General features: G+C 44.5%; 1 protein-coding gene across 1 annotated transcript; it reads right to left on the bottom strand.

Moving 5' to 3' along the window:
- Nucleotides 1–18,810: 18,810 nt before the first annotated feature.
- On the bottom strand, nucleotides 18,811–52,360 carry MRPS30 (mitochondrial ribosomal protein S30). Its single transcript, XM_069221573.1, has 5 exons — nucleotides 51,762–52,360; nucleotides 45,449–45,594; nucleotides 37,273–37,378; nucleotides 23,738–23,914; nucleotides 18,811–19,247 (listed from the first exon to the last, which is right to left on the bottom strand). The coding sequence occupies exons 1-5, from the start codon at nucleotides 52,333–52,335 to the stop codon at nucleotides 18,964–18,966; spliced, it is 1,287 nt and encodes a 428-aa protein (XP_069077674.1). The 5' UTR covers nucleotides 52,336–52,360; the 3' UTR covers nucleotides 18,811–18,963.
- Between the last annotated feature and the right edge of the window lie 19,729 nt (nucleotides 52,361–72,089).

Raw genomic sequence — 72,089 nt, 5'->3', positions numbered from 1 at the left:
CAGGATCATCCCTAATCTTTTTGCCTCCTGCCTCCTATATTTTCTGACCTGTTTCTGTTGGCTTTTGAACTCTTAGCACTTTACCACTGCTAACCAGAGCTAAAGTGCATATGCACACTGTGTAAGTATCTAGTACAGTGCACTGCAGGTGCCCAGGGCCTGTAAATCAAATGCTACTAGTGGGCCTGCAGCACTGGTTGTGCCACCCACATTAGTAGCCCTGTAATCATGTCTCAGACCTGCCACTGCAGTGTCTGTGTGTGCAGAATTAAACTGCCAATTTGACCTGGCAAGTGTACCCAATTGCCAGGCCTAAACCTTCCCTTTTCTTACATGTAAGACACCCCTAAGGTAGGCCCTAGGTAGCCCCATGGGTAGGGTGCAGGGTATGTTTAAGGTAGGACATATACTAATGTGTTCTATATGTCCTGACAGTGAAATACTGCCAAATTCGGTGTTCACTGTTGAAAAGCCTATCTCTCTCATAGGTTAACATAGGGGGGTACCTTTGAAAATGATTAAAGCGTAGATTTCCTTTGGGAGCAGATGGACATGTGGAGTTTAGGGTCTCTGAGCTCACAATTTATAAAAACATCTTTAAGTAAAGTTGGTTTTAAGACTGTGTATTTGAAAATGCCACTTTTAGAAAGTGGACATTTTCTTGCTTAAACCAGTGTGTGACTCTGCCTGTTTGTGGACTCCCTGTCTGGGTTACTTTGACAGTTGGGTTGTTTGCACCTCTGTTTAGACAGTAACACAAAGGGAGCTGGGGTGTAGCCTGCATACCCTGATGAGCCCTCTGTGGTAGGAGGGAGGGGAGGAGTGGTCACTCACACCTGAAAAGGCTGTGCCTGTCCTTACACACTGCAGTCTTCAACACCCTAGTGTGTGTCTGGGGCCTGGCCTGGGCAAGGCAGGATTTCACAAACGGGAGAGACTTTCCTTTGAAGTAAGCCTACTTCAAAGGCCAAAATGGGTATAAGGGCAACCAAAACCACAGACGTTAGGTACTTCGGGAAACCAAGAGGAACCTCTCCCTGGAGAAGAGCTGAGGAGAAGTGCTGCCCTGCTGTGACTGTGCTTTGTGGAGCTATCCTGCAGTTGCTGCTTCTGCCTGGTGAAAGGGGACAGAGACTGGACTTTGTTGTGCATTCCTGCTTGTGAACAAATCTCCAAGGGCTTGTCCTGAGCTTGTCTCCTGTTGTTGAAGTCTCAGGGCCATCAAAGATTTCCCCTGCCAGCACCTGGACTTTCTGCTGAGGCTCCTGCCCTACCAAGTGGTGCCCTATCCAGTTCCGGGGGCCTTGACAGGTGAAGCTGGCAGACCAAGCCTGAAAATCCACGCACAGACCGCTGTGCGGGGAAATTTCAGACACAAACTCCGAGAGTGGCTGAAGAAACGGCACGCCGCCGGCTTCGCAGCTGAAATCGACGCAGCGCGGCTGGGAGATCAAAGTACACAGCTGGAGAAGCAATGCGCCGCATCGCTGACGGAGGCTGGTGTCATCGCAACCCACACAGCGTGGTTTTGCTATCCCCGTGTGGCAGGATTTTCAACGCAAACCTTGCTGGCCGTGGAAAAACGATGCAACAACTGCTCAGACCAGAGTGCTGCCTGGATCGACGCATCGCTCCCCTGCATGGAGGAAAAACTACACACACCGGTCCGACCGGAGAAGGAGAAACGACACAAGAGCTCGCTTGTGGGTGAGAAATCAACGCACCGCTTACCTTTTTTGACGCACACTCTCCCATGCGTGTTATTTTAACGCGACCCAGGTACTTTTCAACAGTGTTTTATCTGTTTACCAATGGATTTAAGACTCTTTGCTTTTTAATTAATAACTTGACTGGTGTATGTTTGATTTTTGTCGTTTTGGTCTTGCTTTGTTTAGATAAATATTTCCTATTTGTCTAAACCTGTGTTGTGTTATTTTGTAGTGCTTTCATTAAGTTACTGTGTGTGTTGGTACAAATACTTTACACCTAGCACTCTGAAGTAAAGACTGCCAGTTCATGCCAAGCTACCAAGGAGATAAGCGGGGGTCAGCTGAGGGCGATTTTTTTTTACCCTGCCTAGAGTGAGGGTTCTTGCTTGGACAGGGGTAACTTGCCAACCAAAGACCCTATTTCTAACAACTTTTGTTTACCAAACAAAAATACAAATTAATATACTTCGCATGTTACACATTTTTCAGTTTATCACTACAGGTTTCAAGGCATACTTTACTGCAGGATTAGGCTGAATGAACGCTAGATGGTGTACCTGTGGCTTGGAATGCATGCAGCTTGGCTTTCAGAGGTACAGTGGAAAACAGTTGCTGTTCAGCCATGTGTAAGGCTACACTGAGTCCCACATGATACATTTGCCTTTTATGTCACTTGTGTACTTTTACACATCTTTAATGTCAAATATTCTAACTAACCTCTGCCAATTAGTTGCTTGTTTAGAGGTATAACCCAGTGTTTTATAGCCTTTTACTGTCCAGTGCTCTAAATATGCCAGCAAATAAGGCAAATATTAAAAAAACAGAGGACCTCTCAAGAAGAACCTCCTATATGTTATGATCAAAGCTATGAGATTTTCTTCCTATTGAAATCCTTTTGACCTGCCCGAAGGTAAGCAACTTTTTCTTCTGAGGAATACCTCTAAACACATATTGAAAGCAGTACCTCTCCAAGGTGTAGAGTCTGTGGATTGGACTCAGACCAAAACGCCCTGCAGAATCGAGCTGGCAAAGTGTCCTTCTCATCAGACCTGGCTGTCAAGGCAGCAGTGCTTCGTAGCCGTATGTACCAACAGCCATGTTGCAACATGACGGATGTCAAGATAGACACTCCTTGCACAAGTACAGTGGGCTCTTGCAACCAGGGGCTGCTTCTTGGCCAGTGCACCGCAGGGCATAAAGCAGAGGAAAATCCACCTAAACAAGGTCTTCTTCTACATAGCCTTTCCTTTCTTTACAATGGAGAACTCCTTAGAAAGCTCATCATTCATTCAATGATCTTTGGTACAATTTATGTAAAAATGTAAAGTTCTTTTGCAGATATTCATACTCAGGAGTTCCAGGAACTACACTGTCCTGGTTGAGTCCAGGACCACCAGGACGACACCTCAGTTTCTCTTGATCCCCTTTTGAAATTGAGGCAGGTGTGTAAGTGGAAGGAAGGCACACAGCAGTCCCTTGTTCCATTACAGCTTTAATGTGCATACTAAACTGCAAAAAATCCAGCATGCAAAATTGTTGAAACTGTGCATTCTAACTGGTTGCAAAAAGATCTAACCAGGCTTTCCCTCACTTGAGGAAGTCACCAGTACCACCCCAGGATGTAAACACCATTTGTAATCCATAGGGTCACATCTGCTGAATTCATCCTCTCTGGAATTCAGTGACCTGTTCAGGTGGTTGGTGACCAGAAAGATGCTCTAGAACTCCACCCACATATAGAAGTGCAAAGCCTCCTGGAACTGGATCCAAGGCCCCGTTCAGAGCTCCTTGTGGCAGTACAACATGGCAGTTGTATCGTTTATAGAAAGTGCACTGGCCTCCCATTCAGGAATGGCAGGAAGGAGACCAGAGTCGTTTGATTATTTGATCTCCACTAATTCCAGGTGACCCACTCCCCAACACAGCAGTGATGCATCTGCCATGACTGTTAGCTCAGAGTGAAGAAGGCACAGTGGCCTGCCACAGGGCAAACTGCAGTTGGTCAGCCACCACTGGAGATCTTCATCCGCTTCCCCCGAGATCTGAATGGTGTTTGAAAAGGTGGCCTTTATGCTGAGCCCACTGGAACTTCAGATTCCACTGTAGTGCTTGCCTGAGGATATGAGGCCAAGAGCAAGTCTGAAACATCTGGATCATGGCCTGAATGTCCTACGCAAAGTGCTGCAGAGGAAAAAACCCTGAACTACACCACATCTATGATTGCCCCAATGAATAGAAGCCTCAAAGAGGGCATCAGGTGGGACTTCGGCTCATTTATGGGGAAACCCAGTGATGTTAAATAGTCCGCTCTCATCAAGAGGTGGGCCACTATTCACTACAGTAAGCCCGCTTTCACAAGCCAGTCCTTAAGGTACATGAAAACAGCAACTCCTGGCTTCCAAAGAGAGACCGCAACCAGGGCCATCACTTTTGTGAACACCAAAGAGGCGCTGTTGGGGCCAAAGTGGAGTACAGCAAACTGAAAATGCTCCTGGCCTACCTGGAAGCGCAGGGAACACCTGGGGGACTGTAGGATAGGTATATGAATTTACACACCTGCTAGTCTAATGACACCATCCTGTATCCCTGGTCCATAGAAGATAGGATCTGAGCCAATGTGAGTATTTTAAATCTGTTCTTCTGTAGGAAGGTGTTGAGCAGGATGGAGGTCCAAGATAGATTTGAGGCCCATTTTCTTTTTCAAGATGAGGAACTAGCAAGAGTCTTTCTCAAATCTAGTACCCTATCCATGGCACCTTTGGAGAGCAAAGAGGTGTCTCACCTATAGCAGGATTGACGGATGCTGTTCTAAAATCTGTTGTGCTGGAGAGGTGTTGGATGGGGTGGAAAGAAAAGGTAGGCCATAACCGTTTTGAATAATTTGCAAGACCCATCTGTCAGATGTGATGGCTTGACAACCCAGAGGGAAGTGCCTCCTACTGGGTGGGCAAGCACATCAGAGGGCAAACTAAAGTGGTTTGTTGGCCACTGTGCCAGTGTAGCAGGGGAGGAGATGTTGGAAGACCGATGCCCCAGCTGGCCCATATGTTGCCTGCTGGAACCTCATCCTAGTAAGAATGGGCTGTCTGTTACATCACTGGATGTCAAGGCCGTCTCTGTCACCAAGGTTGTCTGACAAAATAACACTGACAAAAATAGCAAGAACACAAATATCAACTTTATATACTTTGCATGTAAAGTCAAAATATCTACAACAAAAATATATAAGACCGCAATATCATCAAACAATGAATATGTATATTGAATTTTAACTTTTGTACATCATAATGACACTGAAACTTATTAACCTTAAAAATATTACATTTAAAAGAAATATACTCATAATATAAAAAATTTCACAGAATTATAATTTACAAACAAAATAAAATACATACTTTAAAATTGCAAAAAATGATAAATACAATATTTTTAAAAACATTACTTAAACACAAATAAAAAAGAAAAACAATAATTATAAAATCTGACACTACATCTTAAAAAATAAATAAATATATTGGACTTACTTTAAATATTAAAACAAAAAGAATACCATAACAACTTTCAAAAAAATCAAATAAAACAATATGTAAAATTCACTACTCCGACTCCAACCTTAACAACAGTAGTGATGCTGGACATTGGCGGCGTCAGATTTACTATTTTCACTGCACCATAAGCAATGGTAAGGAAAGTGTTGAACTTTTCAGTCAAATGTACTATTCCTAAACAAATGCAATCAAAAGTAGGGAACGTTTTAGAGTATGAAGAGATCAAAGTTAGTATTCCTACTCCAGTTTAAGCAATAATAGTCAAGATGTTGGGCTTTTGAGGGGTCCTATTTTTGTTTCTCACTCTTAATTTTTTTAAACATTTAAATGCACCAAAATTGAAAGTATACTTAAAATAAAGAATGTATTCATTATCTATTAAACACATTAAAATAAAATTTAAAAATACACATTTTATATTACAAAGAACAAAGTGAAATGATAAAACACATATTAAACATATTTTAAATGAAACCTTCCCCTCTCTAACTCAAAAACAAACACTGACAATTAAACTTACTAAAAAATTAAATGTCATAAAAATATCCAATTATTAATATGCAATTATTAAATAGAATACAAATTAAAACCATCAATTTAAATTAACACAATTTTATAACTAAACTGGTCAAGCAATTAAAATGAATAATTAAAAGAACAATAATCAATACATTCATTAAAATAATCAATTAAAAACAATACTTTACAATTAAAAAAATGTTCCACTTTAATCCCCTCCAAACCCAAAAACCTGCTACTTAACAATTTCTGATTCAATGAAAAAAAGTGAAATTTCATACAAACACTCAAATCTATATCAAATAAAAAATAAAACCAAGCATTATAATACAAATAATGTACAATATTAAAAAATTATATTTATCAAACTAAAAAACAATGTTTTATACAAATATATTAAATAAAATGATAACGTACAACTATATTGAAAAAGAAATAAATACTAAGAATGTTTTACCTTCTATATTCTGTCCCATAACATTTTTGACACAATATTTGTGACCCATAATATTTTTCATAGGATATTTTGTCACAATATCGTCTATAGGCCTGCCCTGTGCAGTAGCCCCTAAATTTACAAACATAGTGCAGGAATTGGTTGGTAGGGGCCAACAGTGGAAAGTAATGCACTGTAGTTATTCTGTCTTTAAAGGGTTTCAAAGCAGAGTCCTCCTTCTCACCAAAGAGGTAGGACTGGTCAAAGGGCATGTCTATCAGCAATGTATGTACAGAATGTAGTGGGCCTCATCTGGGCATGTCAAAAAGGACCACACTAATACCCTCACCTCCTTGCCAAGGTAACCCACAGTATATAGACTTGGGCAAATGACATATTTGGCTCTATTTTGCCCATGATGCATCATCTGGGCCAAAGAGTCCCGAAAATCTCTAAGACTGCCTGCAGGATCTGCTGCTCCAGTCAGTGTCTATTCCCTTTCAACCAGCTAATGGACCCTTATGAGCTCCTGTACAGGCTTCTAATCTGATCCTATGTTTCCAGCCTTTAAACTAGCCCTGTTAAACTATTCTCTTTCTAGTGTGCCTTCCCGCCCTTTGAAAATGCAGATGCCTTACCCAAATGGAGGGCCCTGCTGTTTTGTTTCATTCTGCTGCAGGGTCAGGGAACTCTGTGCACATTAGGACCACTTGACAACTTACATCTTGGTGCCCTTGCTCCTTCTCCCTGGAGTCCGAGTGGAGGGACTGGGTTGAGATCTGGTTTACCTTACTATGCTTGTGTTTGGAATTACTAGAAGATTCAAGTCTGAGCCTGGGATCTTGAGTGGGAGCGGATCTGCACGAAGGCCGCAATTTCTTGCGCTCAGGGATACACAGCTTAGCCTCCTGGTCTTAAACTGCTTTCGGGAGCACGAGTGTGAGCTTATCACACAACTTAAATGAGTTGAGCCCATGCACCAAGGAAACTCCTTGTGTGGATGTGTGGCCGATATCTTCTGTCTGAAGTCATGGCACTGCTTGCATCCTGTTGTTTTTAGTTTTTGGCCCGCCAGGGTGCAGCTTGTATGCTGCTCCACTCTGTCACTTCCAGGGCTCCACCTAGCAGCATGCTGAAGCACTGCTACGAGAAATCTCCTGACCCAGTCTGGCACATGGAGATATTTTAACGTGAGGAATAAATATGTGGTTAGAAATATCCATCGAAACCAGTAATAAAACCATCTCTTTTCATGTAACCATTGACACCAGAGTCCTTTTCCTGAACAGTGTTTTTTTTTTTTTTTTTTTTAAATGCACGTTAGATTGCTGATCATTTGAGCGTCTATTGATTCTTCTATCAAAACGCAGATTGCATAAACTGCACAAAATAAGAAAACTTTGCTGCAGGTTAAAGTCTTGATAGTAAAGTGCCATTCTCATGTTAGACATAATTTCATCTCATCACTATCGGGCTCACAAATGGAGGGTTTAACAAAGCTTTTTCCTTTTCTCGTTTTGTAAATTTTACTTAAAAAGGTCAAAACCTGGTAGGCATCTGAATAAACTGTTTGATGTACTTTTTATTTTATAAATAGTAACCTAATTTATATTCTTAAGAACATGAATGTCATGGGCGGTAGCGAATAGCTACCTTTCTTTGTACTTTATGTCGAGACAATTTGGGAAGTAAAATAGGGGAGCCAAACACCAAGACGTTGCTAAGGGTATTTGGGATCTACTGAATATAAGGAATGGGCTTTGTAATTGCTTAAAGTCCATCATAACTTCAGTACGAGTTGACACCAAAACAACTTTTTTTCTACAGACATCCAGTGTAGGAATAGGTTGAGTAGCCAAGGGTAGAGGATACCAAGAATGATAAATGGACTATGTGGAAGAATGCTGCGCAGCAAGGTGAACATCCAAAACCTTGTGATTTCGGTCAAAATCAGTTAGCTGCTCCCCCCCTCAAACTCCATGCATGGAGACGTAGGTCTTGCTGGCCTGAGGGCAGAACTCTGGCCTCCTGCTATGACAGAAGATCCTCCAGAAGCAGATGCCTGGTCGGATGACAGATGCTCATACCCAGCAATTCCAGATACCACACTCTCCTGGCTTAATCCAGAGCCACCAAGATGACTTGGGCCTTCTCTTTCCTAATCTTCAGAACTTGGGACAGGAGAGGCAGAAAGGCATTGTGTGCTTCACTCTAGTCAGCATGAGTGTCCCAGAGAAAGCCTTTTCGGGAACTCCGGTTGACATTGAGAGGGTTCTCAACTACAGTGAATAGTATTAGCCAGGGCTATTCCTTTGTTGGAAGATGCCCTGAGCTATTCTGGGTAATCACCATTTGTGATCTGCCAGGCACTGCCAGCTGAGCTTATCTGACCTGGTGTTTAAATATCCTACCAAGAGGTTCAACACCACTGAAGTGCCCTGACATTCCAGAAACCTCCAGAGGCATAGAGCTTCTTGGCACAGGAGCCAGAACCCCACTTTGCCCTTCTTGTGGCAGTACCATATGGCAGTGGCGATGTCCATGAGAACCTGTACCAGCCTCCCCTTGATGGACAGTAGGAAGGCCCTTGAACAGCACATGAATGGCATGCAACGAGTCCTCTGACTCTCCCAGATGAGCTCCCCAACCCAGCAATGTTGCAACTGTCTCTACGTCAGCTCTGGCTGGAGCAGGAAGAGGGGTTTGGCGCTGGTCCAATTGCGGTTAAGCAGCCACTACTGCAGACCTATTATAGTCTCCTCCAAAACCAGGATGGAATCAGGGATGTTTTCCTGGTGCTGTGCAAACAGACTTCAGATTCTACTAGAGAGCACCCAGATGTCTCCAGGCATAGTTGGCAGGCAGAATGTAGGAGACCAAAAGGCCAGGAAGACTCAGAACCACTCTCAGCGAAACCCAGGACAGAGACTGAAACGTTGGGAACATAGTCTGAATGTCCTGGACTAGTCATGGAGGGAAGAGCCTAAATTGCACCATATCCAAGACTGCTCCAATAAAAGGAAGCCTCTGCAAAGGAGTCACATGTGACTTTGGCATGTTGATTTTGAAGTCCAGCGATGTTGAGCTTCCCGGTCATCTAGAGGTGGTCTACAACAGACTTCAAGTAGTCATCGAAGGGGCTTGCACAGATTGTGGCATTAGAGGGTCAATCAGCAGTGAAGTTGGCCATAACCTGAGGTGGGTTTGAGAGCTACCGATTGCACAGAGGACGGATCTGTCAGCAGTAACCCAAATTGAGGCCCTTGCATATCAAAGTGAACCAAAAGAGTTTCCGAGATGTGCAACACTGTTGCCCTAAGGCCTCAAATTGTTACAAAGTCACAGATGACCAGGGTAACTCTTGAGGCATCAGGACCAATTGTGTAATCGGCTTCTCGGTGGACTGGGTGCAAGGCAGAGTGGCATGTAGACTCCCTTCTGACTTCTCTGGAGATAGAAAATGATATAATAGGGACGACTACTTCTTAGTTTTCTTGTATTTTCTCTTTCACCTCAATTTGGACATACCCAAAGACTTCAACAGCCATGAAACGCTGTCGAAGGAACAACCATGAGAGAGTCTGCGCTTAACTTTAAACAGGAGTGGGACCTGTGCAATTTCTTCTAGTGCTCCGCAAAGTACAGATTTGCTTTACATTCCTGGATCACCTTCAGATTTGTGAATGTGCATACCGTACATGACTTGGAGTGTTGAACGGAGTCCAAACACCAAAGGTATGCCTCATGCAAGTCTGTCACAGACATTTGTTTGCAATAGTCCAACAAGGTTTCAAACCTGTAGTTTTAGGAAGGAATTTTGGGTATTTTACTGCAGCTTTTACACAGCACTTACTACTCCTATGTGGGGTGCTGCAGTGCTTACCCACATAAATAGCAAATGTTTTAGGTTTGAGCCTATAGGGATGTGTTTTCATTTTGTGCATGAAGACCACAGAGATGTGATTATTGTGTTATGGGATGCAGTGCCTGGTAGTGTGATGGTTGAGGGTAGGTCAGAAATAGACATACAAATTATAACTGTAAATAGGCAGTTACGCAGCAAAATCCTGCACATAAAGGCAGTGGGATGTTCAGCGTGTACACCCCCCCAAAAAAACATGCACCAGGCAGATATGGTGTGGAAACCTAGCCAGACTATGACCTTGGACATGGAAAAATGTACCCACTTGGAGGCCCAAACCTTCCCTTTCACTACATGTAAGTCACCCCTAAGGTAGGCACTAGATAGCCCCATGGGCAGGGTGCAGTGTAAATAAGAGGTGGGACATGTGCTGGTGTGTTTCACATGTCCAGATGGTGAAATACTGCCAAATTCGTTTTTCCCTATTGTAAGGCTCATCTCTCCCATAGATTAACATGGGGACTGCCTTTAAATATCTTTTAAGTGCAGTTTCCCATTGGGAGCAGATAGAGAGGAGGAGTTTGGAGTCTCAAGTCTCTGAACTCACAATTTAAAAATACCTCTTTTGGTAGAGTTAGTTTTTAGATTGTCTGTTTGAAAATGCCACTTTTAGAAAGTGGTTATTTTCTTGCTTAACAATTCTGTGCCTCTGCCTGCCTATGGAATCCGTATGTGTCAGACTGACAGTTGAGCTGTTTGTGACATCCCTCTAGACAGTGACGCAAAGGGAGCAGAGGTGTGCCCTGCATATTCTGATGAGTCTCCCTGGGCTAAGAGTGTGGGAGGAGAGGACACCTGCACCTGAAAGCGCTGTACTTGTCCTCACACAATGCAGTCTCTGGTCCTCTGGAGTGCGCTTGGAGTCTGACCCGGCCACAGCAGGATCTTGTGAACAACAGAGACTTTCCTTTGAAGTTTGCCTATTTCAAAGGCAGACACGAGTATAAGTGGTGGACCCAAAACCCCCATTAGAACACTGGATCATGAGGAACCTCTGCCAAGGAGAAGAGCTGAAGAACTGCCCCTTTGCTGTGTGTGCTTTGCTGCTTTGGCCTGCAGTTGCTGATTCTGCCTTAAAGAGGACAAAGACTGGACTTTGCTGTGCATCCTGCTAGTAAAGTTCCTCCAAGTGTTTGAAATACAGCTTGCCTCCTGTTGGAAGTCTCAGGGATAAAGACTTCAGGTTCATCTGCCTACAGCACTGGGAACTGTCTCTTTTGTGCTGCAAAAGAAGAAAAGCCACCACAATGCCGTCAACAATGCCCCTGCCTGCACCGTGACCTGACGCGGTGGCACAGAGCTGTGCCCTGCTGTCAAAATCAGGACAGTGCGCGCTCTACGGGCGACGTAAATGCAAAAACCCAGTCCTTATGCAACAGCATATTTCATGCATTGTGTTTCTATGCAGTATGTTAACCTTTTGCATTGCAGAGCTTTTACCTTGAAAAGTCAATAATGCTGTTTGTAATACATTGTTCATTTGCAAGGCTTGTTTGCAGGATTACAGGGTGTGGTCCTCATTCTAAGACATTCTAGAAGCCTTTCCTGCAGCATGGTTGGGTGTGGCTCGTGGGCGGGGCTTGGCTCCATATAAGGGAGCCAGCCCAGATCCACGTGCTCACGATTCAGAGGTCCCGGTGCAGAGCAGCAGCATTTTCCTGAGTTCCTGTCCAAGAGGCATATCAAGTCATTTCTAGGCCTGCCCTCATTTATTTGGTGATCCTCTAGCAGGGCGGTAAGGCGGAGGTCGGGTTAGGACCCCCGACTCCGTTTCCAGTGACATTCGAGTTTTGGGCCTAAACATAAAATCATGTGCGCGATTGTTTTCCTGGCATTTGGCTCTTGGCATTCATGTCGGTAGTGTGCGCACGATCATTTCATGGCAATTGCATTGTGATGTTCGAATCGGCAACAGTGTGCGCGATTCATTCCTGGCAGTTCATTCTTGGCATTGAGATCGGCAGTGTGCGCGATCATTTCATGGCATTTGCATTGTGATGTTCGAATCGGCAACAGTGCGCAATTCATTCCAGGCATTTAACTTTTGAATTACAGATCGGCAGTGCGCGTGATCGTTTTCGCTGCATTTGAATCTAGATGTGCGAATCAGCAACAGTGTGCACGATTCATTCCTGGTGCTTTAACTTTTGAAATATAGATCGTCAGAGTGCTCGATCATTTATAGACATTGAAATCTTGATGTGCATTATGATTAAGGTGAATAATAATTCCTGAACATTTGAGTCTTGGAACTCTTAATCAGAGTGTGACGTAGCAGTGCTATTCCTGATTCTAGTAGTTCATTCATGCAGAGAAAATCCAGGTGCTCTTTGATTTTGTTGTAATGCAGTAATTATTCCAAGAACAATTTGGAGAGCGTTCATTATTCAAAATATGATATGTTAATTCTGGAATGTTCATATGAAACCTTGCATAACCTTTCTTGATTTCTGAGGCCTAGTTATAGTGAAGCCTTAGGCCATTCGTGTTTTCAGTATAAGGGTTATTTGAAACAAAGCTTATTGAAAGTAATTGTGATTAATCTTGCAATTGTGTTGTTTAACTCTTGCTTTCACAGGTCTCCTTCCCCACTGTTCCCAACCCAAAACCCATTACCCCACTTGGCCATTCTTTAACTCTGGGTTATAATAACTAGTGGAGTTTGGAGCTGCCAAGAGGCGGACATGTTGAGAACATGCGCAAGCCCAGAGGATCTGGTCTCCTTGACACCTGCTTCGCATCGCAACCCTGGTCTCACCTATGCAGCAGGACACCGTCATGGAGGCGGTGCCTGCACTGTGACCTATGGGCACCATCCATTGCATCATCCCGCTTCGCACCACAGCCCCAACACCAGCACTCCTCACTTCATCATCAGCCCGAGTTCAATCTGCAACACTTGCGACTTCAAGGGCCCAACAACTCCTGCACCGACTTCTGGAACTAACGCCGCACTCCAGATCTCATCATGAGGATGGCAAAGCCCTACATTTCCAAGGTATTGTTTGCGGGTCTTCCCAACACCGTGGGGAAATTGAATGGTAAGTGAACCAGGGAAAATGGAATAATAAAAAAAAAAAAATAGGAAATAGAATGAGGCTGATGTGTCTGCAGTACACCTACTCTATGGGAGGCAGGGTGTCCAGGAGGAAATGGAATTATACCTTTTAAAAAAAAAAAGTACGCTGTTGCGCAGCAGTGTGCCTGTGGTGGATGGATGAAGGCAAAATGCAAAAAAGTAGAAAAAATAGAAGAAAAAAAAACAAGTACATTTAAATAAGATAAATAAAATTACAATAATTAAAAATTAAAAACAATTGTGAACTGCTGATGCTTATATGGGTTTATGAGAAATCCATTGTGAGGAAAGGAGGTGCAGGCGAAAAATTAATGTAATAAATTATTTTTCATCCGAATAATATTCATAACATACATATACTGCAATGATCCTTAAGTATATTATTAAACTGGTATCGCATCAATGCAAGCCTATGGCAAAAACACACTGGATGGCTGCACAAAATGTCCATCAGCCACATGGACAAACAGTAGCAGCAAACAATGGAGGCATGGAAAACAAAACAGATAATACACAAAAAGGCCCTATGGCCACACGGCCAGGAGAACAAAGGCAAATGGTGGACAATGGCAAACACAGACTAATTTTACGTATCGGAGGGGCAAAAGGTTGAAGAGCATGTTATGCCCCAGTTACCCCACTGATAAACCCAATGAGAATTGGTTAACAGCACTCACTAAAGGTTTCTATAAATGTGGCCATTGTGCTGACGGGCACATGATGGTAGACGTACATTTGAAAACAGTGCCAAAAAACGATTTCAAATTCTGTCCAATATTATTTGCAACACCGACTATGTAGTATATGTTACTGAGTGCAAATGTGGTCATATGTATGTAGGAAGCACAATCCGGGCTCTAAGACAGAGAATTAGTGAGCACTATATGGCTCTGAGACAGGAAGATTTAAAATATCCAATTGCAGTACATATGAAACAACGTGCAGCACAAGGACCGATCGGAAACTTTAAATTTTTCGGTATAGAACAAGTGAAAAAAAAAAAGACCCCCATAGGGCAACAGAGAATTGTTTTTGAGGAAGAGAGAATGCGTTTGGATCCTGAGGTGAAAAGCAGTGGAAGATGACTTGAACACCATCAACTTGAATTTTTCTGGGAGAATGAGACTTCATATGGGGTGATTACGACATGACCAAACAATGTGTACTTGGCTTAGACTCTAGATTGATAGGAAGCATAAATACATAACTTTGGATAAATGTATGGCATTATTCTATATGTGAAGTTTGCTAATAGTAATTTTCTGGCCAATCATTGCAAATATTTTCTAAGAATAGTAGTAGTATTACTCCTTATGTGATGAGCGCACTCCCATATGTGCTGGCCTGATATTAAGATAGTGGTCCTACATACAGGGTGACGACTTTTGAGAAAGGAATATATGAGACTCTAGTTTTATTCACAACTATGGTGATACTTTGCTCATTGACTGCCTTCCAGAAAATTTAGCTAATTTGGAATAAAACATTTCAATGTGGCAGGCATTATTCTGATAGACACAGTCCCTCTTATGTGTTGCTATTAGTGAAAGTAAGCCAATGTTGGCGCATGGCTAGCTACGCAGTCCCTTTTCCATGTTGATAACTAGCAAAGAGAGCCAAAAATGGCTTTCTAAGAATAGTAATGGTATTACTTCTCATGTGAAGAGTGTGCTCCCATATGTGCTGGCCTGATATTAAGATAGAGGTACCACGTACAGGGTGACGAATATTAAAAAAGATATTAATGAGACTCTAGTTCTATTAACGACTATGGCAATACTTTTTTCTCGAAGACAGTCAAAGAGCTATATAGTGAGCTTCTAATAAAACATTTCAATATGGCAGACATTATTTTGATACACTTAGTCCCTCTTCTGTGTTGTTGCTTGTGAAAATAAGCCAATGTTGGTGCATGGATAGCTATGCTGTAGCGTTTCCATGTTGCTAACTATGAAAGCGAGCCAAAGATAGCATTTACATATATGACTGATGAACATACACACTCAAGGAGATTGCGGTAAAATAAACTTGCTATGGAGATATTGTTGTCCTCCTTATTTAGGCGAGTCAAAGATGGCCTATGGATAGATGACAGATGAGGTACATGCACAAATGGAGACCGCAGGAGAACATACACGGCAATAAATTGTTTGGGTAAGTGAAGAACGTGTGGGAATTGTAGATTCTTGACGAAATGGTAAAGTGTACAATGTATGTCAGACAGGATATTTGTAGAGACGTTTACTAGTGTACACTTACTTTTTGAGTAAGAGTTTACAAGTCATACTGGCAATGACGTACTACGTTTGTTGCCAGCAAAGTTATGGATTGAGACATTTGGCGAACAAGCTCGATAGTCTGCATGGTATTCAAGTGTATATATAGAGAGATTCCATGGCTTATATAATAGTTTTCTTTCCTTCATGAGTGATTTGATATTAAGCTTATTTTTTTAACTTTTGTATTTGTTTGGTTCCAAAGTAGGAAATCCGAAATAACACATTTGGTCTTCTACAAATTTTGATTGGTGATTTCGAGGATATATATTATAGGCAGGTAACAGTTCACAAGACTCACTTTTTGGATATCTGTAAGCACTGGGGGAGGATTCTTTGCTTGTCACTCATTTTGGATGGGGGCAGCACATTAGGGCATTCACTTTTTCTTTTCTTTTTTTTTTTTTTTTTAAGAATAAATGCGCACTTATACAGGTCTTTCCTCTCTTTGGAGTAACTAATGCATCTTGGCATGATGTTGATGACTTTTCATGATATGATTCATACATGTTTTATGGGTCCTCCAGGGTTTCCACGTGTATTGACATTTTTATTTACCGAAATGTTTTTAACACAAATTTGGTGAAGGTATTGTCTGTAAAATCGAGAAATCATACGGAGGTTAAAGTGGCAGTCTATATTACTTTTTAGCCCTGATGAAGTCTTAGCGACTATTTTCATGTGATGAAACACATGTTGGCTGAAACTGTGAGGAACCTTATTGATGAGAGGAGAATTTGACATGAACTAAAGCAACATGAAACAAAGCCAGATGAAATTGGAGAACACAAAGATTGACAGACTTTTTTTGAATTTTTAATATGTGCCTTGGACTAATATAAAATGGCAAACACATTTACACACACACACACACACACACACACACACACACACACACACACACACACACCCACCCAGGTCAGACAAAAGAGGCACAGTAACACTGAATATAAAATGGCAAACATTTACACACACACACACACACACGTCAGACAAAAGAGGCACAGTAACACTGAAGAAAACACTACCATGAATTCAGCAGAGCTAAGCACGAAAATTAACTGAGCTATAAAAATTGTACATAAACGAGCACCCTCCTATGGCATCAAATAATACTCCGCATATACACTTTTTGCAGAAAAGGACACATAAAATACACACAATAACCATAACTTTTAATTTAATCCAATGCTATCCCTGCCCTAATTTAAGTTTTAATTAAAACATATACCACAGAAACAGTTCTTTCATGCACGGATGACTAGTACTGGGCCTACTGGCTGGATGGCCACTTGGCAGACTAGGCCACATAGTAGAATAAAATATTACAAATGTAACAAAAATGAAGACAATGTACTGAACTATGCAACATTTTTCCATTACAAAAGGTGAAAAATGAAATGCAAAAACTTAACTAGGCCCCTAATGAAGCTCCAGGCTACCCGTCACAATGAAATGTAAAAATCAAATAAAAAGTACAAATACTGGTGCATGCCCTACCAAACAACACCCTTATTCAATAGTTTTTAAACTTGTGTGATATCACGAAAACAAACTCCTTAAATCCAAAGATATATCGCCAGTAGACAAAGAGAGCGTCCCTTCCACCTCGATAACCAAGTCATAAGAAACCAGGACATGAACGAAGTCTCTGAGTCACTTCCTTCATGTTGGGGAAAAAAACGTCTTCTCACACTTAAAAAAAAAAAAAAAGAAAGAAAGAAAAAAAAGAAGAAAAAAAAAGAACCCACTCAAAAACATCAGAGTAGATCTAGCTAGTTCTTGAGTAGAAGAGAACCTGCTCAAGGTGCCCCCATGGTCGCTTGTGAGGGGTACTATAAAGATGACGTTGAAGCAACAAGCTACACATGAGGGCGTGAAATCACACACACTCGCAGCCTGAAACTATCATGGCACAAGCGCCAAAAACAATTCTTGCGTGCGCCAATGCAAAAAATTCCAAGCACCAGATGGTGGACTTTTGGGAACTTCGCTTACCGCGGAGTACCCAAATTCTGCAAAACCCACAAGCAGTGCAGATATTACCAACCAGGCCTAGTTCCCGGATAAAGCAACATTTGGGGAAATCAGTAGCATGGATAGATTTAGTGGTCATCTACAGTCACCGAGGCATATTAATTCCTGGAAAGAGTGTATCTGGAGCACAGTGATCTAAGATGACAGCTCAGGCTTATTTTAAGACACTTTGGAAAAGAGGCATCATAGCACTAAAAGTATAAATACGCCATAACATGAACCCAATACGGCTGAACAAAACGGTCTACTTAAACCATAGGTACCCTAATTCACACAACATGAATTTACTTCTGCTAAGATCCTTTTGGAACTATAAGTTTCAGAAAATAGTAAAATAGGCAATTTGTTAACATAACACATTTTTCTTGTCAAATGCATACTGATATATAAAACTTTTAAAAACAAGCAGCAACTTTTTCAGAATTTACAGTCTTGTCTCCTGCTCTTTCAAAATCTAGCTAAGCAGAAATGGCTTTACGTGCCCAGAATGATAACATACATCCTAAGTTGACAATACGTAAAATGTTAAACCTAAATTACTCCTTAGTTGTATTAGGTTCTCTACCCACTATTTATTGGTTATGTACATTCCAGATTTCAAGATTAAGTACCTATCAGGGAGAAGATGTGTCCTCACAGTACAACATGTGTCCTAATCATGGCTCATACTTGACTTAAAATTGAGCTATTAAAGGGTTGGAAAGGGTGGGGGGAGGTGTTTGGAATCACTTAACACCTCCCCTCCTCTGTTGCTAAAATGGTACATATTTGTGAAATTAATCTTACTATAAATTAGGTCTGGCAAAATTGTCCTTAAATCAGTGTATTCTCACATACTTACGTGTTACGTTCATTACCTGAAATTCAAGTAATGACATGCTGTTTGAAGCCAATGTTTAGCCTGTCTGTATGGAAATAACATGAACATTTAGAACACGTGTGGCTGTTTGTGGTGCAGGTGTTTTCCTGTGCTTTTTTTCCCTTATGTGCGAAAGGAGCCCTAGCATCTAAAATAGATGCAAGATACATCTTGCGCTTCACATACATTTTCTGAATTTCGTGTAGTTACACAATGGCAAATTACACAAATGTCACACACCCCTACTACAAATATGTTAAATACTTTGTCACTGTGCAATTGAAATTTGTTAAACTCTAACTGACGTACATGATCGTGTAAACTGTCTCCCAACACCACCCAAAAATGCACAGCTCTCTGCCACTAGCCAGTAAGGTCTGTGCTACATTTCTTCCCATAAATACATATCAAAGAAACAAGAGACCTTAGTGCATACTGGATTTATTCGATATTCATTTTGGATATCTCTTGCATGTTTTTTCACAGCGAATAAAAATACACTGTATTCTTTATACAACAATTTATTTACATATTCTATATTAATATATTACAGTTTTCAAGAGGTCGATAAGCAACATTCAACTGTGTGCACTTGAGTAGGCGGAGGGTCGGTTCAGTAAAAAGCGAACAAGCATCATCAGAACTTCATCATTAAATCCTTTGACATCACCATCTTCCACTGCTTCATAGAGAGGGGCACTTTCAGTTCCCCAGCAAATGTTCTTTCGTGGATTATTTTTGTCAGTCTCAATGTCAAGTGCTAAGGTATTCAGCTGGTAACAAAAGAAAGAAAAATATTTTCCATCCGAGATCACACCCTGTGAGGCAAATGGACGGGTAACATCTGAATGGCTCCAGAAGCCTGCAAAGTGAACAGCAGAGAATAAGTCTTCTCTTCGGGTTAGAGAAATCTCACACAGTAGAACAGGGCAAGAAACTGTGACCCGCTTAGAAAACAGATTGAGGGCGTCCGACTTTAACAGCACTGGGTGCCTTCAGTTCACAGTTTACTATACCTGCTCTTAAAAAGGGACGCACTGTAACACTGGCCAGATAGCCAAGACAGACAACTGCAGTGTATCCACAGACTGGGAAAAGGCTAATCCTTCACCCGGCAAGCATCCAGAAACTGTCAGTGTCTTCAGGTGAAAGAGTCGCCTTAAAAAAATTACATTACATTCAAATGCTTACTGGTCAGCACACCCAAATATGACACCAAAAAAGAAAATTCAGGCATCTGTGCTCTAATGACTTGAAGTGCCCCTGGCCCATAAAACAAAAACACCGACCCTTAAAATAAAGTGCACGACCAAGGTGCCAGGAGTTTTCCAAGCATCAGAACCTCCCCAAGCATGTTCAACTATAACAACCGCTTGACAGCCTGAAGACAATTACTGCCCCACCCCCACCCCACATATTGTAAATATCAGTGCTCCTGGTTTCTATCCAATATCTCTTTTCAAGCATATAAAACAGTTCAGTTGTGCAGTGCAAACTACAAAAAGAGAGAATAAATAAAAAAAAGTTAAAATACTGGTGATGGATTTCTGGAGTTTTTAGCACTAAAAACATTTAGAAAAATGTATTCAGCTAATCACTGAAGACTTAAGATCACATTATCTTTGTTGTTTTAAAGAATTGCATTTAACCCTAACAAAAGAAAATTGATCCAAAGAAAAAAAAACAGCTCTCATTAGCTCTTTTCTGTGGTTTGGAATGGAAGTAAAGTCCATGCAGGACGGAGAGGAGGTCATTAAATCAAATTCTCCTTCACAAATTTTATCAAAATGATAAGGACAAACATTTTCCTTTCTGGAATGTATGGCAGGTAAAATCCATATAGGGCACCTGGGGCCATTTGTACAAAGACATTGTACAGTTCTTAACAATGCAAATTGCTATTTGAGGCATCAGGACATGCAAATTGCCATTTTGGTATGTACGAAAGGCATTTTCAGTGCTGCCAAATGCGATTTCTAGCAGGCAGAAATCGCATTTTGTAAATCACGAAATAGGAAATCCTGAACAGGGATTTGCAAAAAGGGAATCACTAACACTATGTACAAAGGATTTCTTATTTGCGAACAGTTACAAACCGGCCATTTAGGAAAAGCTATGACCATCAATGTGGATCTGGTGGTAACTGGGTGCAAACTAAAACTAATCACCCAAAATGCATCTGGCTCATTCAGAATGGCAGCTCTCTATGTCGTGGTGAGGAAGATGAGGATTTTGGCTGGTAGGCAGAGAAAGAGGCGGAGACAGGAGAAGATATTTAGGGGAAGGGTCCCCCTTTTTTAACAGACTGAGGTGGCGATATATGATAAGTACAGACTCAGCAGTGAGGTAATTTTGGACTGAATTGCTGAGTCACACCTCAGCTACAGACCCAACCAGTCAGAAGTAATGCAATCCCAACAAATATGCAGGTATAGTGTTGTCCACGCTTTTTGGCTTCAGGTAGTCACCAGAGAATCCTACAGTGGTAGGAGTGTCACAAAGTGCATTTCCTAGGTTTTGTCACGGGATTCTGGACATCATGGTTAGCAAAGTAAACAAATACATATGTTTACAAAATATGCCCCTCTAATTGTAACAAACCAAAGTAATGTTTTACAGGGTAGCACAGTTTTTACAATGTAATTGGCTGTGTTGATAGCACACATATTGCCATATGCCCCCCTCTGCAAATGAATTCATATACAGATATCATAACTGACCTTGTAAGCAGATTCCCAGGCAGCACACAAGCCACAGTGGAATACATAACCAACTGTCTCAGGGTGAATTAGGAAATGGCTTTTTACTTGGTAAGAGAATTGCTTCCTCAATCCATACCATGGCCAGCACTGTGTAATGTAACCTGATGGTTTATCCTGTTCATACTCTTTAAGGAAACAGTGCATATGCCGTACGCCCTTGGATACTGACACTATACTTGACTCCAAGAACCAGAAGTCAAAGGCAGTAAAACAGGGCACATAAGACAACATGGTCCATCATCGCACGGACCTTAGGCATACTGAAGTGCTGGTTATGTTGCCTCCACAAACTACCACAGAACTACTTTTCAGACCTAATTTGAATGGGTAGCATTAGAGATCTGCTTTATCTGCCCCTCACCACCTGTGAAACCCTGGCAGTTTGGGGCCGTTAAAACTGCCTAATTTTTCCCTTGCTGTGGAACAGAGCTCCCATGGTGATGAGAGCATTTTATTTCTTATTTTCAAACAGAAAATCATGATTCTGGAATTTTCTGTTTAAAGATTAAGAAAACAGTCTGGTACAGGGCTCTGTCATGTTGATGGAGCCATGCACCAAACTGTAAACAGTACTGACAGGAACTGCTGTGAAAGTGGTTCATGACAATGCTTTAGAATTACAGTCCTCTCCTCCGTGGTTAATCAAAATACTACCAATGGGCTTGGTGCCTGCCAGGCTGGGGGAAGCAACTGGTTGCCTTCTCCAGCACTCTTATATAGGTTAATGAAGTTCCTCAGCCTGCCCTAATTGGTCTACATGTAAAGGGGGGAAAAAAACATCAACCCACGTGCAGGCCTTGCTTCTGCTCTGGGAGTAGTTTTCATGCCTCAATGAGGTCTAGCACTAGCTGAGCAACTGCTGAAGAGCTAATGCAAATTAGCCTGCAGGAGTTACAGGCAGGGAAAAGGTAAACTGTGATACTCTGGTTTTCCTTAAAGAACAGCCAGTGTCTTCAATAGTGAAAATAGCTTTCGGAGCCTTGTCACTGAAGGGATATTAACATTAAATGTCTTCATGTCTCACTTTTTTTAATACCATGCACCCTACCTTGAGGGCTATAAAGACTACATAGGAGCGATCAGAGTACGTATCTGTATAGACCTGAAACAACAGTTAGTGGAACAATATAAAATATCTCTAGGAAATAGAAGGCTCTTATAAAACGTAAGTAAAGACTTACCCACCCAGAGCATGCACACTTATGGTATGTGCAATAAACAAAGGTAAATATTTAGAGTTTTGGGCACTTGTTGCCTTAGGAACTGACAGTCTCAAGGATGGCTCAGATTGATTCACTGATTCATGAATCTTGGCACAATCATCTAATTAAGATTTACCATGCCTCAGACTAATTACAGTATAGAAATATTTTATGATACAATAATTTCCTTAGGAAAATAAAGGTGCCTCACTTACTTAGAATAAGTAATTCGCTTAAAAGCTGCATAGCTCCAGGAAAAGAAACATTTAATTAAATTGCTTAAAAGCTGCACAGCTGCAGGACAAGAAGCAATCTTAAATGCAAAGATTTAAAAAAAAAAAATCTCCAATATTGAGAATCAACATAGTTATCTCTCTGATTCTTTTGTCTTTATAAAACCAACCTATGGCGATAGACTGCCCTGAATCTTATCCCCTCACATCTTTATGAAACTCTGCATCAAAAGTAGTCACAACAATAACAGAAATGTCTGGAGGAAACTGTAGAAGAGCTAAAATAGACATGTAGCTAGGGTGACTTTCACCAGATATTCAAATACTGTTGACCAGTGCCGCTTGAAAGGTAACCTGAGGACTATAAGCATTTCTCACATACTGCTCTGCCTGGCCGTATATTTATTTTTGCATTCATGGGCAAAGGACAATTAAGCAGGAGGCATAGCTACTAACAAAATACACCTCATAAACTGACCAAATCAGTACATTATAACGTTTGTGAGTGATTAAAAAAAACAAAAAAACAAAAAAAACTACATGGTATACACTTCAAACGTGTGAATGTAGCTAGGAAGTTCACTCTGTAGCAAAAGTCATCAGGTCAAATGGTGGGTACTGGTGATACGCATGAGCAAGTAACATTCCAAGATGATATGTATCATCAGACGGTCAAATGTTGTGGAACCGTAGGGCAGAAATAAAACTGAGTGGTATTTAGGTCGGGGGGACGGGACAAGAAGTCCAGTCCATTGAATTTAGAGTGGTTAAAAGAGATGTGCAGTCATCTTATTGGATTTCAACACAAGGGAAAATGGCACCGAATCACGAGAAGGCCATTGTGGCAAAATATTTCTGCGAAATCCGTTACTTCTGGCAAAAAAAAGAAAAAAGAAATCTGAGCATCTGTATTATGTATGCATAATCTACTTTATCACTATTAGCTGAAGAAACTCCTACAGCCTTGAAACATGTAATGTTTAATTTCTGTTCATTACTTAGGTTGCCCCTTTTTTTCTGATATTGCCGATGTTTTGACTGTGCACTGGGACTATGCAAGAGGAAATGAAAAATCATGGTTTTTCACCATGTAATATGTACAAGGTGTTTATATCAATTCACAGAAATAAAAACCAAAAGTAAACAGAAACCAACCTTGATACATAGCTTGTGACCCTGTCCATGCAAAGAGGCTTGCAACAGCATTAGCTCTTAAACGAACTTCAATCTGGTCAGCAAGGTTTGCCTTTAGCAGTCGATCTCGTTTTATTTTGTCAGACTGCAAATGAAACTGGGTATGCCCATAGCAGCAAGGATCATCTATCTTTGAGCCTGTAACAAGATAGGAAGTATTTTTTTCAAGAGTACATATTGTTCTTTTACATTTATAATTAAATGAGAGGTACATCATAACATTACCTTTCCTAAGACTTTCATCGTTACAATAATCCCTCCTAGGATAGTCTTTGACAGAATGTGTGAACGACATGGCAACACCTTAATTTCAAAACAGTCACAAGTCACTGTGAAAGAGCCCATGAAATATGAAATGCACAAGATATAACAAATTATGACACTTTGTACCAAAGCTTGGCACTCATCCACCCTACCCAACTCTAAGAGTCACTGCATTCAGCTGGGCCCCTCAGAGTTGGAGATGCAATTAGAAGTGGAAGTGGTACTCAATGGGGTCTAGACGTTTCTCCCATTTAGTGTTTTCTCAACTTCTTGGGCTATAGTGGGTCTGGGATGGCAGTGCTGCCTGAACATGGTGTCCCAGACAGTTAAGGGAAAGGGGGAACTGTAGTGCAACATGGCTGACTCCTGTGACATAATGCATAATTAGGATTCCGCCCCCACCGTCTGCCTCCCAACAGGTAGCACAAGATGCAGGCCAAACCATGAAAGTGGGTGCAGTAACAATACACCTTGGGCTCAAATCATCTCCACTGATGTCATGGGAGGGGCAACATAAAATATATCACATTATACACAAGAGTAGGAGAGCAACATAGTTGGTGGGTGTTGGAGTAGTGCGTGTCTGATAACCATTTAAAAACTACTTGTCTTCCTGTTACCTTCTGCTCCCCTCCATTTGATTCCTTGTATACCCCTTGCTCTTTCTGAGAGAAGGGATACTGCCTTGGCTACCCCTGCTGATTCTTACTGTGCAACAGTTCCTGGGCAGCAGTGCTTTGAATACACTGCGTGCTCTATGCAAAATTAACTTGATGCACATATGAGCATCCCACTCCCTTTCTTATATGTGCACGTAGTCATAGACCCACCCATTCAATAACCTGCCAGCTCGTAACTCACTTACCTGTCCACTAAGTGATCCACACAACACAGCAATCCACCACCTACCCACTGATTAAATCACTCAATAACCCACGAATCATCCATCCGTACTCTTGTTACCCTCTCACTTTTCCATACCAAACAGTTTACCTATACAACCACTTACCTACCTATATTCACACCCCTTTGCTAATGTATTCAGCCACATCAGTAGGTGGAAGAGTGACTTAGTCATCCATATTACCATCAACCAACCAAACTATTCAGACATCAATCCACTTCCTCATTTACACGAACACACACAGTCACACCCACCAAAGGGAATACAAGGCAAGGCAAGAAAATGTGGACTAAGATGGAACAAAAGGCAAGACCCTCTGGCATCACTACCATCAAAAAAAGATACAGGTCAGACACTCCTACTAAAGTGAGTGTGAAACAATGGTCACACTCCTCACAGAACATAGATTCCACTCTACAGAAACTGGAGATTTTTGATGTAATAGGCTCTGTACCTCTCCAAATATAACCTGCAATGATACATGTCAAACATTCCCTTGTTCCAATGAGCAAACCCCTTCATCTATACTGCCCTCCTACTTGTCTCAGTTGCCACCCCTTGAGACCGGCATCTGGAGTCAGGAGATCCCATTTCCAAATGATCTCAATTACCCTGTGTTGCATATGTGCTCTTTAAAAGCAACTAACTATTCTGAATGACAGTGCTCTTGATCCTGGAACAGTCATGACTGGCTGAGGCAAGGTAAGTGGAAAGGATTCATAAGATGAAGGTGGACTAGCATCTTGATCTTTTTTCATGAGGTCATTAGACACCATCGGCCTAATCAATGACAAAGTCACACTGGGAGGTTGCCGTTAGAGGACATCAAATGCTGCGAGGAGGACTGGAGCTAGGGTCCAGAGATGACCTATACATAGACAACCAGTTCACTTCAAGACCAGCAGTGCATTGAGTGATACAAACCACTGTGTAGTCAAGATTTCTCTCACTCTAAAGAGATGTACATCAGACTAGATTAAACTAGAATTTGAAAATGCAATTAGCAAGAGCTATGTTAGGGGTAGATGAACCCAAGTATAAAAATACTTGCCCCGATCAAGTATTTTTGCAGTGGAAGTTTTTTTCCATAATTCTAAAATGTGTCAACATGTGCATGACAAAATAAAAATTAAATTGTCCAAATAACAAGCATTAAGTATACCAAACAACTACAGACTCCAGAAGGCTGCAACATTGTCACTATTCAATACTTTCACTCTTCCACCCAGTCCTTACATGGGCACCAGAACCTGACCCACTTCCCCCATGATAACATTCCAAATTTGATTTGAATGCACCTATGTAAGGGGGTGAATGGCAGCCATATTCGCTGTTGTGACGCAAATAATCCCTGGGGACAGTGGGATCCATTTAGGATAACCTTTTATTTGACATGGCACAAGATGTAGGATGGTGTAAGGAAATGCCTCCTTGGCATGGTTACCCCCTGACTTTTTGCCTTTGCTGATGACAAATTATGATTTGAAAGTGTGCTGAGGCCTGCTAACCAGGCCCCAGCACCAGTGTTCTTTCCCTAAAACTGTACCTTTGTTTCCACAATTGGCACACCCTGGCATCCAGGTAAGTCCCTTGTAACTGGTACCCCTGGTACCAAGGGCCCTGATGCCAGGAAAGGTTTCTAAGGGCTGCAGCATGTCTTATGCCACCCTGGGGACCCCTCACTCAGCACAGACACTGCTTGCCAGCTTGTGTGTGCTGGTGGGGAGAAAATGACTAAGTCGACATGGCACTCCCCTCAGGGTGCCATGCCAACCTCACACTGCCTATGGCATAGATAAGTCACCCCTCTAGCAGGCCTTACAGCCCTAAGGCAGGGTGCACTATACCATAGGTGAGGGCATAAGTGCATGAGCACTATGCCCCTACAGTGTCTAAAGCAAAACCTTAGACATTGTAAGTGCAGGGTAGCCATAAGAGTATATGGTCTCGGAGTCTGTCATACACGAACTCCACAGCACCATAATGGCTACACTGAAAACTGGGAAGTTTGGTATCAAACTTCTCAGCACAATAAATGCACACTGATGCCAGTGTACATTTTATTGTAAAATACACCCCAGAGGGCATCTTAGAGGTGCCCCCTGAAAACATACCTGACTTCCAGTGTGGACTGACTAGTTTTACCAGCCAGCCACACACCAGACATGTTGCTGGCCACATGGGAGAGTGCCTTTGTCACTCTGTGGCTAGTAAAGCCTGTACTGGGTGGAGGTGCTTCTCACCTCCCCCTGCAGTAACTGTAACACCTGGCAGTGAGCCTCAAAGGCTCATCCCCTTTGTTACAGTGCCCCAGGGCACTCTAGCTAGTGCAGATGCCCGCCCCCTCCGGCCACGGCTCCACTTTTGGCGGCAAAGACGGAGGAGATAATGAGATAAACAAGGAGGAGTCACTGGCCAGTTAGGACAGCCCCTAAGGTGTCCTGAGCTGAGGTGACTCTGACTTTTAGAAATCCTCCATCTTGCAGATGGAGGATTCCCCCAATAGGATTAGGGATGTGCCCCCCTGCCCTCAGGGAGGAGGCACAAAGAGGGTGTAGCCACCCTCAGGGCTAGTAGCCATTGGCTACTAACCCCCCAGATCTAAACACACCCCTAAATTGAGTATTTAGGGGCTTCCAGAACCTAGCAAGATAGATTCCTGCAACCTGAAGATGAAGAAACCAACTGCTTTGGCCCCAGCCCTACCGGCCTGTCTCCCCACTTCAAGAAAAACTGCACCAGCGGCGCGCCCCCCAGGGTCCAGCGACCTCTGAAGCCTCAGAGGACTACCCTGCATCTAAAAGGACCAAGAACTCCAGAGGACAGCGGCTCTGCTCCAAAGAAGAAACAACTTTGCAACAAAGTAACAACTTTTAAAGGATTGCACATTTCCCGCCGGAAGCGTGAGACTTTCCACTCTGCACCAGACGCCCCCGGCTCGACCTGCGGAGAAACAACACTACAGGGAGGACTCCCCGGTGACTGCGACCCTGTGAGTAGCCAGAGTTGACCCCCCTGAGCCCTCCCCCCCAAGCGACGCCTGCAGAGGGAATCCAGAGGCTCCCCCTGACCGCGACTGCCTGCTTCTAAGAACCCTGGTAAAGACACTGCACCCGCAGCCCCCAGGACCTGAAGGATCCGACCTCCAGTGCAGAAGCGACCCCCAGGTGGCCCTCTCCCTTGCCCAGGTGGTGGCTACCCAGAGGAGCCCTCCCCCCCCCCATTGCCTGCCTGCTTCGCTGAAGAGACCCCTGGGTCTCCCATTGAAACCAATTGCAAACCCGACTTCTGTTTGCACTCTGCACCCGGCCGCCCCCGTGCTGCTGAGGGTGTACTTTTTGTGCTGACTTGTGTCCCCCCCCGGTGCCCTACAAAACCCCCCTGGTCTGCCCTCCGAAGACGCGGGTACCTACCTGCTGGCAGACTGGAACCAGGGCACCCCCTTCTCCATTGAAGCCTATGCGTTTTGGGCACCACTTTGACCTCTGCACCTGACTGGCCCTGAGCTGCTGGTGTGGTAACTTTGGGGTTGCTCTGAAACCCCAACGGTGGGCTACCTTGGACCCAACTTTGAACCCTGTAGGTGGTTTACTTACCTGCAAAACTAACCAATACTTACCTCCCCCAGGAACTGTTGAAATTTGCACTGTGCTAGTTTTAAAATAGCTTATTGCCATTTTTGGCAAAACTGTACATGCTATTTTGCTGATCAAAGTTCCTGTGATACCTGAGTGAAGTACCTTTCATTTAAAGTATTGATTGTAAATCTTGAACCTGTGGTTCTTAAAATAAACCAAGAAAATATATTTTTCTATACAAAAACCTATTGGCCTGAAATTGTTTTTAAGTGTGTGTTCCTCATTTATTGCCTGTGTGTGTACAACAAATGCTTAACACTACCCTCTGATAAGCCTACTGCTCGACCACACTACCACAAAATAGAGCATTAGAATTATCTCTTTTTGCCACTATCTTACCTCTAAGGGGAACCCTTGGATTTTGGGCATGCTATTTCTTACTTTGAAATAGTACATACAGAGCCAACTTCCTACAGATGGGATACAGCTACTTCAGACAGTGAATGTGTACTGCGTACATTCCTGGACCAGACGGTAGGAGAGCCAGACAGGAGCTCATTGATTCCTGGGCACTGTCATTTGGTGGACGGTGGAAATCCGTTCCACTCCATGCCTCTGCTGAGACCACCTCTCGCCACCCATAGCGAGCCCAGTCCTGCTCACGAATCAAGCCCCGGCTCATCCCATTGGCTTCATAGATCCTGCCAATGAAATATTTGTTTTCACAGGTAATAAACAAGAAAGGCATTGAGAAATTGCAACACAAACTGGATGCAGCTGATAGAGGGGACGTTTCTGCCCAATGGTTAACAGAAGCCTTTAATTTCAAGTCTATGAATAGCTAGTCACCCAAGCATCACTGCACGTTTCTCTGTGCCGTGTTCTTCCATCATGTTCATTTCACTGTATTATTAGCATTTCCCCTGGTAGCTGTCCTGCACGCTCTCGTAGGAAGAAGCGTTTCGACAGTTCATATCGTTGGAACGAGATAGACTTTTTAATGGCAGCTTATGTACTTTTTATTATTTCATTCCTATTACCTTTTGCTTCTAAAAGCGAGAAAGAAACACCAGGTCAAATACTTAGTAGGTATGCGAAAATGTAAAAAAGTAAGGCTTGATAAGAAAAAAATGAGTGCCGGTAAACAGCACCAGCAACTACAGACTCAAATTAAGCACTGCCTACCCTTCACAATGACAGAACATATGGTTTAACCATGAAGTACGAGGTCCTCAGTCTTACTTGGGTTAGCCCACTGAACCAGGATCCTGAATGTGGAGCTTTTAAGTATCAGTGCTAGCACGTAGTTTTACAAGAACCCTATAGGTGACCAAAGAAGTGCGATTTGGTATTTGTATTTCATTTTGCTGTGCTATTAAAAGTACCTTTTTTTCTAAGATAAGCACTGGGCTGGGCAGCAGAATATAATGTCTGCTGGTTGATTATTGCTTTCCAAGTCTCTGCCGCAATACTACCTTCCTAATAAGCCTTTGACTGCTCATCCACGCAGCCCAGAATCAAGTGCAGAGAGGATGTACTTCGCTCCATTTGCAGAGCCAAAGTAGGATGGACTCGAAGACATGAGAGATGACAAGCATTGGCAAAGCCAAACATCCTTGCCTCAGGGATCTAGTTGCTTTCCCAATGCTTTCTGGTGATGCTGTACAGCTTTGTGAAAAAGCAAAATGCTTTTTGCTGATGCTCCACAAAAACGGCATTAGGAAGCAAAGGACAGACAGCTCTGCCAGAAGCTCATCATTCAGTATGAGCATGCAATATACATGCACACACCTACCGTTTGGTGTAGGTAGTATTCGCTATAATAATCCAAAATAACGGGTGCCACTTGGATTGGTAAATTAAAAAAACATATATTTATTATTTTTACTTGTGCAAAAGAGCTTCTTAAAAAGCAGAGTGGTTCCGAGAAAGGCAAGATGGCGTGCGAGTAAGACGTGTCTTGTGGCTGCTCCGTCCCTGCCGTCTCCATACCTGCAGAGCGCACCCTGCCAGCCCTATCACTTGGACTGCCCCCGGAGTCCCAGCACACTCCTGAACCTGCCAGTGCTGACCAACTTGCCGGGGCCTGTGAATGGCCTCCCCGAGGGCCGTGACTCGACCTGCCCTGGCCTCGCTGCCGTCCAACGTGGCGGGTGCAGCTGGCTGGGCCTGAAGGGCAGCCCACATGTGGCCGGCCCAAGAGGAGGGCTTGCCGCCGGGGCCCTGCTACCAGACTCTTCTCTGTCCAGACCAGCCGAGGGTCACCCGAAGACCTGGGACTCCAAGGGGGTCTCTTCTGGTTGGTCCTTCCCCTCCCCTACCAGGGAGGTTTCTGACCCCCGCGATCTGGGCGATCACAGATGGAGCATGGGCCACACAACCGTCAAATCTGCGCCGGGGGTGGGGGGGGGGGGGGCGAGGGCAAAGAGGACTCCTAAACCATTCCCCCCTCCCCTTCATACGCCAGACCGAGGTTTCGCCATGTTGAAATCTGGCCCCGGGTTGGGTCCCGCAGGCTACATCTGCCCTGGAATTCCCTGGGACTGCCCTCCTGGGCCACACCACATCATGAGAAGGTACAAAAGGACTATCATCTGTTGCGACACCCCCAGGAGCGCTCAGATTTTGAAAGGACCACACGGCACGCCTGGGGGCACTGTCTCAGACTTCAGCAAGGGGGGTGAGGGGGGGGGGCTTGTGGGATCTGGCCCCCCCCTCTCTTTCTTGTGCACCACACATAGAGGGGAGGCTGCCCCCTGCTGGATTTGTGGGGGGAAAAGGGGGGGGGGGGGGGTTGAGGGGTCTGCTCCCTAGCAATCTTCGTCTTAGCAGTGGGGGGCAACCTCCTTGGGCCTACCGTCTTGGGGACTTACAGGGCGGCCCTCTACTTTCTGGCCCCAGTGAGCATAATTAGCAGATATGACATGGATTTGGCGCCTCGACTGTCGAACCCCTAAGGGCCCTTGGGTATCCTCTCAAAAAGACATAACAATGCCTCTGGGACGCTTGGAGAATGGTAAACCTCTGCCCAGAGGTCCTGGCTCCCTAAGGGCGGCCCTTGGGCATCCTCTTCCCATCTGGGACCGTAGACGGGACTGGACTCATCCTCCTCGGCTTGGATCATCACCACGCCTCGCTAGGCTACAGCAGAGCGGTACCTTCAGAGTCTGGCCCAGGGCTGACAAGCTGCCCCCTGCAGCTCGACACCATAGCGGCCACCAGGGCCAAAAAAACATGCCAACAAAGCCTCTGGGATGCTTGGAGGACGGTAAACCCCCGCCCTGAGGTCCTGGTCCCTTGCTGGCCGATGACCCCCCAGTTGGGACCACTGACCAGATACTTTATGAAGGCGCTCTTTTCATCACTACGCAACTACAAACAGACGGTCAAAAAGGACCTCTCAGCTGACCTACAAGAGGTGCAACCGAATCTGAACAAAATTGGCAACAGAGTCCGTGCCGTGAAGGACCACGAAGCAGGACGCAACGAGGAGGGCGAGTGGCTACATCAGGAGATCCTCGACTTGTGGGACCAACACATGTAACTGCAGGCCCATACCGAGGACCTTGAGAACTGCACACTGCAGAACAACATAAGAATCAGAGGGGTTCCGTCATGCCCCGAAGGATCAGATCTCAAAGAATATGTGGTGTAGGAAGTTGGCTCTGTATGTGCTATTTCAAAGTAAGGAATAGCATGCACAGAGTCCAAGGGTTCCCCTTAGAGGTAAGATAGTGGCAAAAAGAGATAATACTAATGCTCTATTTTGTGGTAGTGTGGTCGAGCAGTAGGCTTATCCAAGGAGTAGTGTTAAGCATTTGTTGTACATACACACAGGCAATAAATGAGGAACACACACTCTGAGACAATTCCAGCCAATAGGTTTTGTTATTGAAAAATATCTTTTCTTAGTTTATTTCAAGACCCACAGGTTCAAATTCTACATGTAATTTCTCATTTGAAAGGTATTGCATGTAAGTACTTTAGGAACTTTGAACAATTACAGTAGCATATATACTTTTCACATAAAACACAAATAGCTGTTTTAAAAGTGGACAGTACAATTTTCACAGTTCCTGGGTGAGGTAAAGTATTGTTAGTTTTTGCAGGTAAGTAACCCACCTACAGGGTTCAGTTTTGGGTCCAAGGTAGCCCACCGTTGGGGGTTCAGAGCAACCCCAAAGTCACCACACCAGCAGCTCAGGGCCGGTCAGGTGCAGAGGTCAAAGAGGTGCCCAAAACACATAGGCTTCAATGGAGAGAAGGGGGTGCCCCGGTTCCGGTCTGCCAGCAGGTAAGTACCCGCGTCTTCGGAGGGCAGACCAGGGGGGTTTTGTAGGGCACCGGGGGGGGGGGGGGGGGGGGGGGACCACAAGTCCACACAAAAAGTACACCCTCAGCAGCACGGGGGCGGCCGGGTGCAGTGTGTAAACTGGCGTCAGGTTTCCAATGGGAGACCAAGGGGTCTCTTCAGCGGTGCAGGCAGGCAAGGGGGGGGGCTCCTCGGGGTAGCCACCACCTAGGCAAGGGAGAAGGCCTCCTGGGGGTCACTCCTGCACTGAAGTTCCGTTCCTTCAGGTGCTGGGGGCTGCGGGTGCAGGGTCTTTTCCAGCCGTCGGGATTTTAGAGTCAGGCAGTCGCGGTCAGGGCGAGCCTCGGGATTCCCTCTGCAGGCATCGCTGTGGGGGCTCAGCGGGGACAACTTTGGTTACTCACGGTCTCGGAGTCGCCGGAGGGTCCTCCCGGAGGTGTTGGTTCTCCACCAGCCGAGTCGGGGTCGCCGGGTGCAGTGTTGCAAGACTCACGCTTCTTGCGGGGATTTGCAGGGGTCTTTAATCTGCTCCTCTGTAACAAAGTTGCAGTCTTTTTGGAGCAGTGCCGCTGTCCTCGGGAGTTTCTTGTCTTTCTTGAAGCAGGGCAGTCCTCTGAGGATTCAGAGGTCGCTGGTCCTGGGGAAAGCGTCGCTGGAGCAGGTTTCTTTGGAAGGCAGGAGACAGGCCGGTAGGACTGGGGCCAAAGCAGTTGGTGTCTTCTTTCTTCTTCTGCAGGGGTTTTCAGCTCAGCAGTCCTCTTCTTCTTGTAAGTTGCAGGAATCTAAATCTTTAGGTTCAGGGAAGCCCTTAAATACTAAATTTAAGGGCGTGTTTAGGTCTGGGGGGTTAGTAGCCAATGGCTACTAGCCCTGAGGGTGGGTACACCCTTCTTTGTGCCTCCTCCCAAGGGGAGGGGGTCACAATCCTATCACTATTGGGGGAATCCTCCATCTGCAAGATGGAGGATTTCTAAAAGTTAGTCACTTCAGCTCAGGACACCTTAGGGGCTGTCCTGACTGGCCAGTGACTCCTCCTTGTTATTCTCATTATTTCCCCCGGCCTTGCCGCCAAAAGTGGGGCCGTGGCCGGAGGGGGCGGGCAACTCCACTAGCTGGAGTGCCCTGTGGTGCTGGAACAAAGGGGGTGAGCCTTTGAGGCTCACCACCAGGTGTTACAGCTCCTGCCTGGGGGCGGTGTTAGCATCTCCACCCAGTGCAGGCTTTGTTACTGGCCTCAGAGTGACAAAGGCACTCTCCCCATGGGGCCAGCAACATGTCTCGGTTGTGGCAGGCTGCTGGAACCAGTCAGCCTACACAGATAGTCGGTTAAGGTTTCAGGGGGCACCTCTAAGGTGCCCTCTGGGGTGTATTTCACAATAAAGTGTACACTGGCATCAGTGTGCATTTATTGTGCTGAGAAGTTTGATACCAAACTTCCCAGTTTTCAGTGTAGCCATTATGGTGCTGTGGAGTTCGTGTTTGACAAACTCCCAGGCCATATACTCTTATGGCTACCCTGCACTTACAATGTCTAAGGTTTGGCTTAGACACTGTAGGGACACAGTGCTCATGCACTGGTGACCTCACCTATGGTATAGTGCACCCTGCCTTAGGGCTTTAAGGCCTGCTAGAGGGGTGACTTATCTATACTTGCATAGGCAGTGAGAGACTGGCATGGCACCCTGAGGGGAGTGCCATGTCGACTTGCTCATTTTGTTCTCACCAGCACACACAAGCTGGCAAGTAGTGTGTCTGTGCTGAGTGAGGGGTTTCCAGGGTGGCATAAGACATGCTGCAGCCCTTAGAGACCTTCCCTGGCATCAGGGCCCTTGGTACCAGAGGTACCAGTTACAAGGGACTTACCTGGATGCCAGGGTGTGCCAATTGTGGATACAAAAGTACAGGTTAGGGAAAGAACACTGGTGCTGGGGCCTGGTTAGCAGGCCTCAGCACACTTTCAATTCAAAACATAGCATCAGCAAAGGCAAAAACTCAGGGGGTAACCATGCCAAGGAGGCATTTCCTTACACGTGGGAGCCCTGTTTCGCCACATCCTGGGTGTCTCAGAGGACACGGCTATACAGTTGGACTGAGTGTACTTGGCAAGTCCTTCCAGACCAGATAATTCAGCCCCCCCCCCGACATTCTGACATGCGTTCATGACTCCCAAACGAAAGAGGCCATTCTTCGCAAGACCAGACAGGCCCACCTGCTCCAGTTTAGAGTTCACTCCCCCGTTAGATCAAGATCTTGCAGCCATAACACTCCAAAAACGTCGTGATTTCTGCCCTGTCACGGCCCATCTTCGGCAGGCAAGAATCTCCTACTCCTGAGGGCATCCTTTCAGAATCATCTTTTGGTACAATAGCAAGCTAATCCAACTACTATCCCTCACTGAGGCCTGCAAATCACAAAAAAAGGAATGGTGCTAACACCAAGATGGCAAATTTACAGTCAGCATTGAGTGTGCTGGAATGTCTAACCCCAGTAAGACTGAAGACCTCGTACTTCATGGTTAAACCAGATGTTCTGTCATTGTGAAGTGTAGGCAGTGTTTAATTGGAGTCTGCAGTTGCCGGTGCGGCCTACCAGCACTCATTTTTCCTTATCAGACATTCCCTGAGAGCAACAAATGGGAAAACCTACGAACAGGAAAGAAGAAGGAAGAGACGGCCAAAAGACTGGACAAGGGAGAAAAAAGGAGCTTGCAAGAGAGAAAAGGAGCAGGCAGAGTTTGACAGTGGATTAAAGAGACATGAGTGAATTTTGGACTATGCAGCCTTGGTATTCGGTGTGGAGACATTTAAAATCACTGTCTGCTGTCTTTTGAGCAGTGCTTTGGCCACCAGCACAGCTCTGCTTGCCCAATTACAACAATGTGGCTGGATACCTTTGTGAGATTCCAATTAGGGCCATTAATGATAACAATAGCCATTATTGGGGGAATGCACTGCTTTACAGGCTCTTGGAAGTTCATAAAAGTGCATAGAAATGATGTCTTGAGTGACCTGCCTTTCCACGGAGCCCTTGCATGCTCTGAAACATGTTTTAACGCAAGCCTTACTTTTTTACATTTTCACACACCAACTAAGTATTTGACTTGCTGTTCACAGACTTGGAATTAAAGGATGCTGTTAAGTGCTGGGCAGAAACGTCCCCTCCATCAGCTGCATACAGTTTGTGTTGCAATTTATCAATGCCTTTCTTGTTTATTAGCTGTGAATCCAAGGTCAGGATTAAAACAAAGATTTCATTGGCAGGATTTATGAAGCCAATGGGACGAGCCGGGCCTGGGTTCGTGATCGGACAGGACTCGCTATGGGTGGCATGAAGTGGTCTCAGCTGAGGCATGGAGTGGGACGGATTTTCAAAAAGGCCGCCTGCTGGTAAATCACATCGCTGATAAGCATCGTGGAATCTGTCCTTTGCAGTTGCTGTGTCAGTTTTCAGTTTATGTAGGTGGGACAGTGAGGGTGGACGTTCAGTTTAAGAATAGTTACAGGGAAAACAACTTCATTGAACTTTTACTATCTATTTCTGAACTTTTGCACTGCGTGAGCAAGGCTGACATGGGTGCTGGAGTCCTGTGCTGAGCGTGTTATGTGGTGATGTTTGCTTCTATACCCTACGTGTACCTCCAGATGGCCAAAAGGGAGCTTCAGAGGCTCCACCAAGAAGACTCAGAGCCCTGCCTGGTGGAGGCATCCCATGGTCCTCCAAATGGCACTAATGCAAGCGAGGAAAATGTGCCTACATTTCTGTGTTAGGTAGTAATAGAGGAGAAAGAAAGAAGAAGCCGATGGCAGAGGGAGTATACATAGATGAAAACAAGATGAAATGGCATGGTTCTCGGAGCATGTAAATACACCATCCGGTGACAAAATGAGAAAACGCACAAGAAAACAGGATAAGATCATGAAACGGTGCGGCGCTCAGAGCGCGTGAATACACACCCAGTGTTTAGGTGGGCTTTAAAAAGAAAGAAAAAAGAATTTCAGAAAATGATCATGAAATAAGAGCAGTGGAGGGAAAGTGTAATTGGTCTGTGCTCTCTGGGAGCCGTAATCACAAGAAGATGCAAGGCAAATGCATGCATGGGCAAATGGGGAGAAAGAATAGCAGAGCAACAATGGAGCTAGAAAATGGGAAGCCTCAGGGCTGTCTGAAGCCCACAAAGTAGATACAAAATGTCTCTTCGAGACAGCACAGACCTAAAAGGGGCATTAGCTATGAACAAGAAGCACAGCAAAAACAACAATTAGTTTTGCTAAACTTTCGAACTTGTCTGCCCCAGAAGCAAGTGATGCAAAGTCTCTAATTTGTGTGTCATGGGTATTACGGTGATAAAACAATCAGAGTAGACAAAAATAGTATCCAATAACACAAATGTAAGTTCAGTGCGTGCAGTAGGTACTAGATAGAGAAAATAACTACTTACCAATAAATATGGTATTTTCATATTGTCTTTTAAATAGTGGAAGTTTATCTGGTCCAACAGTAATGACTGGGATTTCTTCTGTGACTGAATGGTCTAGAGGTACAAACTAAAAGGAAATGCACAGGTAAACAAAGAACTAGTCAGATTTGTTTAATTCCAGAAACAATTTAACAAATGCAAAAAAAAAAAAAAAAAAGATAATAATCACCAGGCACATAATATGCATAAAGTCCTAAAGTTCTGTTCTTTCAACCACTGCAGACATCTAGGCAGACAAGTTGGCTGGTCCATAAAGGGGGGGTTGCATTCCTCATTCATAACACCTAATACTGGCGGGCTAAACTGAGTTATGGATGAACATGTTTGACCAAACTTTTAATGCAATATATAGCGTTCCCTCACTAATTGCAAATCTGATACATTTTGTCAACGGTCCATGGAGGGGGGGGGGGGGGGGGGGTACTTTGGGGGGGGGGGGGGGGGCTAGAGAGCAACAGTATGCATTTCTGCTATTTTTTTAATAGCAACACAGGCACACAGGCCCTACAGCTAACCCACCCACCTCCTCTACAGTTCCGGGAGGTTGTAAACTTCCTACATATTTAGTAGGGTGTTTCACAAACTTTAGCAACCTGGATTTTGGCTGGCTTTCTGCTCTATTTGTTCAGATTCCTTGAGGCGATACTCACCGTTTTCACCAAATGGTGTTCACCGCCTCACAATCTGGTCCCTCTTTTAACAGTCTAAAAGTCAACTGAGCAGCTAACAATACACAACCCTGGAGTTCTTATGCATTGGTAGATACAACTGTTGCCCTAAGTGAAGGCATGTACATTGTAATCCTAGTGCTTGGAAATTAGGGGTTGGCAGCCCTTACCCCACAAAAAGCGTATTTTAAATGCAATGTATGTATCATAATCAATCCCCAAAGGACATTGTTGTATATTACATAAAACAAGAATGGGTAGCTCAAGTGAGGTGTTAAATAAATAGATAAATAAAAATAATGTTTTACCATTTCGATCTGTTTTTTTTCCCCCACTCCAGTATTTTACAGGGCTGGGGAATTCATATCGACCAACATCCGAGACATGTTGATTTCTGTCAGGGGCAAGAAGATTTAATGTCAAGGGGCAATTAGACATTAAAATAAAGTAAAGGGGGACCAAGCTGCAACATTGTGTGCTCACAGCCAAAAAAAGGAAATGGATATACTTCCCCACACATGTAGGCTGCCTAGTAAGATATGGGACATAATGCTTGAGTGAAAGTAAGCAAGTTCCATGTATTTTCCAAGTATGGAAAAAGATTTTGTATTGAATTGCATTTGTCCAGGTTGAACAAAGTGCTGGGCCCTAACCAAAAGTCAGCAGTTCAAAAAAATAGACTAACAAATATGAAGGCAAATTTTGACGGAGCTCTTCCACTGCACATCAATCCTGTACTCTGATACAGAAGACACTACACCTAAAATCGGAGTAAAGAACGCTCTGCCTTTTCTAGTATCAGTCACAAACAACTTTGCCATTGCACCTGTATTGAGGCCTACCCCCCTTTTTGCACTTCGATCTCTGGTGTAAATTCAGCGCAGCTGCACTTTAAAACTTTTTGTTCTTTAGCCAAACGGAAAAATTTCATTCCTTACAATTAGGTTGACCAGGTGTCCCGGACCTGTCAGGACAGTCCAGTTTTTTTTCACCAGCTGTCCGGGCACATTTTGGCCAATTTGGCTCGTGTCCCAGTTTTTAATGAGGATGATCAAAGGGCACTGGAAAACAGTGACAGGCCTTTTATTAAGGTGCTATAAAGCTGTGCGAGTTAGCAGCTGTTCTAAGTATACAATTTAATTAACATGTATGATGCTGGTTTTAAAAATTACATTTGATTTCTTAACCTCTCTTCTGTGTTCCGATGTTGATGAGCGCTGCCATTCTGTGGCACTCCTCTGATGTAAAAGCATAGTCCAATTTTTGCAAAATGTCCCGGTTTTTGGTTCTTAAGATCTGGTCACCCTACCTACAATCCCACCAAATTACTGCCACCCTGGACACAGATTTAGTCTGACCTTTGATACAAGTAAATATTTGGCCATGTCCACGATAAGAATGGGAAGGGGGAAGATTTGTGAATACACCCTGTATTATTTTGTGGGTGTATACAAACTTCACAGGGCATTTCCACCCTGAAACACCCTCTTCTCACACCTCTGAAAATATTCACTGATAAGAAGTAAATGTAAGTGAATCTTGTGCACATCTACACTTTTAGGCTAACAAACTAAAAAGCTGCGTCATTTGCAAACCAAAATTGAAACACGCATTGGCTGTTTAAGGCTCTGCAGTTTGTCAAAGAGACTAAGGTTGTCGAAAGTGTGCGAAGGAGGGCCAAACCCATCCTAGATTTCCAGGATTATCACATAAAATAAACAAATAATGGTTTAATCTCATTGAAACTAATTTGGATAGTCAATGGTAATTTTGAACGTCTGGCCATGGATTCTGACCTGCTCTCATGGTCCCACGCTGGACATCTATGCCACATAATCAAAAACTTCCTTGGAACCCTTCCCCTTCTGCAACATACATTTGTATTTCCAATGCATTTGTAGAACGTGCATCCTTCAAATTGAAAATGATTGGCTTCTTCCAGCCTTTTTGGAAATATACAGGTTTCTTTGCTGGCAGTATCTCTGCTCCAATCAGGTCCACTTTAGGCACATGCTATGCAAACCTTTCCAGTTAGGCACTGCCTAATGTAAAAATGACGTTGCCCACGCTGCCGAGCAGATCAAGGCCACCAGTCTGTCCGTAAGCTGTGTGACTGGTCTATTAGCACAGTCATGTCGGACTACTTAGGTAGTAAAAAGCATCACAAACTGGCTACAGCAGACTGCAACACAATGGGAATTTGCAGGTTAGATGTTCCCTGCAACACTGCACACTGAACTGTGCAGTGGAGTCTGTGACGGGCCATCATTGTTTACAATGCATATGGGGTCCGGGGGGAGAGGGGAAGCTGAAGCTCAGAATATTATTTATTGCTCAATGCAGCTTTAGAAGCAAATTTGATGTATGTTTATAGATGCTACAAAGGAATAATGCAAACACATAGTATTCCCCCCCCTCCCCCCGACTAGCACTGGGCCAACTGTCAACCAGCTGAGTACTGGCCCCAAAATCTTTGGTGCAGCCTAGTCCATCCCACATTAGCTGGATTGAGTTATTGGTCAGTCCACCAATAGCAGAGATTGAGCGTGACTGACCCTTCCCCCCTTTCTTATATCTTCATCTACATTTTGGCAGGTCAGCCCACCCTCGTACCAGCACTTTGTGTAACTGGGTCATGCCATCGCCTAATCCAAGCAGCCACCTCTACTGTTTGAGATGTGTATAGGCAGTTGGTTTGCTTGAGGACAGACCTGATGCATTGCTGCTCATGGGGGGAGGGAGGGGAGTGTGAGGTGTGTGTGTAGGGCATGCAAGTCTCACCAGGTTGTGCAAGCACATTTATGTTGAGGAAGAATCTCTGCGTTTGGGAGGGGGAGGTTACCCTCTCTGTGTCAAAGTACAGGGTATGTGTTGCTAGTCTGCAGGAGTTCTGTTTCTGTGCATGATGTAGGTGTGCCTCTGCAGGATGTGTATGTGTGTCTGTGCAGGGCATGTATATGTGCAGTGGGTGTGTCTGCACAGAGGTTATGTATCGGCACAAGAATGTGTCTATGTCTACCCTGGGAAGGGGTGGGTTGGGTTGGGTTGTGCTTGTCAACAGGAAGTGACCGGGTCTATCTACAGTTGGTGTGTATGTCTGCGCGGGAGTGTGTGCCTGCATGGGGTTGTGTGTATGTGCAGTAAGTGATGCATCAGTATATGCACCTGTAGTGTAATGTGTGTGCAATGTTTGAGCAGTGGGTGTGTGCGTGTGTGTGTGTCCCAGGAGTCTGTGTCATTGCAGTTGGGTTGTATGTATGTGCAGTGAGTATGTTAGTAAGGCAAGACAAAAGGGCAAGAACTAATTAGACTGGAAGCAGGCCAGGCGCCTCGAGACAGACAGCACCTCCCCAACTGCACAAAATGTTTTATCCATTTCTTTTTTATTACAAGAGTGAGGTACTCCCCCTTAATTCTGACTTCAGAATATTGTGCTACCACAATATTATACACAAAATATTGAGGCCCAAAATATTGAGAAAGTAATTTGGTAAGTAAACATTTACTATTCTTAACTCCAGAGTCTATATTTTGGTCCACAGTATTTTGGCAGCATGATGCTTCCATGGTACAAATTTCCACATCCAGCCAAAATGGAAGGATGTGCACATATACTGCAGCTTGATTTTTGGACCACTATATCCAAACTACTATACCTGAAGTAAGTGTATCAAAGTAATTTTTTGTTGTGTTTCAGTACTTAAGGAGAATATCACTTTTCTCAACAATAAAGTCAAGCTTTACTTTAACAGGTTAACAAATCATTGCAAATGCTGGTCAGTTTTATTAAAGCAAAACCCGATTATTGTTTCTATGACAGCCTACATAATTGAATTGACAATAGGTGGGACAAGTTGATTGTCTTACATAACATTAAGATTTCTGTTGCATTTTGTCCCATGGACAAGTAGATTTAAACATTTCCACATTACTGATTTTACCTTCTGGGCAGTCGTGGTCTGCCAAATAGCTGCCAACTGTGTGTGTTTCCTCAGAACCAAAAATCGATTTTGTAACTAAACTGACATATTTAGCACTTTGGTAACTTAGCTGTGATGTACAAGCGGAGTACAAGTCGCACAAAGGCCAAATTGTAAAAGTAAGCCACAGATGTTTTCTTCACTTTCATCTGTATGGAAGTATTATACAAATAATGAATAGCACAAACCTAGCCAGAAAGGCAGCAGGATATTGTCTAGGGTCAAATGCAGTCATACTGTCAACAAATAATAAAAAAGGGTTGCTGGCTATAAGACTACGGCATTGTGATGTAGGTTTCTGTAAAGCATTGAGTCTTCAACTTTTCCCTAATTTGGAGCAGCATTGAGGCAGTTCTTTTGGAAGCAAGGATGTTGCTCCTGTTCCTGACTGCATAGACAGAAAAAGCCTGCTGTCTCGCTTTAACTTTTTCGTTTTTTTCGTTTTTTTTTTTTTTTAATACAGTTCTTAGTCTTCAGTCGGATGGCGACCTGGCTGCAGGTGTGCCGAGAGCAACTAGAGATGGTGCACTAGTCTGCAAAATAAGTTGGGTGATGATTAGGATAACTTTGTAGATGGTGCAGCTGATTTTGTAGATGGTGTGGGCTGTCAAGGGGAGCCAAGAGTGAGTTCCATCAGAATGGATGGGAGGTAAAGGAAATCATATTTCCTTCGACCCTGGATGAGACGTGCTGTGCAGGACGCCTTTAATGGGGGGGTCAGTGTGGCATTCAGTAGGTCATAGACTAGGGTGTTCACCACCTGGAGCAAAGACTGCAGCACAAGCTTTACACAGCCTTGATAAAAGGGCAAAAAAGGCCTGTATATTTAAAAAAAAAAAAAAAAAAAAAAAAAAAAAAAACCTGTTTGTATTTAAAATGCCATATTTAATGCTTGTCAGTTTTCAATGAACTCCGCTCAGCTCTTTAGTAAGTAAAGTAAAATGATTGCTTAATTGCAATTCAAAGTGTAAAATGTGCGTAGAGCCATGTTTTGCTAAATTGACAATTTACGTTGGAGCACAAGTATCTATATTTTAACTTGTTAAGACACTTGGAGAAACCTAATTTTCACAGTTGATAAAGTATGGAAAAATTGTGCATGTGTGATTTGTATTATTTACTCTGATAAAAAGTGATGACGTTCATGCTTATAGATTTTACCTGTGTAAGCTGGTACCTTAATCATTTCTGTCTACGCAAGTCTTAAATGTAGCTGGCGTCTTTCATCCCTGAAGCACTGTGGGCAAGAGGTATGCTTCAAATGATTTTTGACACATAAGGCTTCCTATCAGCTCAGCATGCACCCAGAACATCTTGCCTCTCAAAAGGGCTCATAACACTTGCTCCCTTTGAGTGCAAAGGATAAAGACTGAGAAGAGCCATTCTCTGCAGAGGGTGGGAACAAACGTCCTAGGCAAGCATAGTGGATAACGTACAATTAATTATCTGAAGTGTTATTAACTAAAGAAGAGTTAACCCTTTAAAACTTTTGTAAAGTATTCTGAGGGAATGAGGTAATTGGGATCGAGGAAGAGAATAGACCACCAGCATGCTGAAAGAATTTGCATCTACCTGGTGAAGGACTGTGGAGAGCAGGTGATAAGCTTTCCCCTCAGTATCAAGCTCTGAAAGCTACTTCAGGGCTACTGAAATTAGATTCTTCCTGATTCCAAAGAGTGTGGAATATTCGGAGGTTAGTGGGAGCTGTGTCAGCCTGGAAGAGAGCAATCAAAAAGGCTGATACTAAACATTTGGCTTTGGACCTAACTAAAAGTGGTCAGGAGCACTATGGAAGAAGTTATTGAACTTCTCCTCGAAGTTGAACATTGAAAATTGTCAATCTCTGAAGGACTGGAACAAGGTGTTGAGATTACTAGAAGAAGAAAGCTCATAATCTATATTTTCCTGGTTTGTGCTTTGCCAATTACAGCAGAGAACACTGAAGACCTGTGAAAAAGTACCTCGCAATTTCAAGTGGAGTGAAGCTTCTATCTGAAAGGAAACCTTTTAACTAGGATGAGTAGAAGTTCTCGTCATCCATGACTCTTAACATCTATGGCAAACCCATATCTTACCTAACTCCACTGTTGGTAGGCGTCAGAGCTTTTTGGTCCTGGTCCATTGTACCCCACAGATAAGCACTGTATAGGACTTTCTTCATTTTGATGCCTTGTAAGCATTTTTCCTATTTTGCAAATTGTGACATGCTTCTTTCTCATACAAAACACAATTCCGGCAAGTAAAGAGTGTCCAGTGCCTTCACCAAACCCCAATTGCGCATTCTAAATCCACATAATCCTATTGGAGACCTTTCAAGCAATCATATACCACAGATCACAAATTCGACTGAAGACTTATATAGAGGTCATCATAAACGTTCCTTTATTGAAGTTTGTGTATGTACCATCAGCAGAGAAAAGTTGTATAAAGAACAGCCAACCTGTGTTTCGAGGAACGCTCCTATTTCTCAAGGTATAGGATATAGGCATATTAGATAAAGCATGTCTTAAAAATTCATTGAATAGGAACATTGTTTCTGCTTTCTCCACTTTAGATGTATCACAATGCTAGCAATCTATGGACTATTCCATTGTAGCTCATTGTGTTAGCATACGGTGCTCTTTTGAATCCAAATTGGCAAAAAGTTAGCCAAAATTACTGCAGCTTTCCCCCATATAAGAGGTGTCAAGATAATCAGTTGTTCCAACAACCGTTCAGATGAAGCTCATCTTTTACTTGATATTAGCTAAATAGTTCTGACTCTATAGGGGCTTAACCACAGCTCACGTGATGCCTGTAGCCTCCCTTCCCTATTGTTTAACAATCTGGTTTTCTACATGTCACATAAACAGTGCTACCATGACAAAAGTATCATCATCATCTTAAGTGGCATGCCTATCTATCTATTATTAGCCAATCACATGAAAGCAGTCAGTTTCATGGAGCATCCTCTGTTCATTGCCCCTCCCCCAAAAACATAGTGCCTGCATTTATATATTTTGTGGATTATCTGCCTTACTGTGTGATCACATGCCAATTCACCAGTTAAAATGTCCCTGCTGCTGGTTTTCCTTCTGTCTGACACGATTATCTGCAAATCGGGAGTTGAGTAACATATCGAACACCTGATCTTAAAGAAATTAGAAACATACTGTGGACGGATTACTGGGCACATCGAGGAACAGGTGTGAGGACAGCCATGCAAAGTTAAGTGCTCAAATAATGAATGCAGTTGTGTTGGTAAGTGATTCAGATTCAAGATATTGATAGTGGTTTCATGCAGACAGTATGGTTCCTCTAGTGTTCATGTTACGTTCTTCAGCTAAAATATGCTGCACATATATAAAGCGCAGGATGATGAAGTTGCAAAGTTGCTTGTTTTGTTGCATAGTGAGTAAAACCAAGGCAGTCGTCGCAATTACAAACTCCATTGAAGCACACCACTGATTAACATAAGCTGGTTAAAAAGAGAAAGAAAAGCACTCTTACCGGATCTAATTGTTGAGGCACACGAATTTGGCTATGAGGGCTGTCATCTATCTGAAATCTGATTGGGTCAACCTTGCCCTTTCGATGCCCTCGAGGCACAACAGTTTCACCTCGCATCCAGTAGAAGTTAACATTTGGTCTCAGATCTAAGAAAAGGAATCAACATAATATGTGGGACTTTTCTACACGGAAACAAAACATTAAATTATCCTGTGGAAGCAAATGTTAAGATTATATTTTAAGCTTAGTACCAGCAAATACACCATCGATCACAGGCTTGGGTTACTTCACGTATGTAAAGGCATACAACCAACATGCCTCCATTAAAAAGTATGGCTTACTTCCCTTCTCATTCAATGAGCACAGTGAGATGCTACTGACCCACTGTTGATATGTTTTGCAAAGATTTGTAGATAATGTCAAATGAGCAACTGTTAAAACTGTAAATATATTTAAGCAGTATTGATTCTGGAAAAGGCCTGTAGAGCTTAAGCTAAGGCATGGGAACTACAATTCACTGAGAAGTGACTCTGCTCTGCATATTGGTAAGCTTTCCACAACCTAGACAAAACAACATGCCCTCTCAACCCCACGTCTCTAAAAAAAAAAAAAAGTGCAGCCTGTTTGTTGATTTCAGAAGAAAGCCATGCATGCCATTTCATACCAGCAAATCCTAGGTGCATTGCTGAAACTCATTCAACAAAACAAACTTGTGCAAACTCATGATTTTAAAGGTGAGTTTCGCAGGATGCTAAAAGAGGCTTAGTCCTAACTACTAGGGGAAGGAATGACACAGAAGCCTATCCAAGTGCTGGAGTGGATCCCCCTTTTCTCCATGTCCCTGCTTAAACAATAACCATTGTGCTGAGCCAGCCAAGGACAAGTGGAGAGTGAGACAGTGCGACTAAAACATTCGAAGACTGCAGCCGCCCTTTTAAAATGTGAAGAGCATTATTCTGAAGAAGACTGCCACCAAGTGGATACTACCTGGAGAGGAACACACTGACTGCATGTTATCAGGGGCACAAAACAACAGACGAGTAATTCCTATACACAAGGAACATACCAGGTTTACACACTGGAGCATCTATGCAGAGAGCTCCCTCGCCATTGTCTTTCTCGATTGAGACTTGTTCAGTATGCTAACAGCGATTTTACATGAAAGCAATTCGAAAAAGTTGTGAAACCAGTGACAGTTTTCTGGGAAGAAAAAAAATACTTGGGCTCCAGAACTCACATGTATGTGTGTAACAAGTGTGTTTTCACACTGGTTTTACTGGGCACTGCATACAGAATGGGGAACACCATAGAACAAACGCAATAATCAGATTTAGGTACAGCTCTGGGTCGTGCTGTGTTTTTAACTGTTGATTAAATAAAATGAATCACACACACAAGCACTGAAATTAACTCGGTATGCTTGACAAAACATTGAGCAACCGATAGGCACCTGAAACGTATATACTGAAGTCTTTGAGGTATAAGTATGGAAGAGCTGAAAAAATTGGACACCGGGTCAATATAAGGTTTTGATAATTCAAGTGTGTAAGGTCATAAAAAGAGGTGCTTGTCATGAGGAAAGTTGCTTACAATTAATACATTGCTGTTCCCCAATTTCTTGTTAGGTTTAATAGCTGCCTTGAAGTGATAAGGACGACAAAGAGCATATTGTGGACAAATTAGTATGTTCCAAGACCAAGTGGATGATTACCTATGTGAGTGAACATTTGGACGATCAAGGAAGCGATGTTAGCAATCCTGCATTATGAAAGTACTGGACCAGTGGCTGTGTGTGCATTGTGCTGTTTTTTTTTTTTTTTTCTTCCTCCAAACAGCATTTGACAGTGCCTCAAGATCAACATTCTGGTCAAAACTGAAGACCTGGGGCATTCTCCAAAATTTACTGAAAGACAATTCTGACTCCTGGGTAAAAATAACAGCTCTGGATAGACCACCACGGATAAAATCTTGACAAAGGCTGCAGTGGCACCATTATTATTCAACCAGTATTTGGCTGACTTGCCAGGTCATCTTGCGATGGTAAGGGCATTCCCACCAAAAAGGGCCAACCTCAAAGTTCAACAACTCCAGTATGCAGATGATACAGTCCTCATGGACCCAAAGTCGACTGGCCTATAGAGACCCTTTAATGCGCTCACCAGCTACTGCAGGACCAATAACCTGAAGATAAATGTAACAAAAACAAAGATAATGATAATCTCCTGCAAACTGAAACAAGCATTTGCAATGCAACGGGTCTCGCGTTTGCTCTTGTTAGAGCTGATAGCGTTGTAAACTCCTAACCCGACTTTTCACCTATCGGCAAAAGTGTATTTATGTACGTAACCGAAAAAGTGCAATTAATTGTGTAAAGCGCTCGACTTCTGCCAAGCGAAATCGCGCTAGTAAAATAGAGAAAAAGTAGTCCAATAGCCAGCCAGAAAACAGCGACCCTCGCATGTTTTCTGTACTTGGTCGATGCGCTCGAGGAGGGCTAGCCACCGGAAAAGGCATGACGTGTGCATGCCTTCGACTAATGAAAGCAAGCGGATTTTAATAGGCAAGCCCACAAACCAATAAAAAACACTGACGTGATGTTGACAGGGCTCTGAGCCCTTTCCTAATAACTAAAGCATCTCGCTGCGATACGCATGCAACGCAGGCTCGACCCTAAAAAGGGGGCATTGTTTATTGAGGGGAAGGCATTGAAGTTGTTGATGCATTAAAGTATTTTAGGGTATTGCTAGACCGCCGTAGAAGCCTGTCTGAGAAGCGATTCAGCTCAGCTATCTGCCCGGTTTATGAAATGTATTAAAACTGCAGTTGCACTATCTGCCACCTCCGCAGGTCTTTGAACCACACTGCTTCCGTGCTGCTGAAATTTGACATTTAATAGCTCTGTCCAGTATACAATTCCAGCATCCTGTATGGTGCATGGGATTGCAGATAATAGCTCCTGGTGCGGCGGGTCCTTGCTGTGATCAAAAATGTAAACAATATGACTTTCAAGCCTCGAAAAATATACTTGCCCACTCGCTATGTCGAGTCATATTTTTATCAGGTGGAGCTATTTGTCAACATCAGGACAGTACGCGCTCTACGGGTGGCAAAAATGCAAAAAAACAGCCTTTATGCAAGAGCATAATTCATGCATTGTGTTTATATGCAGTATGTTAACCTTTTGCATTGCAGACTTTAACCTTGAAAAACACTATTAACGATGTTTGCAATAACTATTCTTTTGCAAGATATTGCTGCAGACTTGCTGAGTGTGTTAGGGTGTGGTCCCCTTCTAGACCTTCCAGAAGCTTTCTCTGCAGCATGACTATGTGTGGTTGTGGGCTGGGCCAGACTCTATATAAGGGAGCCAGCCCAGCTCCACCTGCACACTATTCAGAGTTCCTGGTGCAAGGCAGCAGCATTTTCCTGAGAGCCTGTTCAGGAGGCCTACCTTGACGTTCCAGGCCTGCCCCACATTCTCTTGGTGATCCTTGAGCAGGGTGGTAAGACAGAGGTCGGGCTGGGCCCCCGACCCCGTTCTAAGAGACTCTTGAGTTCTGGGGCCTATTTGTGAAACTTTCAGAGTACGCAAATCATTGCTCTGATGTAAATCTTGGTGTTCAGATCAGCAAAGGCTTGCCCGATCGTTTCATGGCATTTGCATATACTTGTTGGAATTGGCAGTGTGCGCGATTCATTTCCCACATTTAAACCTTAATGTTCAGATCACTTACAGAGTGTGTGATCATTTCATGGCATTTGTATAACCTTGTCAGAATCAGTAGTGTGCACGATTCATTTCCCACATTTAAAACTTGGTGTTCAGATCACTAACAGTGGGCGCGATCATTTCATGGCAATCGAAACTTTGATGTATGGTGTTTCCTGAAGTGCACACATTTATTCCAGGGCCTTTAAATTTTCTGCAAAGATGCTACCTTCAAGATGTTACATCCTTTGTGCATATTAAGCCCCTAGTACTATTCCTATTGTTTTCCAAGGAATGTTTCAGATTACTTTTGTCCTTATGTACAGATGCAATGTTTGTTCTGAAACATTATTCTAGACAGTATGTGACATTTCATAAAAGGTTCATATGAAACATTGTATTAACCATTGATTCCTTTCCAGAGTTTCTTGAGGTCTAGTTATAGTCCTTTCTAAAGTTATCCATGGTTACAGTAGGACAACGCTTAGAACCATAGTCTAGTGAAAGTCAATGTGATAATATTTTGATATTGTGTTGTTTAACCTTTTGCTTCCTACAGGTCTCCTTCCCAGCTGTTCCCTTCCTCATACCCTTTTCCCCCGCTTGGACTCTCTCTGTGATATTTCTATCAGAGTTTTGGAGCTGTCTAGTGGTGGACATGTTGGGAACGTACGCAGGCCCCGAGGATCTGGTCTTGCTGACACTATTTTTAGGACCTACTCACCCTTACTGGCAAGTTGACAAAGAACAGGTGTTCTGTTCAATAAGAAAGTAAAAAGCAATAAAGACGCCTTTAAATCGTATTATCTTGTCACATTTGCTCTGTGTTCAGAGGTAAAAAGGCAATTTGTCATCTTACAATTAATTTTCCTTCCGTCTGCAACGTTCCAGGAGTTTGTAAGGTGAACTGTTTGATTTGCTGTACAAAGAGTGTGAAATGAAAGGATATAGTGTCAGGGTTTTCCTAACACGCAACATTTACATAACCAAGTCAACTGTATAAACATTTCAAAATATATTTCAGTAGTTGTGAAAGCCTAGTTTTTATACTTGTGAGGAAAAAAATACTTTAATAGGGTGAAAACAAATTAGAACACTTTACTTGATGTGCTATTGATAAAAGTGTTTTCTGAAACCCAATTTTCACAGATTATTGTTAAAGCACTATATAGTTTTATCATTAAAGCTGCAAGTTAATGGGAAGGTTTTTGGTTGTTTCTTAGAAACTTACTGTCAGTAAATGGGAGTGCGCTACCACATCATGCTTGAGTAATATATTTATTAAAAGAGAGTGTTTAAACAAATTGAGAAACACTCCTGCCCTGATGGCAATGTTATTAATAAAGTAAGAGGCAAGTTATGGATCATGTGTAAGCTATATGGGGACAACATGTTTATTATACATGGAGCAAAAGTTTGGTCCATTTAATCAAACAAAAGGGTATTTTTGTACAGCAGGAATGGCGAACTCACACATTTGAAGGTGCACTCATATGTGAGAATTAAGAAAAAGGCAACTCTGTAAAATAAAATATTTGCTTGGATCACAATGGCAATTTTGAGTGCTTTATCCACACTATAAAAAAAGCTAGGAAAATGTTTGCTGCACTGCCAGCTACTACTGAGTGGACTAATCGTCATTTTGGTGGACGTATGAGAATACACACTTCTGTAGTACTCACTGTGTCCCTACTTCCATTGATTTTGGGACAATGTATTAAGGCAACCATGCCCGTGGAACAGAATGGACACCACTATTGCGACTCCTACCGTCACTGAAGAAAGGAGATGTAGAAATAACAAGCAAACCAGCACGTAGAGGAACCAACCTATCCCCTGTGATGTTGGTAGCCAAGTACTCGTTCAAGATAGCGACCCGGAATAACAGTTTTGAAAAGCATTTTAATGCTTACCGTGACAAGTTCAAATGCTCTCTGGGGAAGACGGAGGCCACAAACGGAACATTAGTTTATGTGGTCATTAAAATAAACTCAGTAAGTATTACCGTTATTAAAGATTCCAGGGTTGTGTATGCTACAGTGATACTAATTTTGTGAAGAATGTTGTGAACTACAATATTACTTCTCTGTGACATATCCAGCAAACAAGACCACAGGCCGGCGCAGCCAGCAACACCAAAATAAAATAATAACTTTGTACGCTTGTCATGAGGAGTACTAGACCAGAGAGAAGTGGTTAGGTCATTACAAAAAAGTTGCAACAAGATAACAATATTACATGGAGCTAAGTACTAAAATTCCCTCCCCCACCCCCCAGAATTGAGTATCAGGCGTGTATAAATGTCACGCAGAGGCACACTTCTAAGCATAGAAATATCACGCACGGACAATTTAGCAGCTCCATCACACGTCTCGCTAACCTCCATTCATCACTAGGGTGCTAAGGATCACATGGATGAAACTAATAAAACATGGGCATGTTCGACAAAAGCCTTTCGGTCCTGAAGTACATGTTCCAACCTACATTATATACAACTGCTATCCGGTCGAAACAATACGTTTTGACCAACAATTCGGGGTGTTCCGTAACAGTGGAATGTAAGCCGTTTTCCAGCTCCTTAAAGCAGAAGTAAACAAAGTGTACCTAGATGAGAGGTGAGAAGGAACGGGTTACTGCGGACCAGCTCAGCTCGCAGGGCCGACACTAGACCAGTGAGGAAGGGCTGGGCGGTGTGTTCCTGCGTACGGAGGAGGAATGGCCGGTGCTTCTTCAGGTAGAAAGTCTCCTGCAAGAGGGCGTCGCAGGCGAGCGACCTTAGCTCGTTCAGATCCAGCCCGGGGGTCTCCGGGAAAGTCCCAGAGGGCAAACCAGACAGAAAGGCCGTCTTTGTGTAGTCCTGGTACCAGCGATCCGCGTTCAAAGCGAAGGTCTGCGGGTAGACTACAAACTTCAGCCTCTGCAGCTTAGTGAGCAATCGTATCCGCTCGCTGACAGACGCAGCAGCGTGCACCAGCCGCCGCTCTTCTTCCCGTCGCCGCTGCGAAGAAGCCTTGCTTCGTGCGGTCAATGAGGCCACAACTGGAGGATATAACGAGCTGGGAGGAGGCTTCGGGGCCTCAGCGACCTCGGTGTGCAGGGCTGACCGAAAACAAGGCGCCCTAGTTGCCCACCTCCAGACAGCCGGTCTTAGGAGCTCGCACTTTGAGGAGGCTGCCATTTTGCAGAGGTCAGGATCTCAGGACGCCCCCTCGACTGGTATATCGGGCCACTAGAGCGCGCTCAAAATAGTTGTCCACGGCTAGCGGCCATCTTAGGTGTATAGATTTGTTACATTTTCCACGATGGACACTAAGGAATCCAGTTTATTATTATTATTATTATTTATTTGGTTACTAAGCCCTTTGTTTTATATTTGGTATAGCTCGCGCTTTACCGTTCATATACAAATCTTTTTCACAAAAGGTATACACTGTCCACGCGATATATGCGTCAGTTTCTCCCAGCCTCTTGGAGTTTGTAAATGTACCATCCCTAGGATTTGTGGTTGAGGAAATAAACAAAATGTAGCTAGTTAGTGGGTTTTTTTATTGGGGGGGGGGGGGGGGGGGAGGGTTGCGCTGTGCAAGAAAGCATATGTTTTCCTACTAAAGTTGGCATAAACAAAACGTTTGGTGACCTCAGATTACTGTCTTCCCAAATTCAGGAAGCAGGGGTGAACCATAGCTGCCACGTTTTCGGACCGGTTATGTCTGACGTTTTTATGGTTCCAGTTGGCGTATGAGTGACACTGACAGTCTGTCAAATGTGTGACACTTCCAGTGACACTCTCTCACATATACATGATCACAATAATTATTTGAGTGCCTCTCTGTGAAAACAGTTACTGCTTCTAGAAATATCACATAATGAAAACAGGACTAAAATAAGCCAGGCGTACTGGTGTTGCCATTACTTTTCAGCAGTATCGGGTCCATAAGTAAAAACAATGATCTTGTTGTGAATAGATAGAATTTAAAATGTTTATATTCTGAAAATATTAGACTGCGACTTAAATATGAGTAAGTCTGTGGAAGCAGTAGTGGCCTTCAGAGTGCTTCAAACATGAGTAATCAAGGATCGGTATATCTGGTCTTTCGCAGACACCCCATTAGTATCTTAGCCTCTAGGCAGTTATATTCTGGGAGTCTTACCGGAAGAAAACAGAAGAAATGTGTGTTTGCTAGAGCATATTGTTCCTTAAGATCCTGGAAGGACATCCAATTATCTCCTTTGTAAATGTCACCCAGGTATGTAGTACCTATTTGGTCCCACTGGTGAAATACTTTTAGCATAGAGAGCTGTTGTAACCACGTGCCCTGCCAGAAGGGCGTTAGTCCCATTAAGTAGCGGTCCCATCGAATTAGGCGCAAAGCCGCTTTCTAGCAATGTATCACCACACGAGTGCATGAGGGCATCTCTGGAGACACTCGACCCCCATAACAATTGGTTAAGAAGCCCTTTGAACCCCTGCAAGTAAAGTTCTAGGTGGTAGGCTGGATCGTCGCACCCTCCAGTAAACCACTCATTGATGAGCACCAATTGTGTGGCTCGATAGTATGCATAGATGCCTGGCACCCGCAAACCCCCTTCAAAAGGCAATTTCCATGCTGAGTTGAAAGCCACTCTCTAGCTCTCTCCAGCCCATATGAAGGTGGTAAGTTTAAAGGTCAGGGATCAAAACTAATTGCGGGGTATAGGGTATTTGAAATTTGTTAAGACATAGCATCATCTTAAAGATTGTGTTATGCCCCATAGGGTTGAGCAGCAGGCTATTCCACCTACACAGATCTCAATCAAGAGCTGAGGTCAAGCTTCGAAAGTTAAGCTGCCTGGCCATATCCGGGAAGTGTGACATATGAATCCCTAAGTACTTAAAGGCATTTTGCCATATGGGGATGTCCAGGCACCAACATCGCCCTTCATCGTCCCCTGCCACCTCCACCAGCATAGACTTATTTGCATTAATGCAAAGACCAGAGGCCTCCCATAGAGACTAAGAATCTGTAGACATCTGGCACCCGAGGTCGGAGGGTCCCCAAGGAACAAAAGGACGTTATCCGCATACAGTGCCATTCAATTTTCAAATCCTTTCCCCCATCTCCATCCCAGTATCTGTGCATCACAGTGCAGGAGGCATGCCAGTGGCTGTATAGCCAGGGCAAACAATAGTGGGTAAAGGGGGCACCCCTGGAGCATCATCCTTCGGATCGGAAAAGCGGTTGATAGTATGCCATTCACCCGGACTTGAGCCATGGGGCTGTGAATTAGGAGACAAATCATTTTTCAGAATGTTATTCCTAAGCTTCAGTACAGCAAGACAACTTCTACAAAATCCTAGGGGATCATTTTGAAGGCTTTACAAAAATCCACTAGGAGGAAGGTCAGCCTAGAGCCAAACCCCGGCGCTCTGGAGCAAATACAGTGATATACTTTAACCCGACATGAACCCACATTGATCCAGGGGAATACGATGGGACAAGATGCGGGCCAGCCGGGTCACCAGCATTTTAGCATAGAACCTAATGTCTGCATTAATAAAGAAAGATCGGGTGGTATGAAGTGCACTGGCCTGGAGGCAGGCCCTCCTTAGTGATGACAACAGTCCAGGTCTGGGGGAACGATCCCAGCTGAATCGCCTCTGCATAGGCGTTTAGCAAATGGGGCGCAGGTATGGAACGGAACATCTTATAATACTCAATGGGGTTGCCTTCGGGTCCTGAGGTCTTCCCTGATTAAAGTTCGGATATGGGTGTATCCTCTTCTTCCCTTGTCAAAGGTTGGTCTAATTCATGGGCCAGTGAAGGTGGAATAGAGGGCAATGGGACATCACAGAGAATAGACTTCCCAGCCTCCAAAGGAGATACTGGAAGCAGTGAATAAAGGTCCTGGTAAAATGTCGCAAATACCTGAGCAATTGCTGGCAGCTCCTCCTGGAGATTGCCTGCCAAGTCCTTAATGGCTGCACCACCCAGGCAGAGACATTACGTGTTGCCAACAAATACGGCAGTTTGCCTGATTTGTTTCTTGCCTCATAGTCTTTTTGGTTCGAGGCCCAACACTGCTTTGCCTCTTCAGGGGAGACCTGCTGTAGCTCAGCCCGCGCCAGGCCAACAGATGCTGCATCTCCCGGGTATCAGAATGTCAGGCTCGTCGTTCCAGGTTAGGTATCTTGCTTTCTAGGTCGGTCACCCGCTCTTGGTGCAGCGATTTCTGCCACCTCATATATCCCTTGATCAGTCCTCTCATTGAAGGCTTACACGGCCCAAAGTGTCATCTTTGATGGCACTGATCCCTCATTAGCCTGGAAAACGGCCTGTAGCTCCTCCTCTACAAAAGTGGCGCAATCAAGAGCCTTCAGGTGCCACGCACTGAATTGCCAAATTGGCCACTGAGTCTGCGGTTGAGTGTCCCATTCCGCTATGAGCAGTTCATATACTTCATTGAATGATGTGGTATAGATCCATTGGGAACAAATTGCTGGTACTTATTAGTTACGTGTGAACCATTTTATAAACATAGTGCATGATTGCTAATACAACTAAGAAGCATGAGACTTGGGTGAACTCAAGCCCGAATTAGATACCTTCCATGTAAACACACTTAGACACACAATAGATATTTTTAAGTCACTAAGCCCGGAAACCGGGGACTCAGAATTACACAAAACGTTTTCACCACCTGCCAGTTCCTTGTTCAGAGTCTGTTAGGAAGAAAACAAGCACGGTCACAGTGTCTTTATCAGTAAAACGATTTATTGGTGAAACAGTACAAAACCACCACCTAATGCGTTATGGGGTCCGTGTCGTCTTGATCATGGGTTAACCGTCAGTGAATCTCACAGCCATTAAATAACATCACATATATAAATATATATATATATATATATATATATATATATATATATATATATATATATTTATTGATGTCACTATGCCCGGAAATCAGGGGCTCAGAATTACGGTGGTCCAAGTCAGGCTCCGGAGGCCAAATATGCAGCAATAACCAATCCCCAGTAAAGGGTCACTCGGACCCTTCTGGAACGAACATGCATGGTGTTTATTTGGACAAGTTAGTCCTCACCAACACGTTTTGGCAGTAGCCTTGATCACTGTGAAAGAATGGAAACTGACAAGACCAATACGTACACATTGTCATTGTCAGCTACGAAGTACCACAATTAAAATTCATTGTAATTATATAGTTCTCACAGCTATGGTGCAAAACAAACAAAAGAATAAATCCTTTCTGTGAAGTCGCTACCTGGCCACTTTCAAACTTATTTAATGTGAAAAAGACACCTGTGTAAAAAAGTAAAATAAGTGCAATTTAAACCATTTTCAGATAGCTTACTCATATTATTAGTAAGAAAGAAATTATAATCACGTGCTATCCTATTACATATATGCACAAACAGTTCTTCACTTGAGTTCAAACCATCCAGAATTCAAGTTTCAAAATCCACAGCAGATTTGGACTCATCACTCAGTTTCTGTCCTCTACTCCCACCCCTGAAATCTGGCCAGATAGTATCAATTACCACAAACTGGGAAGAAGCCTTTATCACAAAGGCTAAACAATGAGAAGCCTTTAGAACAAAGGCTTTATAACGAAAATGCCTTTACAACGAAATGCTTTTAGAACAAACTTTTTATGATTATGCCTTTACAATGGATGCCTTTTACAACAAAAATCATGGGAAATGTAAGTATATTGCAGGTAAGTAAACAGCTTTTAAGTATATTTATATGTGTGCATATATGTATATATATTTTCACTTAAAAACAAAGATTACAGGGACGTTATAGTTAGTAAATATAATTATTTGAAAACATAGAAATTCACATAAAAAAAACAAAGGTTACTGAACTTTTTAGTTAGGCTCACATTTTAAATGTACCAAACCATCGAAATTCTCCTGCTGTAGTTAGAGGTATCTCAAGTAACTATACCACATGCCCTAAGGTAACTATAACAACTGTTTTTCTAAGTGAATTTCTATGTTTTTTTGTAATTCTATTTCCTAACTATAACATTCCTGAAACCTTTGTTTTTTCAGTGAATTTCTATGTTTTTTTTAATGTACAGTAATTTCATTACTATACGTTAATCCAACCAGAGAATTTATTAAAATTCAAATATAAAAAAAGCACATTATATGTATATTAATCTATATATACATATATATATTTAACTTCGAAATAAATGTGCAGCACTCCAAAAGACTTTCTATTCCTCTTTAATGGTCACCAGAGCACTCCATCACCATCACCAACTCGTTTCGACTCTCACAGTCTTGATCATGGGTGCATTTTCCATTTTGTCTATATATATGCTCCCACTCTCTGCCATTATTCAGCATTCTGGGAAATGTAGTGCAAGTTAGAATATAACAAAAACACAAACGAAAAAATACTTAACAAGCCACCATTAAGGTGCCAGATATATGTTGACAGACATTATATTCCATCTTCTCATAATTGTACAAATCAATTCTTTTTTTTCCGATCATATATATAATACGTAATAATGAATAGGTTATGGTAAAACATGACTAGAGTGATATTTTTATAAAGATCTCTTGTGTATCACACACAAATGCTCATATATTTTTTCCGTATTTTCTTATGAGTTGTGTAAGTTGTGGCTGCTATTCGGATCTTGTATGCACCTCTTATTTGATATCCTGGCACTTGTTACTATGTTCATTAGTGTCTCAATTTTTGTATCACATGTGGTGTCCACCTAAGAATTACATACAGTTGTTATCAATGGATATCTTGGGCTCCCCCTGTTTGGCTGGTTTCTTTTACTGGGATTAGTGGTCAGATATAGGCCCTCATTCTGACCTTGGCGGTCTTTTCGCAAGACCGCCGAGTTACCGCCGCGGTGAAGACCGCCGACCGCGGCGGTATGCCGCTGTGCGCATTCTGACCGCTGGGAGCGTACCGCCGGAAAACCGCCAGCAGCCACACTGGCGGTCGGCGGGAAAGTGGAGACTGGTCAACCTCCACCGCCACGCCAGCAGAACACCGCCCACAGAATTACGACCCACATTTCTGTGTGGCGGTCTTCTGTTGGCGGTCTTCTGTTGGCGGTCACCTCCCCATGGCTCCTGTCACCTCCCGGAGGACCAACGCACAAGGTAAGTTGATCGTCCGTGAGGGGAGGGGGCGGGGGGGTGTTGTGTGATGTGTGCGTGCATGGGGGTGTGCGTGTGAGTGTGTAGAGGGGGTGTGTGAGTGCGTGCATGCGGGCGGGGAGTGCTGCTGTGCCTATGGGCAATGTGTGTAGTTCGGCGGGTGCGCATGTCGGCATGTATGTGTGCGGGTATGTGTCCCCGTTGTGTATGTGTCTGTGTAGGGGGTGTGTATATGTGCATGTTGGGGGTGTGTGCATGTCGGGGTGGGGGTGGGGAGGGGGTACGTACCACCTCTGGGGGGTGGCAGGGGGGTGGAGGGTGTGGGGGGAGGACTCGGGGGGGCAGTGGGGGGTGGGGGAGACCCCTATCAGTGCCAGGGAAGGAATTCCCTGGCCCCGATAGTGCCTACCGCCATGGTTCGCATGGCGGTTCCCGACTGCCAGAAACCGCGGCGGTAAGCAGGGTCATGATACCGTTGGCGGTCTTGGGTCGACCGCCGGACCGGAGTGCGCAGACTCCAGCCCGTCGGTCATGACCGCCGTGGCTGTCGGAGTGGGGAAGTGGCGGTCGGTCGCGGCGGGGACCGCCGCGGTCAGAATGCCATTTTTAATACCGCCGGTCTGTTCGCGGTCCGACCGCCATCTCTCCGCCGACCGCCAAGGTCAGAATGAGGGCCATAGTATCCCTATCATCCCCCTCGTTCACCTTAGTGTGGCATATGAGGAACCCTTTTCCTTTTATATCACTCTATAGAGCTATATAATCATCAGGGCAAACAATCACATCCTAGTGCCCCTGGAGGCTTACCCATGATTTTACTCTGATCTATCTCAGGGATTTGTCAATTACCACCATACTATGCCATATATTTATCATTCAGAGATCACTTTCACAAATCTAATGTCATTACCACACCACACCCTACTCACCGCAACATTGCTGCCGGCTCTAATATGAGCCGGCTTCAATGTTGTGGGCTGTTCCCCGCTGCACCATATTTTTTTCTCTTTAATATATCTAAAACTACTGAATAGGTTTACACCAAATCATAAAGAGCTTGCTTTCTGGACTAAGACCTAGCTTTCTGCCATATTTGGTGTAATTCGGCCCAGCGTTTCGGGCTGTAGTCATGTTAAAAAATGACAAAAATCCAGTTGACATAGAATGAGGAAAAAGTGTTTTGGGATTCCCCATTTTTCTCGGCCCTTATTTGACGGATCACGCTGAAAGTTTCAACACAGCAGCTGAACTGACTAAAGTATACGTTTTGAAAATTTCTTGATGATTGTTCAAGCGGTGCCAAAGTTATTGGCAAAACAAAAAACAGTATTTTAGAAAGCTGGCTCTGTATATACTTGTTAGACCCGGCATCCTTGGCGTGGTCTCCCCTGCCTTTTTTTGCCTCTCCTTCCCATGGTTTGACTGTGTGCTAGACTCTGTTTGTGCTGTTTTTGGTAGTCTGGGCACTTTACTGCTGCTGACCAGCGCTAAAGTGCAAGTGCTCCCTGTGTAATGTATGTGTAATGGCCTTTTCCATGATTGGCGCATTTGATTTACGAGTAAGACCCTAGTAAAGTGCACTAGAGGTGCCCAGGGTCTGTAAATGAAGTGCTACTAGTGGGCCTGCAGCACTGGTTGTGCCAGCCACATGAGTAGCCCTGTAAACATGGCTCAGACTTGCCACTGCAGTGTCTGTGTGTGCAGTTTTAAACTGCCATGTCGACCTTGCCAGGCCCAACCCTTCCCTTTTTATTCATGTAAGGCACCCCTAAAGCCCTAGGTAGCCCAATGGGCAGGGTGCAGTGTATGTTAAAGGTGGGACATGCAATAATGTGTTTTACATGTCCTAACAGTGAAATACTGCCAAATTCGGTTTTCATGTTGCAATCTTTATCTCTCTCATAGGTTAAAATGGGGGCTGCCTTTAAATAATGTTTAGGTGCAGTTTCCCTTAGGGAGCGGATAGAGATGTGGAGTTTAGGGTCTCTGTACTCACAATTTAAAAATACATGTCATGGTAAAGTTGGTTTTTAAATTGTCTGTTTGAAAATGCCACTTTTAGAAAGTGGGCATTTTCATGCCTAGACCATTCAGTGACTCTGCCTGCTTGTCAATTCCCTGTCTGGGTCAGGCTGACACCTGGGCTGTTTGTGAATATCCACTAGATAGTGACACAAAGAGAGCTGGGGTGTAACCTGCATATCCTATTGGGCCATCTGGGCTAGAGTGGAGAGAGGAGTGGTCACTTATACCTGAATGGGCTGTGTCTGGGTCAGGCTGACATCTGGGCTGTTTGTGAATCTCCACTAGATAGTGACACAAAGAGAGCTGGGGTGTAGCCTGCATATCCTGATGGGCCATCTGGGCTAGAGTGGAGGGAGGAGTGGTCACTTATACCTGAATGGGCTGTGTCCGCCCTCACACAATGCAGTCTCCAGGCCCCTGGTCTGAGTCTGGAGCCAGACCTGGGCAAGGCAGGATCTTGTGAACGCTGCTGTACGAAGACTGCAACAACGTTTACACCTGGACCCCTGACCCCGCCAAGGCATGACTACCCCACCTTCAATGTAGGCCCCACGTTGCAGCAGCTGCTGATGTCCGCATAAACACGTGTGTTGGAGTGTCAAACACCCAGTGTTTGTGACACCTGACTCCATTGCAAAGCCAGTGACCCCGTGACGTGATCGCGACCCTGTGAGGTCACCCCACAGCATCGTGACTTCACCAGACTTCGACCTTGCAGCCATGGGACTGACTCCTCGCAACCAATGGTGCTTCACCTCCACTGCTCCACAGCAATCAATCAATCAGTTAATTTGTAAAGCGCGCTATATACCCATGAGGGTTTCAAGGCGCTAGGGGGGTTCATGCTACTGCTCGAAGAGCCAAGTCTTGAGTAGTTTTCTGAAGGAAAGAAGGTCCTGGGTCTGTCGTAGATCCGGTGGGAGGGTGTTCCAGGCCTTGGCGCTGAGGTACGAGAATGATCTTCCGCCGAAAGATTTGCGTCGGATGCGGGGGACGGAGGCGAGGGCGAGGTTAGCGTAGCGGAGATGCCGGGTGGGGGTGTAGAAGCTGAGTCTGTTGTTCAGGTATGATGGTCCGGTGTTGTGGAGTGCCTTGTGTGTGCAGGTGAGGAGCTTGAAGGTGATCCTCTTGTTCACGGTGAGCCAGTGAAGGTCTCTTAGGTGGGGGGTGATGTGGCAGTGGCGAGGGATGTTGAGGATGAGTCGGGCGGAGGCGTTTTGGATGCGTTGGAGGCTTTGGAGGAGTTTGGATGAGATACCGTTGTAGAGGGTGTTGCCGTAGTCGAGTCTGTTGCTGACGAGGGCCTGGGTTACTGTTTTTCTTGTTTCTGTTGGGATCCATTTGTAAATTCTGCAAAGCATGCGGAGGGTGTTGTAGCAGGAGGAGGAGATGGCGCTGACCTGCTTTGACATGGAGAGTGAGGAGTTGAGGGTGAAGCCGTGGTTTTGTGCGCTGTCGGTGGGCATCGGTGGGGGACCCAGCATGGACGGCCACCATGAGTTGTCCCAGGCGGAGGGGGTGCGCCCAAGGATGATGATCTCTGTTTTGTCCGAGTTCAGTTTTTGCCGGCTGTCTCTCATCTAGACGGCGATGGCTTTTAGTCCCTCGTGGAGGTTAGTTTTGGCGGTGTGCGGGTCCTTGGTGAGGGAGAGGATGAGTTGGGTGTCGTCGGCGTAGGAGATGATGTTGAGGTTGTGCTGACGGGCCACTTGTGCGAGGGGGGCCATGTAGATGTTGAACAGCGTCGGGCAGAGGGATGAGCCCTGGGGTACGCCGCAGATGATGTTGAAGGCTTTAGATTGGAATGCGGGAGGCGGACTCTTTGGGTTCTGCGGTTGAGTAAGGATGTGGTCCATTCGAGGGCCTGGTCCTGGGTTCCTGCTGCATGGAGGCGGGATTTTAGGGTGTGGTGACATACGGTGTCAAAGGCGGCTGATAGGTCTAGGAGGATGAGGGCTGATGTTTCTCCATTTTCGAAGTGGCTTCTGATGTCGTCTGTGGCGGCATAGAGGGCGGTTTTGGTGCTGTGGTTGCGTCTGAAGCCGGACTGGGAGGGGTCGAGGATGTTGTTGTCTTCGAGGTACCGAGTGAGCTGAGTGTTGACGATTTTCTCGATGACCTTCACTGGGAACGGGAGCAGAGAGATGAGCCGGAAGTTTTTCAGGTCCTTGGGGTCCGCCTTTGGCTTCTTGAGAAGGGCGTTGATTTCGGTGTGTTTCCAGATGTCCGGGAATCTTGCATTTTCAAAGGTGTGGTACGATGGCCGTTCTGCTTTGTTGAAGATGTGGTGTGGGCAGGGGTCTGATGGTGATCCGGAGTGGATGGAGTTCATGGTTTTGCGTCGCTGATGTTGGTCCAGGAGGTCAGTCGGTTGGAGCGGGTGGAGTTCGTGGTGGGTGGGGTAGGAGCGTCTGGAGTGTGAGGGGAGTTGAAGCTGTCGTGGATGTCCGTGATTTTTCGGTGGAAGGCGGTTGCTAGGGCGTCACAAAGTTCTTGGGAGGGGGTGATGTCGTTGACAGTGGCGTTTGGGTTGGAGAGTTCTTTTACGATGCTGAAAAGTTCTTTGCAGTCGTGGGCATTGTTTTGTAGGCGGGTTTTGAAGGAGGATATTTTTGCTAGCCTGATGAGTTGGTGGTGTTTGCGTGTGGCATCCTTGAGGGCTGTGTGGTTGTCTGGAGTGCGTTCGAGTAGCCATATTTGCTTGAGTTTTCATCAGTGGAGTTTGGAGGCTTGGAGGTCGTCGGTGAACCAGGTGGCTTTTTTGTTGATGTGGTTGTTGGAGGGTTTTCTGAGTGGGGCAAGGCGGTCGGCGCAGTCAGTGATCCAGAGCTTGAGGTTGTGTGCCGCGATGTCAGGGTCGGTGGGGTTGACGGGCGGTTTATGGGCTAGGGCGTTGATTAGTTGAAGTTCCGTGACTTTGCCCCATCGGCGGCGTGGTGGTTGTTCGGTGAGGTGGTGTTCTGTCTGTTTCTTGAAGGTGAAGTGAATGTAGTGGTGGTTGGTCCAGTAGAGTTCGGTGGTGTGGTTGAAGGTGACGTGGTTGCTTGTGGAGAAGATGGGGTCAAGGGTGTGACCGGCTGTGTGGGTGTGTGTGCTGACGAGCTGTGTGAAGCCGAGGTTGGCGAGGTTTTCGGTCAGGGTGGTTGAGTTGGTGTCATTGTTATTTTCGAGGTGAAAGTTCAGGTCCCCGAGGAGAATGTAGTCCGTGGAGGCAAGTGTGTGGGTGCTGGCCAGGTCGGCGATGGCGTTGCTGAAGGGTGCCCTGGGGGTCTATAGATGAGTGTTCCTCTGAGCGTGGTATTGGGGTTGGTGCGGATTTGGAAGTGAAGGAGTTTGGCGGCGCTGAAGGAGTCGTCCGGCGTGGTTTTGACTTCGAGGGTGGCTTTGTGGACGATGGCTATGCCTCCTCCAGTTCTGTTGGTGCGTTCTCGGCGAGCGACTTTGTATCCGTTCAGGATGGCTATGGCGATGTCGGGTGCTGAGGAGTCGTTCCACCAAGTTTCGGTTAGGAAGGCCACGTCCGGGGGGGTGGAGTCGAGCAGGTCCCAGACTTTGATGGCGTGCTTGCGTGCTGAGCGGGTGATGAGGAGTATGCAACGGAGGTGGTTGGTCTTGATCCTAGGAGGTATGTGGGCTCTGTTGCAGGTGAGGCTGCAGTTGTGGCAGGATAAGGGTCCGTGCGTGCTCTTTGGAGAGGCCTGGAAGCAGTTGGTAAGTCGGCTGGTGTTGAGTGCGCGGTGGGTGTTGGCCTCGTAGCAAATGCTGGCGGGGTGGTAGTTTTCCGGGGTCAGGGGTTCTGGCGCTGGGCGCGGTCCAGGCGTGGATGGGCGCAGACGGGCTTGTCTTTGGCGCACCAGTGGCGCGGGTGCTGCGCGGCCGCGCCGCAGCTGCCATATGAGGAGGGGAGGGTGGGTGTGGCAGCTGGTAGGCGGGAGGGCCTGACCAATGAGAGGGCTGGGGGGAGGGGCCGCATGGGACGCATCAGCGGGGGTAATATGAGATCACAAAAAGCGGAGTGGAGGTGGCGCGGGATGCGGAGCGGAGAGCGACCTACCTGCAAAGCAGGGTCAAAGGTTGCTCCCTGCTATCGCGCCGCAGCTGCCATAAGAGGAGGGGAGGGTGGGGGTGGCAGCTGGGAGGTGGGAGGACCTGACCAATGGGAGGGCTGGGGGGAGGGGCCGCAGGGGACGCAGCGGCGGGAAAACTGGAAGCTGAAAACGGAGCGCTGAGAAGGAGGGGGGAGGCAGGAGGGGCCAAGGGGGATGCAGCGGTGGGGGAACAGGAGATCACAAAAAGTGGAGTGTAGGTGGCGCGGGATGCGGCGCAGGGAGCGACCTACCTGCAAAGCAGGGTCAAAGGTTGCTCCCTGCTATCGCGCCGTGGTTGCCATAAGAGGAGGGGAGGGTGGGAGTGGCAGCTGGGAGGCAGGAGGGCCTGACCAATGAGAGGGCTTGGGGGAGGGGCCACAGTGGACGCAGCGGCAGGGAAACTGGAAGCTGGAAACGGAGCGGTGAGAAGGAGAGGGGAGGCGGAAGGGGCCGCAGGGGATGCAGCGGCGGGTAAACTGGAAGTTGGAAACGGAGTGGTGAGAAGGAGGGGGGGAGGCGGGAGGGGCCGCACGGGATGCATCAGCGGGGGGAACAGGAAGCTGGAAACGGAGCGGAGAGAAGGAGGGGGAGACAGGAGGGGCCGCAGAGGACGCAGCGGCGGGAAAACTGGAAGCTGGAAACGGAGCGGTGAGAAGGAGGGGGGATGCGGGAGGGGCCGCAGGGGACACAGCGGCGGGAAAACTGGAAGCTGGAAACAGAGCGGTGAGAAGGAGGGGGGAGGTGGGAGGGGCCGCAGGGGACGCAGCGGCAGGGGAACAGGAGATCACAAAAAGCGGAGTGGAGGTGGTGCGGGATGCGGAGCGGGGAGCAAGGACCCGACGCCTCTTTGTGACACCTCCTCTTTGTCATCCCGCAGCACCGGAACTGACGCTGCATCGGATCCAGCAATGCATCACTCCCCGACTCCAAGCACCGGCCTGTTTTCTAAACATTTTGCTAAGGTACTGTACCTAGGGGTCTGTGTGACTCCATAAATGGCACCACGGGCATTACATTGTGGGAAACAACTCTGTCACAATGCAGCCTTAACATCAGATTGCAGCATTCGTGCCCCTAGGCACTATTTTTTTGTTTTAATTGCTAAAGTCATATTTTTAATTGTGTGTTTTGGATTTTTATTTATATAAATATTACTATTTTTCTAAACCTGTGTGGTGTCCATTTTGTAGTGTTTCACTGTATTACTGTGTGTGTTGGTACAAATACTTTACCTCTGGGTTAAGTCCTCCTGCTTGTACCAAGCTACCTGACTAGATGGAGGGTCCTTGCTTGGACAGGGGGCAACCTGACTGCCAACCAAAGACTCAATTTCTAACAAAATGCATTTAGCACGCATGTCTTTAGCAAGCATGCCTTTACTACGCATATGTGTAGTGAAGGCAGAGAGAGCAGTCTAGCTGTCCGGGTGGAACAGGAAGGAGTAAACAGTAGAGGAAAGAGAGGTAAGTGGGGCTAGGGCAGGATTGAGGGGTCAGGATAGTTTTTAGGACAGGGCAGGTTAGGTTTTAGGGTTCAGTGCAGAGGCAGGGGGTTGGGATAGTTTTGAGGACAGAGTGGGGTAGGATTTAGGGTTCAGGGCTGGGGGGGTTTGGGTCATTTTTAGGACAGGGCGGGGTAGGTTTTAGTGTTCAGGGCGGGGGGTCAGGGGTAGGTTCTAGGATGGGTTTGAGCAGTTTTAACGGCTGGGATGGGGTGGATTTCAGAGTATAGTATCAGGCGTAATGGGGCAGGGCAGGAGAAAATTTACCACACATGTTCCTTTACTAAACATGCTTTTGCAACAAAATTTGTTGTAAAGGCATGTGTGGTAAAGGCATGCATTGTGAAGACACAGTCGTTGTTGAGACCGCGTTCTTAGGGCATGCGTGGTTCAGGCATGCGTGATTCCATCATACAACCCTCCCCCACCTACCCATCTACTCAACAAATCACCAATTATCCAGCAGTGTTCTAGTTTGTGAATCCTGGTGACCGGCTAGCTTGAGCCAAAATAGCTACAGCATGACTGATTCATTGCTGACCTCCACCCTTACAAAGCTAACGGAATAATTTTGCATAAAGATCCGTTAAACAACCCTACTAAGCATCTATAGGAAATAATTATGTGGTGTGAGGACTATATAAGTGATTAATATTGCTATTCTAATCTCTTTTAATGTTGAAGGTTTACATATAGCATCTCATTATTTGATTTTTGAAACGTTTGTTATGAAGTTAATCAAATTCCAAAATGCTTTCTGAAGTCTTCACTTGCTGCAGCAGGTGGCACTGTTCAACCACTACTATGTTCTTTTTAAAAATTTTCTCATGAGTTGTGCTGTCATTTTTTAGAGAAGTTAACCAAATAATTACTGCGTTTCAAATAGTACTTGGAGAGGATTTGAAATGTTGCTATTAACAACGTCATCCTAGTGAAATATTTCCTTAGCCAGCAACACATTTACTGCGTGTTTCACATTTTGGCATTTCTTTTCTGCCTTATTACAAGTGTGCTAAGCTATTGAAACTAGTGCTGGATGGAATGTTTGAATTAATCTCAGCCACTGATAATCAGTCACTCAAGCCACATCGCAGTCTATCTATATTTTGTGCGCTATGCCACCTCAGTTTTGACCCAGCCACATGGAAATCAGTCTTGACCTTGCTCCAGGGGGGAAAAGTCCAGTTCCAACTGTCAGACCAGGTTCTCCCTGAACCAGAACATAAGCAACCCAGGACCAGTTTCGCCCTAGTTGGGACTCACCAGGCAGGAATACTAGTGCGTGCATTATATCCTATGGCACTTGTAATAAGGCGGACGGGATATCCGTCACATTTGTGATAGAGTGAGCATCCTCCACACAAATCAGTCACCAAGTCTGATAACAAATGTGTCCTTGTGCACGTTTGTTTGAATGTAAGATTTCTCTGAATGGTCTCTGTTGCACAAAATGCTATATCAGTTTGCCAATACCAGTTTGAAATCTCTGGCCTGTAGTCCAATATTTTCAGTGCAAATTTGCTCTACATTTTGTGGCTCTTTTCTGTCCTGTGTTATTTACACATACTTTTCAGTATATCAGGTATTATTTGAGAGGGTGGAGAATTGGACAAAACAGAATTGTGCTACAAAATGGTATATAAGACAAAAATAGCTTAAGAATTTTGGGAAAATGCGGCAAATATAATACCTAGTTAACTGTCATATGATCTAATAAATCCCTCTACCTTAACAGAGTTACACACATGCAGGCAGGGTTAATTGCAGGGTTGGACTTAACTGTCCCAATTCTCTCTAGCGTAATTATTTGTAATTGCTGCAAAATTAAAATGAGAGCATAATCTAGCGTTTAGAGCTATTTTCTTAGTGCAAATGCACCCTTGCATCTAGAATGGGCCAGTTGATGCATTTTGTGCTCAGAAAATAGCACTAAATGCCACAGGACCCAAACAGCAGTGACCAGCAGCCACTCACTCTCTCTTAGTTCATTGTTCCTGTGCTCAGTTGGTATATTTTTCCCGCAAATTACTCTTAAATACTCAAGCGGGCATAATTTTGCATCACAATAGTAATGCTTAATTATTGACATTACTCAATTACTAAGGCATAATTAAATTTTCCCTAGGCCTAGTGAATGTTTGCACCTGTAAACATTAAAGGATTGATTTAGAGGAAGGTGCTGTCACATAATATTTCAGAAAGCAGTGGTAGTATAGTTTCCTTCATTTATGTAATATTTGTTTTGATAAACATATTTTATTGATTTTTCATGCAAAGGGCAGGGTAAACAATGCAAGAAATAAAAAGAAAAGCAATAACAAAGCTCCCAGGTTGTTGTCCCAATCCCACTTAAACTCCTGCTCTTTTTTTTTATTATGACTGTTAATTAGACAATATGAGTCAACAAAGAGTCCACTGTTGAGCTCAGCTCATTGAATTCCCACCACTTTCCCCAGATCTTCAGGATTTTTTAGGACATCACAAACAATATAAATCGGCTCTTCCTGTGTGTGCACCAGTCCAAGCCTGCCCACCCCTGCTTTAATTTCAGGGTGGCGGACTGATTCCATGTTCAACCTATGTCTGTTTTGGCCATCAGCGCTCCCTGTCTCCTCTAGATCCACCCAGCCAATCCAGTGCACCCAGCAATGCAACTTTCTAAGGGGACCCCTAAGATCGTCAAGATGGTAGCTTCCACCCGGGACCAGATCTGGGCTATCAGTGGACACAGCCAAATCATGTGAATGAAGTTGACCCTCAGGAACCGGCAACGGTCACACCTGGGGTCAGGCAGAATCTTTGCTTGGTCCAATCTTTGAGCGGTCATGTAGGTCTGATGCAGGTAGTGTAACTGAATCAATGGCAGTCGGGCAGAAATCACCAGCTTCCTGGGAGCCATACAGGCCTCCTGCCACTCAATCTCAACAGTCAGTCATTTATAATCAGTAGTTGGAAGGCCCAGTAACAGAGGCTTATATATCCACGGCCCAAGCCAACCCTCAAATACCGATTGACTACATGTATCCTGTGCCATCTGGGGATGACAGCCACGCCAAAGAAAAGACTAAAGGAGTGCCGCCACCACAGTAAACTAGGTGTTTGGGATGAGGAGTGGAAAGTTCTGCAGTGTGTAAAGAAAGTAGGACAGAATCATTTTAATTAATGCCACTCAGCCTAGCAAGTTTAGTGGAAGGTCCTGAGAGGTTGTGAGACTGGCTTTACTGCTGTGTAAAAGTGGTTAAGTTAGGTGGTTAGGTTGAGAGCCCTTGGGAGTTCCGTTAATGATGGAAAGTGTCCCCCCAGGTATTTAAATTTGAGATGACAGATAGGGATACTCTTGCTCCAGGCAGTCAACTCGATGTCAACCCGCAGAGGGACTAAGAGTGATTTCTCTTTGTTGCAGCAAAACCCAGAGGCCTTCTAGAGATCAAGCATTTCTAAAACACAGGGACCGAAGCTCACTAGGATAACAAGGTATAAAACGATGTCATCCCCATACAGCGCTATCTTATCTCCCCTCCCCATGTCCCTCTTAATGCCAGCCTCTAAATTGTGCATCGCATCTAATCGTCCGTGCTAGGGGTTCAATGGCGAGGGCAAAGAGTAGCAGGGTGAGTGCCGGGCCCTGCCGGGTGCCGCGTTCTATAGGGAATGTGTCAGACAGCACCTTATTAATTCTAAATTGAGCCATCGGATAGGTGTATAGGAGGGAAACCATCACACGGAAACGGTGCCCAAAGCCTAGTTGGTGGAAAACCATTTCAAGATAGCTTCAGTCCACTGGATTGAATGCTTTTTTGAAATCTTTAAGTAGCAGGCTTAGGTCCCAAGGTAGGTCCCCATCGTGAGCGAGGGCAAGGTGCAGATGTCTAATATAATGTTGAGTACTCCGGTTTGGCATAAAGTTGCATTGGTCTGGGTGTATAAGGGAGGTAAGGACCATTTGGAGTCTGGATGCTAGGATCTTAGCTTATATCTTCACCTCAGCATTTATTGGGGAAATGGGGCATGGGGCATATGGGGCAGTAAAAGCCACAGTCCAGTGAGGGTGGAGCGGTTTTGGGAATGACGACAATTTTTGCCAGGTCTAGATCTTCGGTAAAAGAACCCTTCTCCACAGCCTCTGTATAAAGTGTGGACATGTGAGGGGTAAGTATGTCCCAGAAATTGGAGAATTATTCCAGGGGTAACCCATATGGGCCCAGAGTTTTCCCGGATTTTAAAACTGTTGTCTACTGTCACTTGCTCCTCATGTGCCTTCCGCTGGATCGTGGTCAGTGAACGAAGTGGTATATCGTCAAGGAGAGGTTGCGTAGACTTGATGAGGAGTCTCAGATTACGTGCATATAGTCGCTGGTAGTAGGCAGCAAAGGCTGCCGCAATATCGAGACCTGTAGAGACTACCGTCCCTGCTGTGTCCTTCACCGCAGGGTGAAAATGTGAGGCACTGTCTGTGGTCACAAGCCGATGTAGGAGTGAGACATTCTCCTCCCCATGTTCGTATACACGTTGAGTGGTTGCTTGCCAGCAACTGTGCACCTCTCAAGCAACTAATTGCCGTGACGCTGTTCTATCAAGGTCAAGTTGGCGTGCCAGCGTTTCAGTAGTGGTTTGAGCAGTTTGAGGTTCCCCAGCTAGTATACAGGATTCTAGGTCTGTGATGTTCATTGGTGTAATTTATCGTCAAGTTGCAGAGTGATAGTGGTAATTCTTCCAGTGGAAAAGCCTGTAATGAAAAGGTTTTTTTTATGGAGAAAATTATGCTTCTAAACATTTATGCACACTTTACAGAACCAAACTTGTTTTTAAATCAAGACAAAGATAAGCACAGATTTTAATTAGTATTCTAGATATCGGCTTTGGTAACACATCCTATAATAACAGACCAACAAAGTTTGCCTCACATATGATACCGAATTGGCTACATTACTAATAGTAAAATACATAACATGGCGAGATCAGGGGCTCTGGGGATGAGGATGGTGAGATCAGGGACTTTTGGGAGGAGGATTTTGGGAGCCCTGGGCCAGACATATTTTGGCAGTCCCTGTTTCGAACAGATTGAATTTATGAACCAATTTCAGATCTTTCACACACTCTTTGGCCAGGTCACTGACAATGCACAGACACACTGGCTGAAATTCTAAATGTGTTTACATCTAATTATCAGGGATAGTAAAATGTGTTTTCAATATTGTAACACAGCAGCACCTCGTATTATTGCAAATGATCTATGTGATGTAACACCCTTCCAAATCTCATATTTGAGGCCCTAACATATTTTTTATGGATGTTGCATGGAACATAAACACAACATTTGTCTGCAAAATGTCTGTAATCGACTCTCACACATCACCCACATTAAGAATAAATTAAAGGAATATAGTATTGAAAAGAATCTGTTTAAGAATTATTCAATGTCAACAGGGCAAGACTACGGAAAAGAGCTGGCTGTATCAGTGGCACTCCTGGGGCCTGCTGCCAGAGCCCACTTGGCCCATACCTTAAAACATCTCTAGGCAAGTTCTTCGTATGGTGATCCCTGTGGACCAGAAGTAGTTTCTGCAATGTGTTATGGTTTTGCATACCACATACCACAGCACCACTGTTTGGCATTGTACGACTTAAAGGGCTTTATTATTTTTGGATCGATTTGGATTATTGAATATGTGTTGTGTTATATTTAGACCGGTTTTGACATGATGTTTTTCATCTTCAGTGTCCCTTTTTCAAATCGAGTATTGTGTTGGAATTTTTTTTTCCTATGGTACTGTTCAATCCATATTCTCACCAGTGTTGATACTGTTATAAGACCACGCACAGTGCATTCCTTCCACCTTCATAAAGTATCTAAAATTGTGCTGTTATCCAGCGTTACGGTGACACGCTATGGGGACTTATAAGCCTGCCTTCCAATTCAGTGACAATAGAATGTGCATACGCTACCCATCCCAAGAAAGACAGCAGTATGCAGTGCTCGTTTTGTAAGCACCGCAAAGCCAAAGATCAGGGTACAAGCAGCTAAAGCATGCCAACATAGACATGCACATGTACGTTTTGCACGCATTATCGGCTTAAGGCTGGGCCTATTTGCTTTCCCAGTAGTTGGGCACAAGGTATCATTCCTTGGGTCCTGCAACAAGTGGCCATTCTGCTTCATTTGGGGAGGAGGTAAACAG

The sequence above is a fragment of the Pleurodeles waltl genome, chromosome 1_1, assembly GCF_031143425.1.
Source record: "Pleurodeles waltl isolate 20211129_DDA chromosome 1_1, aPleWal1.hap1.20221129, whole genome shotgun sequence".
Taxonomy (NCBI): Eukaryota; Metazoa; Chordata; class Amphibia; order Caudata; family Salamandridae; genus Pleurodeles; species Pleurodeles waltl.
Note: the sequence above shows the minus strand (reverse complement) of the source record. Positions and strands in the feature narration are given on the sequence as shown.

Bases quoted from the DNA above. Each gene is read 5' to 3' on its own strand.
- MRPS30 (XM_069221573.1), bottom strand. From the start codon at position 52,335: ATGGCAGCCTCCTCAAAGTGCGAGCTCCTAAGACCGGCTGTCTGGAGG. The intron at 37,379-45,448 runs GTAAGAGTGCTT...ATTTCCTTTTAG, and splicing joins TGCCTCAACAATTAGATCCG to TTTGTACCTCTAGACCATTC. The intron at 23,915-37,272 runs GTAAGTAGTTAT...ATCTTGTTACAG, and splicing joins TGAAAATACCATATTTATTG to GCTCAAAGATAGATGATCCT.